General features: G+C 45.8%; 1 protein-coding gene across 1 annotated transcript; it reads right to left on the reverse strand.

Annotated features, from left to right (window-relative positions):
* Positions 1-16,254: 16,254 nt before the first annotated feature.
* On the reverse strand, positions 16,255-40,279 carry ndufs8a (NADH:ubiquinone oxidoreductase core subunit S8a). Its single transcript, XM_078559181.1, has 6 exons — positions 40,138-40,279; positions 31,817-31,879; positions 24,072-24,161; positions 23,728-23,900; positions 18,104-18,232; positions 16,255-16,428 (listed from the first exon to the last, which is right to left on the reverse strand). The coding sequence occupies exons 1-6, from the start codon at positions 40,199-40,201 to the stop codon at positions 16,297-16,299; spliced, it is 651 nt and encodes a 216-aa protein (XP_078415307.1). The 5' UTR covers positions 40,202-40,279; the 3' UTR covers positions 16,255-16,296.
* Positions 40,280-72,089: the final 31,810 nt, after the last annotated feature.

The raw sequence follows: 72,089 nt of genomic DNA on the forward strand, positions 1-72,089 counted from the left end.
TACCACTAACCTTTGCCACATTTTATGTTTTTTCTTTCACTTTGATACTATCCTTAACTTCCTTGGTTAACCATAGTTGGTTTATCACCTTCCTAACATTCTTATTCATCAATGGGATAATATCTTTGTTGTGAGTCAAGACGTGTATTTTCTTACACGTCTGCCATTGTTCATCAGCCGTCTTTTCTGCTAAACTCCTTTCCCAGTCCACGCCAGCCAACTCTGCTCTCATTCATTTGTAATTACCCTTATTTATGTTTAGCACAGTTGTTTCCGAACTAAGTTTCTCACTCTCAAGTGGAATACTAAATTCCACTATGTTATGGTCACTGTTTCCAAGGGGATCTTTTACTCTGAGATCATATATTAAACCTGCCTCATTACACATTATCAGATCCAAAATAGCCTGATCCCTGGTTGGATCCACAATATATTGTTCTAGAAAACTCCTAAATACACTCTATGAATACTTGCTTGTGGCTATCTCTGCCAATTTGATTTTCCCAATCTACATGAAGATTCAAGTCACCCATGATTAATGTGCTGCCTTTTTTACATGCCCTCATTATCTCCTGATTTATTCTCTGTCCTACAGCATAGCTACTGTTAGGGGGCCTATAGACTACTCCCACCAGTGTCTTCTTCCCCTTGTTATTTCTTACTTCCACCCACCACAATAACCTCCCTGACCTCCTCCTCCTGTGAGAATGCATGTTACTTTTTAAAAAAACTACTTTTGGGGCATATCGTGTTATTCTGTGAAGAAGGTTGTGTGTCTGTTTGTGTAAATGATTTAATTAAACTAAGGAAAGATTACTAGATGGCAGGTTGCCTGGGAGGTTTAAGACATAAAGGAGAGAGGCGTTAGGTTTGTACATTTGTAATGAGATAGGTTGGGTCTAACATTTACATTTTTAAGTAAATTCAGAGTTTGTTTGAATATCAAAGGGATGTCAGAGGTAAAAAGAAACATGTTTGCATCTTGTAGGAGTTCCATAGGTAAATAGAAGAGAGTAAATTACTTCTACTTTTTTAAAACGTTTACTTTTAGTTTTTAGAATCCCAAAAGTGTTACTGGACTTCTTGCTGCTGGGATCAGTACATATTCTTCTCATTTTAAGAATTAAAAGAAAAGGGTATGGCCTGTAAAGCAAGTTTCCCTCTGGGATTTGGTTTGCGCAGCAATTAACATCTGCTGTGGCCATAACACTTCCAACCCCCAGGGTCCATTTCTACCTCTGAGTCCCCACCAACCACCCTCCCTGTCCCTGTCCCTTCTACCGATACTGTTGCACCCACACCCTCCCACCCTACCGGCTCACTCTGCCCTCTCTCATTCTCACCATTCCCTCCTACCGTGCCCACCCTCATTTTGCTCCCCCGGGAGGCAGCCATCGACTACACATACCCCTCCCTTGCACGTTTACCTGGATGTCAGCCCTACACCTTGTCCCTCATAACTCCTTCCCCCTCAGACTCCTTGCTTTCCCTTTCTCCTTCCTGACTCCTTCGTCCACCCTTACTTATTCCTCCACCCCTTACTCCTTCCCCCACTGGACTTCTCCCCATCCCACTGGACTCCTTCCTCCCCCCAGACTTCTTCCACCCACTGGGCTCCTTTCTCCGCTCCCCCCCAACCCCCCCACCCCCAGATTCCTTCCCCGCTCTGGCCTCCACCCCACTTCTGGACTCCTTCCCTTATGACTTCCTCCTCCTTTACACCTACCTCCCCAGTTGCCATATTCTCCCCAAGACCCCTCATCCCCATACTTTCTCCTTCCTTCCCAACCTCACCCCCCGACGCCTTTGTTCCACCCCTCTCAACCTCAACAGCTCACAGTTTTGTCCCCCCTCCCAATCTCATCCCCTTGACAGACCTTCCTCTCCCACTCACAGCTGGATTTTCCTCTCCTCTCCCTCGACGTACATCCATAGCCGACCATGGCCAAGACACTGAAGTCCTGAAGCAGTGATTTTCCACCTTCTGTGAGCTGCCTCACGTTGGAGTCATGTTCATGAGAATCCACCCAGCATGTGATGCATGACCCTCCAAGGCTTGGCTGCTGTCGGACTCCAGCATCTTCTGCTCTTTGTACGTCTGCGATGTGAGCAAGGCTTTGATGGTGAATGCTGAGTTCTGCACGTCACACTTGTCAAGAGGTGTTCTGCACCAGCATGTTTTCCTGCCAACATGGGCAGTAAATTTGACGCAGAGGGATGATTCCGGCGAACTCGGCTTATAATAATATGCAGATGTACTACAATGAAGTTCCCGATGTCCGGCAGCGGGAAACACAGCCCACCATTGATGCGCAGAGTGGACGATTGCAAACGTGTTTCAAGATGGCGTGAAACTAATTTTTGGCCTTCCTGCCATATTGCCCTCTCACACCTGCCATCACGCCCGCTGCCAGAGGGCACAGATGATTCTGTCCTCAATCTCTCTTCTCTCAGAAAACGTGCTCTTCTGGTGGGCTCTCTTGTTCCTAAGACAATCTGATCAGGTCATCCTTCAGTTGCCCAAACTCACAAGATTCAGTTTGGCATCTCAATGCAGTCATATACGGATTAATATTCTCCCCATCCCCCACCCCCCCCCCCAACCTCCTGAGCTCTGGTGTTGAGTCCGTAGCATTCATAAGTAACATTAGTTGAGGGTTCAAAGTGGGTCCTTAAGGTCTCCAAATTTTCACAAGCCTGGCTTTTCTGCTCCTCAGTGAGGTCTAGGCTGCAATAAAGCTTGGAGCGTGCTTTTCCCAGCACTGATAATAGAGTTGCTACTCTTATTTGTCCAAGTTTCTTATTTAACTCTATGGCAATTTCATAGTTTTGCCATTGAGACTGGAAGAATTTCTAATTTACTTTCAAATCTGCCTTCATCTCCTAGGAGCCAGTGCTGGGATATTCAAAGCCATACTGACTTACCCAGTGACCAATATCCTGTACAAAGTTGCAAACTGAAGTTTTAACTATTCACTGCTGCTTTTTACAGCTGCTGGCTCACTTACAACTATCAAAATCCACTCAATTTCAGCTGCATTCTCCTAACACCATGTTCCAAGCAATGCATGAAATGGCTTCTGCTCTGAAGCTGTTATACACCATGGGTGACATCAGAGGTCACATGACTGTGGAAAGCCTTCAGCAAGCCACATTGCACAAAGATGTGTCTCCATACACCTACGTCTCACTTAGACACACATTCAGACACAAACCAGTAGACACATGCGATCTTGCGCTTTTCAGCTTATTATATATGCATGAGGGGCACAGGGAATGTTGTGGTGGGGGTGGGCTGGAACTCACCGTCACCCTTACCTCATGGGATTGAAGGTCCTGACACCACATTTAAAGGACTCCCGGACAGCCAGGGGTTCCAGATTCTGAATCCATCAGAGTGTCATGGAGAAGACGTGTAGTCCCACAGTTGCCTCACTGCAGGTTCTCCTCCAGGCTGTCCAGGAAAGGCGGGAGGTCCCATTTCCCAGAGGTGGCAGCATGGTGCCCTCCCAACTGACCAAGTCAGTCTGGACGGAAGTCACAGTGGAGGGTAGTGCCCGTGGGGCCCACAAAAGAACCACCCAGGAGTGCAGAAAAAGAATGAACAATCTGATGCACTCCGCCAGGGTAAGTGGCAGTATTTATTCACTCAAAGTGATATTTATAAGGGAGTGTAAGTGTGTGAGTGCACAAAGATGTTAGACAGGCGTTTAGGTTGCAGGTCTCAGCAGCAAATGGGACATACCAGAAATGTTGGGGCACACAGGGTTTAGTAAGAGGGAGGAACTGAAAGAAATCAGTGTTAGTAGGGAAATGGTGCTGGGGAAATTGATGGGATTGAAGGCCAATAAATCCCCAGGGACTGATAATCTACATCCCAGAGTACTTAAGGAAGTGGCTTAGAAATAGTGGATGCATTGGTGGTCATCTTCCGAGATTCTATAGACTCTGGAACAGTTCCTACAGATTGAGGGGTAGCTAATGTAACCCCACTATTTAAAAAGGGAGGCAGAGAGAAAACAGGGAATTATAGACCAGTCAGCCTGACGTCGGTAGTGGGGAAAACTCTAGAGTCCATTATAAAAGATTTAATAGCTGAGCACTTGGAAACAGTGTCAGAATCGGACAGAGTCAGCATGGATTTACAAAAGGGAAATCATGTTTGACAAATATTCTGGAATTTTTCGAGGATGTAACTAGTAGAGTTGATGAGGGGGAGCCAATGGATGTGGTTTATTTGGACTTTAAGAAGGCTTTCGACAAAGTCCCACATAAGAGATTAGCGTGTAAAATTAAAGCGCATGGGATTGGGGGTAGAGTATTGAGATGGATAGAAAACTGGTTGGCAGACAGGAAACAAAGAGTAGGAATAAACGGGTCTTTTTCCGAATGGCAGGCAGTGACTGGTGGGGTACCGCAGGGATCGGTGCTGGGACCTTAGCTATTCACAGTGTATATTAATGATTTAGATGAGGGAATTAAATGCAATATCTCCAAATTTGCAGATGACACAAAGCTGGGTAGGAGGATGAGCTGTGAGGAGGATGCAGAGATGCTTCAGTGTGATTTGGACAAGCTGAGCGAGTGGGCAAATGCATGGCAGATGCAGTATAATGTAGACAAATGTGAGGTTATCCATTTTAGTAGCAAAAACAGGAAGGCAGATGATTATCTGAATGGCTATAAATTGAGAGAGGGGAATGTGCAATGAGACCTGGGTGTCCTCGTACACCAGTCGCTGAAGGTAAGCATGCAGGTGCAGCAGGCAGTAAAGAAGGCAAATGGTATGTTGGCCTTCATAGCCAGAGTATTCGAGTACAGGAGCAGGGATATCTTGCTGCAATTATACAGGGCCTTGGTGAGACCACACCTGGAATATTGTGTGCAGTTTTGGTATCCTTATCTGAGGAAGGATGTACTTGCTTTGGAGGGAGTGCAGCGAATGTTTACCAGACTGATTCCTGGGATGGCGGGACTGACATATGAGGAGAGATTGAGTCGGTTAGGATTATATTCGCTGGAGTTCAGAAGAATGAGGGGGATCTCATAGAAACCTATAAAATTCTAACAGGACCACACAGGGTAGATGCAGGAAGTGTGTTCCTGATGATGGGGGAGTCCAGAACCAGGGGTCACAGTCTGAGGGTACAGGGTAGACCATTTAGGGCTGAGATGAGGAGAAATTTCTTCACCCAGAGAGTGGTGAGCCTGTGGAATTCGTTACCACAGGAAGTAGTTGAGGCCAAAACATTGTATGTTTTCAAGAAGGAGTTGGATATAGCTCTTGGGATGAAAGGGATCAAAGGATATGGGGAGAAAGCAGGAGCAGGCTATTGAGTTGGATGATCAGCCATGATCATAATGAATGGCGGAGCAGGCTCGAAGAGCTGAATGGCCTACTCCTGCTCCTAGTTTCTATGTGTGTTTCTCTGTGCAATGAATGTGTGGCAACCACTTCATACTGTTAGTGTTCTACCAGTTGCAGGACATCATGCTTGTTAAGCACTTATTGGAGAGGCCTTTGAGCTAGCATAAGCATGCATGCTCCTAAACTGATCATGGACCCACTGGGATGACACTCAATCCTATTATCTGTTGTTATGATCCCAGCAATGTGAATACTGGCTAAACCGGGTTAGGATCTGGTTTGATAGGCCACAATGATTTAAAGATTGTAATTCATGGAAGAGCAAAGACTAAGGAAATAAGCGGCAGGAGTTCAAGATTAAATTTGAACACCACAAGAATCTTTACTGTCCAATTAGGGATGGACAGTAAATTTTGGCCTAGCCAGCGATGCCCCATCCTGTAAATGAATTTTAAAAAAGCAATAATGACTAAATAGTCATTAGATAAGATATTGATTCTAAACAATATGAGCTTCTGCCTTATATTCATTCCAACAGACTTAGCCCAGTTTAACCTTTTCACTGTGGCTTTCATTTTGATATGCTTTTAAACATACTCATAAACTTGGAGGCAGTTTCTTTTTCGCTGGGTCTGGCTGCGCAGTCACAGCTCAGGTCTGTGGTATATACTGACCGATATGACCTCCTAGTCCATGTATTCACGTCATTGACAGTGACACAGCATAACCCACCAGACACATGTAGAAACTCACTTGGCATCTATTCCATAGCTAGACTTCTCTTTTTACAGAGCTATTTGGTGCTACCCAATTCTCTAGAACTCTCATTTTCCTCTCTAAATATACAGAAATGAGTTCTCTGGTTAAACACAACAGACTAGATGTCTGCAGCCTCTAGGTCAGCTTCTACAGTACACCTGTAAAATAAGCACACCTACTTATTTTCTAAAAAAAAACAAAACCCACCAGTTTTCCTTTTAGAGTATGGCTCCACCCTCAGCAATTTTCTCCATTGCAACCTCAAGGCTTTCTAGCTTCTAAAAGCCTCTCAGCTGGGTCATAAGTTCAAGTATTTATTGTAAACACACACAGATATACTAAACCAAATCGAAAGTAAACAACTCACCAGTTCACCTTAAACTGAAACCAAAACTCTTCATTCTTAACCCTCAATATAACCCACACTAGAGACAGTTATAATAATGTCTGCAGGACAAGAATACACATAACAAGACAGAACAGGCCCACCCCGATGGCTGCATGCCAAATATCAGAGTGCCCACCACCTTTGAGGAGGTGGGCGTCAAACCAGCCAGCATGGACCAGGGCCATGCATGCACTGAAGGCAAGACAGGATTACTTCAGCAAGCCAGCAACGCTGCCTCCAGTCTGCTATTGTTAGATGTGCCAACAAAGTGAGGCATTTTTTTAATAAGGAAGCCTGCTTAGGCACCCACTAAATCTTTCTTTTCTCCACTCCAAGTATCAACAAGAAAAAGGGAAGGGAAAGAACCTGGGCGGTTCACGTCTCTAGATCCAACCTCACCTCTGAGGATGATGACTCAGAATCCTCAGAGGATGTACCGTCACAGCATTCTCTTGCACCCTCAGCCAGCACAGAGACATTCACCTTGGTGGCTGCAGGTTCTAGAGTAGGCTCAGGGTTACAATCTGATGAGCACCTCACAGATGCAGGTTTGACATTCAGATGACTGCTGGAGACCAGTCCCCTACTAAGCCCCATGCAAACGACGAGTCTCTGGATTCAGCTATCAGAGACCTGATGGAGATGCAGAGACAGGCAGGGGAACATCAGGAAGAGATGCCACAGGGCATGCATATGCTGGACAAAGGTTTGAAGGAGTCCGTCTGAGTGGGCAAAAATGTGGCAGGTGGAGTATTATGTGGGAAAACGTGAACTTGTCCAATTTGTCAGGAAGAACAGAAAAGCAGCAAATTATTTAAATGGAGAGAGATCGCAGGGCTCTGCAGTACAGAAGGATCTGGAAATCCTTGTACATGAATCAGGAAAAGTTAGCAAGTAGGGACAGCAAGTGATTAGGAAGGCTAATGGAATGTTGGCCTTTATCACAAGAGGAATAGAATATAAAAGTAGGAAAGTTTTGCTACAGTTGTACAGGGTGTTGCTGAAACCACATCTGGAGTACTGTGTACAGTTTTGGTCTCCTTATTTAAGAAATGATATAATTGGATTAGAAGCAGTGCAAAGAAGGTTCACTTGACTGATTCCTGGGGTGAAGGAGTTGTTTTATGAGGAAAGATTGGGCCTAAATTCATTGGAGTTTAGAAGAATGAGAGGTGATCTTATTAAAATATTTAAGATCCTGAGGGGACTTGACAGGGTGAATGCTGAAAGGATGTTTCCCCTTGTGGGAAAGACTAGGACTAGAGGACGCAGTTTAAAAATAAGAGGTCTTCCATTTAGGATGGAGATGAGGAGAAATGTTTTCTCTCAGAGGGTCATTAGTCTTTGGAATTCTCTTCCCCAGAGAGCAGTGGAAGCTGAGGCACTGAATACTTTTAAGACTGAGTTAGACAGGTTCTTGACTGACAAGGGAGTCAAAGGTTACAGAGGGTAAACTGGAAAGTGGAGGCCACATCAGATCAGCCATGATCTTATCAAGTGGCAGAGTAGGCTCGAGGGGCGGAGTGGGCTACTCCTCCTCCTAATTGGTATGTTTGTATGGAATACCTTATATCAATTCAAGGCCTAGCCTTCATAACTAAAACGCTAGTGTCTCTGGCTGGCATGTTGTTGTTTTCCTTGATGATATTTGTTTTTATCTGTCGGCTTGGTAAGGTTTATTTTTGGAAAAACTGCACAAGCATTGCTTTCTCAGTCCAGATTATTTTATTGCAAAGTTGATGGGCAGTCATGGCAATCATTGCCCTGAATTTGTTAAAAAGTTGTTTTTTTTGCCTACACACCTCCCTAAGTGTCTTAGTGTGGCGTAACATACTATAACACTTTCATTAGTTGTTTCTTCTTGACTTTTTCATCACTTCTTAAATATATTTTTATATCTTGGCCGTAGCAGTGTTTGTTTCAAGGTGTTAAATGTGATGTGATGACCAAATTGAATTGCACATTTAAGCAAGTTGGATCTAAGCACATTATTCACAAGCACTATGGTAGCAATATGCTTTAACAATATTCTGAAATATTTTAACAAGGGAAATACATCCTTTCTCTAGCTGGTCAGGTTTGCGGAAAAATAAAATTTGTGATGACATCTGACAAGTGTCTACTTGAGGAATTGTCCCTGCTCAGATCTCTGCTTACAAATTTAAGAGTTGTTTTTCTTTTCTTTTCTGATTAATGCTTGACAGGAATACTACAATAATCAACTGGACAATTACCAGGATAATTCTTATCCACGGGTGGATTTCAATAGTCACACCAATATCCAACTAGGAAATTGTTGTCCAATATCTATGTTATTCCCCTCACCATGCACATAATGATCCCAGTCCTTCTAGGCTTCTCCACCTTTGCTTCTGTAGGTCTAAGCTCATTTGGTTAATATGGAACTATTTGACTTTTTTAAGGCAGTTGAACTGCATACACCATAGGACCTGCCCCATCCATTATACTGTACAGTCCCTTATACAAGGATTCATAAACACCTACTCTTGCAGGTAAGTTTCTTACCATCACTTGGTCTCTGATGTTCCACTCCTGTGGTTTGGATGAGGCTAATAGGAGCCTGTTACTGTGATGCATCTGGCCAATTTTGGTGGCAGCATCCAAGTGAAGCTTTGTCAGGGTTTCCCATAAATCTTTCAGGCACTTGTTCCTGGTTACTTCTCCACTTTGAATTTCAGTAAAGGTGGTAACAAGCAAATGTGTGGGAAGCTGCATGGGTGGCCCTGTTATCAAATCATGAAAGGAATTCCTCAGCCCTTTTGATTCTTCACTCCTGATACTCATAAGAACCTGGGGAAGTACTTTATTATCCCATTTACTGCACTCTTCATCCAGTTCTTGGCTATGGCCCAGCTTTAAGGTTTGGTTCATTCTTTCTCCAATTCCCGATGATTGCGGGTTGTGGGCTACATGCTATCTCCTTCAGTCAAAACATTTTCAGTGTGGCTTGTATTACCTGCCCTGGAAAGTGACTTCCCTGATCTGATTTTGATACTTTTGGTAATACCCACCTCGAGAATACTTTCCTTTCTTAGTGCTGGGTAGAGGTCCGATAAAGCTTATTTGGATACACTGCCTTGGTCCTTCAGTATGCCATAGCCCAGCGGAGCCTTCTTCCTGCTTGGGTCAGGGTTAGTGACAGTGCATGTTAGACATCTCTTACAAAAGTCTTCTACCTCGCCTCTTAACTTCAGCCACCTTCCCGCTTCCTCTATTCTCTTCCGAGTATTCTCAGGTCCTGGATGTTCTGCCTCTGGACTTCCATGTGCCAACTGAATAAAATACTCCTGGTATCCTTCAGGAACTATCCACTTCTCCCCTTTGAATAACATCCCTTCTTTAATTCTTACATCTCTCGCTCCATATGGTCCCTCCATTTCTGACCCTTCCAATTTTGCCTTCATGATTGCTTTTTGCACTAAGTCATTCAATTGCGTGTCCTTAAGGTCTGGTGAGAGGGGCACTTCTTTTTGGGTAGGGGGGTCACTGCCCCAAATTGATAAGAGTCCTAGAAATTCCCTTTCTCTGCTCTATTCTTAGCCAATTCATCTGCCTTATGATTACCCTCCCATCTAGTTTGTTTCTGAATGGGTCTTTGCTATGTAGATGTAATACATATGGTCCGTATATTTAATGGACTGTAAAATGGATGCTAACATAGGAGCTGTGATCAGGGGTTTTCCATCTGTGGGCGTAAAACCTCTTCTAGCCCCCAGAGCCAGATACTCTACAGCAATTACAGGTGAACACAGAACTGGCAAAGATGGTATATAGAGGGGTAACTCAGCAGGGTGAACAACCACATGAGTTATTGCAGCTAGCTTCACCTGCTGGGCACTGATAGTGGAAGGGAGAGGTACTGTTCAATCTCTTTATGTCGATCATAAATCCCACAGCCTGTTTCCACTTGGCAAAGGAGCAGGCAGTTCAATGAATTAACACCTGGCTGAAGGTGTGGGCAAGAAGGGTTCCTTTTCATGGGACATTAGCACCTGTTCTGGGACAGGAAGGAACTGTATTGATGGGATGGGCTCCAGTGAACTGGGTTGGGACCTGTTTTGTAGCAGAAATGGTAAATAGGGAGGTGTCAAAGGCTGTGGGGGTTGCAGAGGAAGGATCTAAAGAAACATCCAACATCTTAAATGTAAACAAAACAGGCAGGAGAACATAGAAAAGAATAAAGTAAGGGAAGACATTGAAGGCAAGAAAATAAGTAGAATTATAGAATGGAGGTCAAAAAAGATGGTAAACATTAAGTGAGAAGTAATCATATTAAAAATGAGTCTTCTTTTCTTTGTATGGCTGAGGAAACAGTTCTGGTTTGGTGTCGAGGTTAATGACTCATTCAGCGGCTTCAGCTGATGCAGTGAGTGGTTGTGATGGCACCAGACCAGGACGTCAAGATCTCTCAGGGCAGGAGTTCAGTACATGGGTGATGGTCTGACATGGATGGCCCCAGGCACAAATTTGAGTTGTTCCTCATGTTCCACTTGTGAGCATGTGGCCTCATCTTACCTGGCCCGTCCTCAAGCAGTTGATGGTTATCCAAATTTTCCATGGAAGGTTGAAACCTGGGGCTTCACCAGTCTGGTCAGTTACCAGGTTAAAGTCGATGTTGTTTGCTGTCAACCAGGTGGTACACAATTGAGAGTTGGGGCTGTCGTCAGTTTGTAGGGTATGGAGTGCGTTCCAGTATGGGCTCCAGGATTTCAGATGGGTGTGTGTTTTTTTTTATATCCTGTTGTCAGGGAGAATGCTTTGTTAGCTGTGAGCCAATGGTGTTCTCTGAGGGGGATGTTTTCCCTGCAGACATCAGGTTTAATGTGCGCTAGCACAGGAAGCCACTCAAGCTGTATTGGTCTCAACATCCCCTAAATCATTCCCACCAGTACCCACTAGTTTCTATTAGAGATTCACTCTCATCTTAACCTTGGCTCTACTGTTTTGGAGTTGTTACTTGTAGGTCAACATACGGTTAAGAGTGATGTAAAAGTATTTTGGTATTGGGTGGTGGGTGAAAGAACTGGACATGAAGTACTTCCCTGGCCTTGAGTTGTTTAGGTGGAAGGCTGAAACAACAGCCTTGGCAGCATTTGATCAAAGTCTCCATTTTCTGAAATAAAAACAAAGTGCTGGAAACACTCAGGTCTGGCAGCATCTGAGGAGAGACAGAGTTAACATTCGAGTTCAATATGACTTCTTCAGAATTCTCCATTTTATGAAGTAGGTTTCCAGAGAACATGGGTCTTCAGTGTGTTTTCTCAATGTCCTGGAGTTCTTTAGCCTGGAAAGGGAGGGCCAAGTTGTCAGCATATGTGAAGTGCTGTGGCCTGGTGGGAGGGAAGTTGAACAGAAGCACTATGAAGACTGAACCCTGTGGGAGCTCACTGTTGGTTTTGCGTAGGTAGATGATTTGATCTCCAAGGTGCACACAGAACTGTCAGTTGCTGATCTTGGAGTTGATTAATTGTAGGGTATTCAAACAGCAGGTGATTTTGGAGAGTTTCAGCGGCACACCTGTGTGCCAAACTGTGTCATAGGCACAAGATAAGCCAATAAAAGCAGTTCCTGTCTTCATCCCTTCCTGAAAACTGACACAAACTCAGTATCAGGACATGGTCAGAGTGGTTGCAGCCTGTGCAAAATCTGCCTATAAGGAGGGGGGCATCACTGCTTTCAGGGTGGGACTCAGCCTGTTTAGCAGGAGCCGTTCCAGGGCATTATGTCTTTTGAGAGCAAGGCAATGGAGCAGTAGCTATGTGGGTTGTCAAGTGGCTTCCCTAGCTTGGCAATGGCCACGAATTTGGATTAATGCCAGATGTTTGGGGTGGTGCCTGTGCTGTGGGTGTTGGCGATTAGCTTTACAGGCCACTTCTCTCCCTGCGATCGATGTTCTTCAGGAATTCTGGTTAAGTCCCATTGACACCTTTTGCTTTACCTGACCAGGTGACCATCAGGACTCTGTCCACTTCCTCTTCTGTGTAAGGCCTTGAGAAGTCTGTCAGCTCTGGGACAGTTTTGAGAAGCCTGCATCAAGGCTGTTTCTACGTTTCACTTATTTTCCCTGTTGGCCAGTATCTTGAGTTTATTGGGAGCTGTGAAGCAACAGCATCAGCGTTGATTCTGGGTCACTGGTTTGGTTGCTACTCCCTGTTCCTAGACAGCTAGGAAGTTCCATGCCTTTCAGCTTGAGTGTGCCATATCTTCCAGATTCAATGCAGCATGGCCCATGCTGGCTGGATGATTACACACTCAACAGGAGCACAAACAACATGTGAGGTAGTCATGTGTTCCAGTTAACCTAGAGCTCTTAATGGCAGCCTGTCCCTCTTAAAGGGAAGCTGAGCTGAGTGAAAAGATACTGCTGCTATCGGTGCTGCAATCGGGGAGAAGGGAAATGGAGCATAGTAGCAGAGAGAGGGCTCCAAGGTTCTTGTTTATGACTTTGGAAGCCTTAATCATGGAGATCAAGAGGAAGAGAGATGCCATGCTTCAGTGGGGTCCCAGGAGGTCCTCATGGATCATCCACTGAAGGGAATGGGAGCAGGTGGCCGGGGAGATGAACTCCAGGGGTGTGACCTACAGAACCAGGCAGTAGTCCAAGAAGTTCAATGACCTCACATGGGAACTCAAGGTCAGTGAATACATGTTCACAGGACATCTCCTACCCATTGCTCCACCAACTTCTCGCTGCTCAATGCGCCGCTGCCCCCACCACCCTCCCCATCACACTCCCTGGCACTCAAGACTCCTGGCAAACATTCAGATATTCCACCTCACCCTCACACACCTGCCAATGATGCCAGCCTCACACCAACCTCTTGGTGCCTCCACATCCCTCCAGTTATTCAGCTATGACAGGCACATCATCCAAACACAGGATAACACAATCACTGACATTCTGTCCTCTCTGGCAACTCAAAGTTATCCACAACAGGAGGAGTCAAAGCTGAATGGGGAAGCCAGGCACACCTTCCTTCCCCAAATCGGGCGGAGAAAATGGTGCCACACATCATGGTGTCGACTGTGATAGAGCCCGTACAATCTGCTGTCACCAAGAACATTCAGGGTGAAGGTATGTTACTGCCTTATGCCTCTCTCAACTCCCAGCTCACCCTCACCCTGCTCTCTGGCATGATTTGCAAGCTCCCAATAGTGTGACCATGGGCCTCTTGTTTGCACTCAAGCCCCATATCCTTCATCCCTTCAGGTTTTATACTTTCAGATACCCAAGAATTGCAACCTGCCCAGTCCCTTCAGCCCCAGGAGGATGGCGAGAGCAACACTCCACCATTGAACAAGAAACATTGTCACTTGATCTGACACTCGCAGCCATGAGCTTTTCCTTCCACTGCACCATCCAAACCTGCGACCTCTACCACCTAGAAGGACAAGGGCAGAAGATGCAGGGGAACACAATCAGCTGCAAATTCCACTCAAAGCCACACACCATCCTGACTTGTAACTATATCACCGTTCCTTCACTGTCACTGGGTCAAAATCCTGGAACTCCCTCCCTAACAGCACTGTGGGTGTACCTACACCACATGGACTGCAGCGGTTCAAGAAGACAGCTCACCACCACCTTCTCAAGGGCAACTAGGAATGAGCAATAAATGCTGGCCCAGCCAGCAACGCCCACGTCCTGTGAAAGAATAAAAGAATAGATACTGGTGCTGTGTGAACTTGAGACTAGTCAGAGTTGGGATCAGCATGTGGTGAGTCACCAGGCATGAGTGGGCTGCAGCCAGGCCAGAGGGAAAGGATAGCTTGTGTCCTTCATCAGAAGGCGAGGCAGCAGATGAGTTTTGCTACAGGGAACTCAGATGAGGGCCTAGATGGGGCGGCCTACAGGAGAACTCTGATGAACATGCACACTGAGATGCAGGCCTGCCAGACAGTCTTATGTCATTTTCAAAGAGCATGGAAAAGTCTAGCAGCAATATGACACAGAGCTTGGAGCCCATCCTTTCCAGTGTGGAGGAGATAGACAACCCCATGACTGCACTTGGCTTATCAACACATCCCGGGTTTGTGAATAATCCATTATAGTAAGCAGGTGTTTCGATGGGAAAGATTCGGGGAAGGTCCTATTAGGTTGGAAATAGCAAATGTAACTCCATTATTCAAAAAGGGAAGGAGACAGAAAGCGGGAAGCTGCAGGCCAGTTAGCTCAACATCTGTTATAGGGAAAACGTTAGAAACTATTACTAAAGAAGTTAGAGCAGGACACTTGGATAAGCTCAAGGTGATCAGGCAGAGTCAACATGGTTTTGTGAAAGGGAAATCGTGTTTAACCAACTTATTGGAGTTCTTTGAGGAAGTAACATGTGCTATGGATAAAGGAGAATCGGTGGATGTGCTGTACTTAGATTTCCAGAAGGTATTTGATAAAGTGCCACGTCAAAGATTATTGCAGAAAATAAAAGCTCATGGTGTCAGGGGTAACATATTGGCATGGATAGAAGATTGGCTGGCTAACAGGAAGCACTTAGTAGGCTTAAATGGGTCTTTTTCAGGTTGGTAAGATGTAATGAGTGGTGTGCCACAGGGATCAGTGCTGGGACATCAACTGTTTACAATTTATATAAATGACTTGGATGATAGGATTGAAGGGATGGTTGCCAAATTTGCTGATGACACAAAGGTGGGTGGGAAAGTAATTTGTGAAGAGGACACAAGAGGGCTAAAACAGATATAGATAGGTTAAGTGAGTGGGCAAAGATCTGGCAGATGGAGTATAATGTGTGAAAATGTGAACTTGTCCACTTTGGCAGGAATAGAAAAGCAGAAGATTATTTAAATGGAGAGAGATTGCAGAACTCTGAACAGTACAGAGAGATCTGGGTGTCCTGGTCCATGAACCACAAAAGTTAGTATCAAGGTGCAGCAAGTGATTCGGAAGGCAAATGGAATGTTGGTGTTTATTGCAAGGGGAATAGAAGCTAAGAGTATGAATATTTTGATACAGCTGTGAAAATGGCATTGAGGTAGAAGGGTAGCCATGATCTAACTGAATGGCAGGGCAGGCTCTAGGGCCCGATTGCTGTTTGCCTGGTCCTATTTCCCATGTTCCTAAATTGTACAGGGTGTTGGTGGGACCACCTCTGGAGTGCTCTATACAGTTTTGGAAAATAGATAATTGCATTAGAAGCAGTTCAGAGAAGATGCACTCAACTGATTCCTGGGGTAAAGGGGTTATCTTATGAGTAAAGGTTGGACAGGTTGGGCCTGTCTCCAATGGAGTTCAGAATAAGAGATCATCTTATTGAAATGTATAAGATCCTAAGGGCACTTGGCAGGGTGCATGCTGAAAGGATGTTTCCCCGTGTGGGACAGACTAGAACAATTCAGACACAGTTCAAAGTAAGCGGTCACCCATTTAAGATGAGGAGATTTTTTTTCTCTCAAAGAGTCATTAGTCTGTGGAACTCTCTCCTCCAGAGAGCAGTGGAGTTTGGGTCATTGAATATTTTTAAGGCTAAGTTAGATAGGTTCTTGATTGACAAGTGAGTCAAAGGGTACAGGTATAACCCCACCTCAGCAACCTAAGCCAGCAGCTGAAGTGGGAGTAGAATGCAGAGGAAAGGAATATGAGGCAGTAGTGGCCCAGAAAAGAGCAGCTGATTTTTCTCTGCTGCTCACTTCCAAACCTCACGGAGGAATCCCCAGCATAGGTCAGGATACCTGAGGAATATCTAAAGAAAATCATCATTGGTTAGTCTGAAAAGTTATATTTATTCCAATGAGTCAGCATGCTTCAGCGGTACAGGTAGTCAGCCTGGATATTGGCTCCAATCTCGGCTTCCCACTTGTCCCCATTGTTCAGAAGTTTTTCCTTGTTGTACAGCAATTCCTCGTGTGTTTCAGTGGAGAACTCAAAGTTAGGACCCTGTCAAAACAGAACATGTGACAGTAAGAGGAGGCAAAATTAACATCACTTGGACAAATGTGGATTAATTAAGGTAGGCCAGTATGGATCTTCGAGGACAAAACCAACAAGTTAGCTTATTGATGAGGTATCAGAGAAGTTAGATGATGTCTCCAATTGTTGCAATGCTGCTGATTGTGCAGCATGACCAACACATACAGGGGAGGCTGCAGAGAGGGCAAACACCACAAAGATGGAGGACGGGGGTGGGGAGGGGCTCTTCACAGCAACACTACCAACCACGGGTTTCCCAAAAGCTCTTCTCATATCTCCATAAGGGCAGGAACAATGTCTGAGGTGGTTTGTTCATTGAGGTGTTTACAGAACTTTGCCACCTCTTTCAATGCAACCTGGAGCCCCACACCAGGGACAGGATGGCACTGCCAGTGGCTGTAAAGTCACAGTGGCATTAAACATTAATGTTCTTTGGAACCCTCTTCCTGAAAAGGCAGTGGAAGCAGAATCTTTGAATATTTTTAAGGCAGAGATGGATAGATTCTTGGTAAGTAAGGGGTGATCGGTTATCAGGGTTAGGTGAGATGCAGATTTGAGGTTACTATCAGGTCAGCCATGATCATTAAATGGCAGAACAAGCTCGAGGGGCCAAATGGCTTACTCCTGCTCCTTGTTTGTTGTTCGTATATCCAAAATTTTCTGGGGATGGGGAGCGAGTGATGTGTCTAACATCTCCCAGTACACCATCCATCAATGAGGTGACTGAGGTCATCTATGTTAGGAAAGACAATGACATTGTGCTCTCTCTAAGGTGGAGCAGTAGGATAAAAGGGCTCATGACATTGTCAGGGTACCAGGGTTCCCAATGGCGTAAGGAGCCAGATATTTGGTGTCTCAAGTAATCAAGGGATAAGGGGAGTTGGTAGAAAAGTGGAATTGAGGACAAGGATCAGCCATAATCGCACTGAATGGTGGAACAGGCTCGAGGAGCCAAGTTATCTACTGCTGCTCGGACTTCTTATGCCCTTATGTTTAAAAAGGCTTATGGAATCCTGAGCTTTACATATACTGCAGGGGCATAAAATACAAAAGAAATGAGGTTATGATGAACCTTCATAGAACACTGATTTGGTCTCAACTGGAGTACTGTGTCTAATTTTGGGCATCATACTTTAGGGAGGATGTGAATGGCTTAAAAAAGTGATTCTGGGGATGGCAATCTTCCGTATGAGGGCTGATTGGAGAGGCTGGGGCTGTTCTCTTTAGAGTAGAGAAGGTAGAAAGGAGATTTGAGATGTATTCAAAATCATAAAGGGTCTGGACAGGGTAGATAGGGAGAAACTGTTCCCGTTGGCAGAAGGATGAGAACCAGAGGACACCGATTTAAGGTGATTTATAAAAGATGCATTAGCAACATGAAGAAAATCTTCTGTATACAGGAAGTGTTTAGGATCTGTAGTGCCCTGCCTGAGAGTGTGTGGGATGCAGATTTCAAAAGAGAATTGGATCATTATCTGGGGAAACAAAACTGCGCGGCAACGGAGTAGCAGGTTAGCCAAGTAAGTCTTACTGAGAACTGGCACAGATTCAATGGGCCGAATGGCCTCCTACTGTGTCATAACAACTCTATGATGCAATGAAAGACTCCGAGAAAGACCCCAAATTGTGTCCTTGGACGTACCTCTACAATGGCATCAACTGGGCAAGCTTCCTGACAGAAACCACAGTAAATGCACTTTGTCATATCAATGTCATATCTGGTTGTTCTCCGACTCCCATCAGCCCTCGGCTCAGCCTCAATTGTGATTGCCTGAGGAGAAGAGAGAGAGTGTGAGAGGGGAGAGTGCACAAAGGAGAGGAGAAAGAGCAAAGCGTGACATGAGAAAAGGCAAGCACCTGCCACAGGGAACAAACACTCTGGTCTGGCCTACACAAACACACAGCAATGTGGTTGACTCTTAAATGCCCTCTGAAATGGCCTAGCAAGCCACTCAAGGTATAACAAACCGCTACAAAGTCACAAAAAAGGAATGAAACCGGCATTGATCTAGCACCGGAAACAACAGCAGCAATCTCAGCCCTGTCGACCCTGCAAAGTCCTCCTTACTAACATCTGGGGGCTAGTGCCAAAATTGGGAGAGCAGCCTCACAGACTAGTCAAGCAACAGCCTGACATAGTCATCCTCACGGAATCATACCTTACAGATAATGTCCCGGACACCACCATCACCATCCCTGGGTATGTCCTGTCCCACCGGCAGGACAGGCCCAGCAGAGGTGGTGGCACAGTGGTATAACATTGACTCCGGATCCCATGAAGTCTCATGGCATCAGGTCAAACCTGGGCAAGGAAACCTCCTGCTGATTACCACGTACCGCCCTCCCTCAGCTGGTGAATCAGTGCTCCTCCATGTTGAACACCACTTGGAGGAAGCACTGAGGGTGGCAAAGGCGCAGAATGTACTCTGGGTGGGGGACTTCAATGTCCATCACCCAGAGCGGCTCAGTAGCACCACTACTGACCGAGCTGGCCACGTCCCAAATGACATAGCTGCTAGACTGGGTCTGCGGCAGGTGGTGAGGGAAAAACATACTTGACCTCATCCTCATCAACCTGCCTGCCACAGATGCATGATGTCCATGACAATATCGGTAGGATAGACCACTGCACAGTCCTTGTGGAGACGAAATCCCACCTTAACATTGAGGATACCAGCCATCGTGTTGTGTGGTGCTACTACCGTGCTAAATGGGATAGGTTTCGAACAGATCTAGCAACTCAAGACTGGGCATCTATGAGGTGCTGTGGGCCATCAGCAGCAACAGAATTGTACTCGAACACAATCTGTAAACTCATGTCCCGGCATATCCCCCACTCTACCATTACCATCAAGCCAGGGGATCAACCCTGGTTCAATGAAGAATGCAGGAGGGTATGCCAGGAGCAGCACCAGGCAAACCTAAAAATGAGGTGTCAACCTGGTGAAGCTATAACACAGGACTACTTGCGAGTCAAACAGCATAAACAGAAAGTGATAGACAGAGCTAAGCGACCCCACAACCAACAGATCAGAGCTAAGCTCTGCAGTCCTGCCACATCCAGTCATGAATGGTGGTGGACAATTAAATAATTCACTGGAAGAGGAGGCTCCACAACTATCCCCATCCTCAATGATGGAGGAGCCCAGCACATCAGTGCAAAAGATAAGGCTGAAGCATTTACTACAATCTTTAGCCAGAAGTGCCGAATGGATGATCCATCTCGGCCTCCTCTGGAGGTCCCCAGCATCACAGATACCAGTCTCCAACCAATTCGATTCACTCTACGTGATATCAAGAAACAGCTGAAGGCGCTGGACACTGTAAAGGCTATGGGCCCTGACAATATTCCGGCAATAGTACTGAAGACTTGTGCTCCAGAACTTGCCGCGTACTCCATCGTGAGAGAATCCAACCATCTCCCCTTGATGTTCAATGGCATTACCATCACTGAATCCCCCACTATCAACATCCTGGGGGTTACCATTGACCAGAAACTGAACTGGGCTAGTCATATAAATACTGTTGCTACAAGAGCAGGTCAGAAGCTAGGAATTGCGTGGCGTGTAACTCACCTTCTGACTCCCCAAACCTGTCCACCATCTACAAGGCAAAAGGCAGGAGTGTGATAGAATATTCCCCACTTGCCTGGATGAGCACAGCTCCCACAACAGTCAAGAAGCTTGACACCATCCAGGACAAATCAGCCCGCTTTATTGGCACCACATCCACAAATGTTCACTCCCTCCACCACTGACGTACAGTAGCAGCAGCAGTGTGTACCATCTACAAGATGCACTGCAGGAACTTACCAAGGCTCCTTAGACAGCACCTTCCAAACCCATGAACACTATCATCTAGAAGAACAAGATCAGCAGATACATAGGAACATCACCACCTGGAAGTTCCCCTCCAAGTCACTCACCACCCTGACATGGAAATATATCACCGTTCCTTCACTGCTGCTGGGTCAAAATCCTGGAACTCCCTTCCTAACAGCACTGTGGGTGTACCTACACCACATAGACTGCAGCGGTTCAAGAAGGCAGCTCACCACTGCCTTCTCAAGGGCAATTAGGGGTGGGCAATAAATGCTGGCCCAGCCAGTGAAGCCCACATCCCATGAATGAATTTTTGAAAAATGCATAATTGGGTCTTTTTTGGATTGGCAGGATGTGACAAGTGGTGTCTCACAGGGGCTTGTGCTGGGGCCTCAACTTTTTACAATTTACATCAATGTCTTAGATGGGGAGCGATGGCATGGTAGCTAAATTTGCAGACAACTCAAAGATAGGTGTGACAATATGTGTGAAGAGGTCATGAGCAGGTTGCAGACAGATATAGATTGATTCAGCGAATGGCAAAGATCTAGCAAAAGGAGTTTAAGGTGGGAAAATGTGAAGTTGATCACTTTGCCAGAAGAATATAAAAGCAGAGTATTACTTAAATAGAGAACAGCTGCAGAATTCTGAGCTGTGGGGTTACATAGGTGTTCTAGTGCATTAGTCACAAAACGTTAGTATGCAGGTACAGTGCGCGAAGTGGGAGGAGTGTGAGTGTGCGCATGAGGGGGAAAGTGAACACGCGTGCGAGAGGGGAGGAGAGGGAGTGAACGCACGAGGGGGAGGAGAGCGTGTGCACGCACGAGGGGGAGGAGAGCGAAAACGCACACGCAAGGGGGAAGAGAGTGAGTGCACGCGTGAGGGGGAGGAGAGTGAAAATGCGTGCGAGAGGGGAGCAAGACCACATGTGCGTGCAGGCAAAGTGGGAGGAGAACGAGGGCACGCGTGAGAGTCAGCTTGCCAGAGAAAGACAGCACAAGAGAAAGGGAGTGAAACTGAAGGGGAGCAAGGGAATCAAAATGGAGCAAGGCAGTCAAGGTCGAGGGTAGATGGGAACAGTGTCAATGAGGGAATAATTTAACGTTAACAAGCAGACAAACTGGCCCAAGGAGAACAGACCGTTTGACAAAGGTCATGGAATCACCTGAGCAGGACAGACATCCTCACGTGGTACACAGCCTCACCTGAGCAGGACAGACATCCTCATGTGGTACACAGCCTCACCTGAGCAGGACACACATCCTCACGTGGTACACAGCCTCACCTGAGCAGGACAGACATCCTCATGTGGTACAGAGCCTCACCTGAGCAGGACAGACATCCTCATGTGGTACACAGCCTCACCTGAGCAGGACAGACATCCTCACACGGTACACAGCCTCACCTGAGCAGGACAGACATCCTCATGTGGTACACAGCCTCACCTGAGCAGGACAGACATCCTCATGTGGTACACAGCCTCACCTGAGCAGGACAGACACCCTCACACGGTACACAGCCTCACCTGAGCAGGACAGACATCCTCACGCGGTACACAGCCTCACCTGAGCAGGACAGACATCCTCATGTGGTACACAGCCTCACCTGAGCAGGACAGACATCCTCACGCGGTACACAGCCTCACCTGAGCAGGACAGACATCCTCATGTGGTACACAGCCTCACCTGAGCAGGACACACATCCTCACACGGTACACAGCCTCACCTGAGCAGGACAGACATCCTCACGCGGTACACAGCCTCACCTGAGCAGGACAGACATCCTCATGTGGTACACAGCCTCACCTGAGCAGGACAGACATCCTCACACGGTGCAGAGCCTCACCTGAGCAGGACAGACATCCTCATGTGGTACACAGCCTCACCTGAGCAGGACAGACATCCTCATGTGGTACACAGCCTCACCTGAGCAGGACAGACATCCTCACACTGTACACAGCCTCACCTGAGCAGGACACACATCCTCACACGGTACACAGCCTCACCTGAGCAGGACACACATCCTCACACGGTACACAGCCTCACCTGAGCAGGACACACATCCTCATGTGGTACACAGCCTCACCTGAGCAGGACAGACATCCTCACACTGTACACAGCCTCACCTGAGCAGGACACACATCCTCACACGGTACACAGCCTCACCTGAGCAGGACACACATCCTCACACGGCACACAGCCTCACCTGAGCAGGACAGACATCCTCATGTGGTAAACAGCCTCACCTCAGCAGGACAGACAGCCTCACACGGTAAACAGCCTCACCTCAGCAGGACAGACATCCTCATGTGGTACACAGCCTCACCTGAGCAGGACACACATCCACATGTGGTACACAGCCTCACCTGAGCAGGACAGACATCCACATGTGGTACACAGCCTCACCTGAGCAGGACAGATAGCCTCATGTGGTACACAGCCTCACCTGAGCAGGACAGACATCCTCATGTGGTACACAGCCTCACCTGAGCAGGACACACATCCACATGTGGTACACAGCCTCACCTGAGCAGGACGGACATCCACATGTGGTACACAGCCTCACCTGAGCAGGACAGATAGCCTCACGTGGTACACAGCCTCACCTGAGCAGGACAGACATCCTCATGTGGTACACAGCCTCACCTGAGCAGGACACACATCCACATGTGGTACACAGCCTCACCTGAGCAGGACAGACATCCACATGTGGTACACAGCCTCACCTGAGCAGGACAGACATCCACATGTGGTACACAGCCTCACCTGAGCAGGACACACATCCACATGTGGTACACAGCCTCACCTGAGCAGGACAGACATCCACATGTGGTACACAGCCTCACCTGAGCAGGACAGATAGCCTCATGTGGTACACAGCCTCACCTGAGCAGGACAGACATCCTCACGCGGTACACAGCCTCACCTGAGCAGGACAGACAGCCTCATGTGGTACACAGCCTCACCTGAGCAGGACAGACAGCCTCACACTGTACACAGCCTCACCTGAGCAGGACACACATCCTCATGTGGTACACAGCCTCACCTGAGCAGGACAGACATCCTCACACGGTACACAGCCTCACCTGAGCAGGACAGACATCCTCATGTGGTACACAGCCTCACCTGAGCAGGACAGACATCCTCATGTGGTACACAGCCTCACCTGAGCAGGACAGACATCCTCACATGGTACACAGCCTCACCTGAGCAGGACAGACATTCTCACATGGTACACAGCCTCACCTGAGCAGGACAGACATCCTCATGTGGTACACAGCCTCACCTGAGCAGGACAGACATCCTCACGCGGTACACAGCATCACCTGAGCAGGACAGACATCCTCACATGGTACACAGCATCACCTGAGCAGGACAGACATTCTCACATGGTACACAGCCTCACCTGAGCAGGACAGACATCCTCATGTGGTACACAGCCTCACCTGAGCAGGACAGACAGCTTCACAGAGTTTACAAGCGATGCAGCGTTCCTCGCCTGAAGGATACCTTCGCAGTGCGTGTTCGCCTCGGAACCGAGGGCTCAGGGGCCCCTTCTCAAACGGGTAGTTAATGGTGGCTGGCTCCCGAAACAAGTAGCTCAAGGTCATTGCAAGGCCTGTACAGAATAGTCACCAGAATTCAGCAGTAATTGGGGTTAAACATACACTAACAGTTCAGCAGTGACTGACATTACCCAGGTAGTATCAGATACTGACAGTCTTCACAATACACTCCAGAAGCTTTGACCTGAACAAAGGGTCATGAATTGATGAAAATGTCCACTCACCTCGAAATAACTCTGTCCAGAACAGGGTCTGAGCTGCATTGTCGGTGATAGTTCGCATATCAGTGGGTTCCTCCTTCATATTGACATACTCTGCTTGGAGGAAAACAGTTCCAGTAAACTGTGTAATGGAGGATAACAGACAAACACTTCCCAATCCACAACAATTACAAAGACCCACTGCCCCAAACAACACCAACACACACACTCTCTCCCTGACCGACACATGCGTAGAACCAACCCCTCCACCTCCCCAGGGTACAGAATACCAAAGATTTACGACCCTCTGAGTGAAGACATTTCTCATCTCAGTCCAGAATGATCGGCCCCAAATTCCTCTGAATGACAACCTTCCCCAGTCTCTCGCTTTTAAAAACTATTCTGTTTTTCTATTCTATTGGAGTGAAAGTGGCAGAAGACAAAAAGGTCTGAAATTTTTTGGTGACCAAGAATCATGCAATTACAGCACTTTTATGATCCAGAGTGAATACAAATGCTTTGAGGCCACATCAAATCGGTGGAATTATTAGATTGCAAGTGGGTAGAAACAATAGTTTTCCCTTTACCTTCTATTATTATCAAGGCTGTGGACCAAAGCATTTGTATCAAATCACCAAAGTGACCTCAGCATTTTTTTTGTTCTTTCACGGGATGTGGGTGTCGCTGGCGAGTCCAGCATTTATTGCCCATCCCTAGTTGCCCTTGAGGTGGTGGTGAGCTGTCTTCTTGAACCGCTGCAGTCCATGTGGTGTAGGTACACCCACAGCGCTGTTAGGGAGGGAGCTCCAGGATTTTGACCCAGTGACAGTGAAGGAACGGCGATATATTTCCAAGTCAGGATGGTGAGTGACTTGGAGGGGAACTTCCAGGTGGTGGTGTTCCCTGTGTCTGCTGCTCTTGTCTTTCTAGGTGGTAGAGGTCGCAAGTTTGGAAGGTGCTGTTGAAGGAGCTTTGATGAGTTGTATTCAATTAGTTTGTGCACGTTATATAGGATGAAGTCCATAATAACAGAACATGACAATGCTGGATTATGTACGTGAGAAGTAAAGGACCATGGCAGTGCTTCACAAACTTTTTTCAAATGTGTCTCAATTATATAAGATCCTGACTGGTCTTGACAAAGTGGACGTGGAAAGGATGTTTCCTCTTTTAAAAGTACATTAAAGCACATCCTTTAAAAAGTACCTGGATGAGCACTTGGCACATCATAACATTCAAGGCTATGGGCCAAGTGCTGGTAAATGGGGTTAGGTAGGTAGGTCAGGTGTTTCTCACGTGTCGGTGCAGACTCGATGGACCGAAGGGCCTCTTCTGTACTGTGATTCTGTGATTGTGGGTGAGTCCAAAACTCGGAGGCACTGTTTTCAAATTAGGGGTCGCCCTTTTAGGACAGAGATGAAAAGAATTTTTTTCTCTCAGAGGGTTGTGCGACTTTGGAACTCTCTGCCTCAGAAGGTGGTGGGGGTGGGGTCATTGAATATTTTTAAGGCAGAGGTAGATAGATTCTTGTTAGGCAAGGGAATCCAAGGTTATCGGGGGTAGATGGGAATGTGGAATTTGAAACAAACCGATCAGCCATGATCTTATTGAATGGCAGAGCAGGCTTGAGGGGCCGAATGGCCTGCTTCTGCTCCTATTTTGTGTGTTTGTATTTTAACTCATCAGCACTTTCTCAAGGGCAATTAGGGATGGGTAATAAATGTTAACCTTGCCAGTGAGGCTTACATCTCATGAAGGAATATATTATAAAAACTTGAAAATTAACATGAGCCCAGATGCCAGCAAAAACAGAACAGCAATAAAACAGCATAAATATTCAGTATATAACTTTTAAAATTCAAGCATTATAGATCAACATGTAATGCATCATATAAATATGAAACCTGTGTTTTAATGTACTTTGTAAAAGTTTTATTATTTTATATACTCAGGTAAGTTTCAGACAAGCTCTATATTCCCTGGTGATATAAGAGTGTGAAGCCCTTCTCCCCCACCCAGCCCCCACATGGTAATGACCCCCTCTCCCCATCCAATGAACATATTGTAACACCCCCTCTCATCCTCCACACAAACACATTGCAATCAGCCCCTCTCCCTTTCTCAATCACATTGTAATCAGCCCCTCTCTTCCCACCCAACCCTCACGCCCCTCTTCCCAAATATTCAAGAAGTTGTTTAAAAGCAGACATCATTTTAACTGTTCAGAGAAAGCAACATCAAACCTACTGATTCCCAGAATATGTTTGAGATAATTAAACTTGACACAATTTGTGCTTATCAATGTAGCCTACATAATTTTATCATTTACATTTTATGTAACATAGATACTGTTGAGATGTTTAAACAAGAGGTAAAGTTTAAAATCAAAAACTTATTGGAAAACATTGCTTGAAATTATATTCACAGAATCACACAGTGCAGAAGAGGCGATTTGAGTCTGCACTGGCATGTGAGAAACATGTGTTTCATGTTTTGAAAAACTGTATTGTGCAGAGTGTTTCTCCTATTATGAAACCACCTCCTTTAATCCTCTTCTAAAGGCACTAGTTCATCCACAGCATTGTTCCGTGCCACCAGCAACACCCCCCACCCCACCCCCACCACCCCCCACCCCCCCTCCCCCCCAACCCCCCACCCCAGTCTTTGGTTCAAATCATCCTCCATTACATGTAGGCTTAGGCAACGAGGCTCAGTCGGTTACTTAGTCACAGCGACCATCACAGCCAAGCCTATGCTATCTTCAACCTAATTTCACACTAATTAGCCGTGCAACACCTCCACCCATGTCTAATGTTCATCTCACCTGTCCCCGACGCCGGATGTCCAACTCCTGAGGAGACAATATCTTTTGTCCAATTTTCCTACCTCTCAATGTCTTGTGTTCCCTGGTCTCTAGTGTCTGATATCCAACTCACTTCCACTTTGTTCCCTAACTACCTACTTGCCCAATAGACAGATAGCCACTCAATGTAACCGGCTGTGGCTGGGAAACCAAGAATAAGAAATTAAAGCAGATGCTGCCGTTAAACTCTGCAGGGTTCCCAAGAAAATCATACTTTCTAGACACTAAATCTTGCACTCGCTTCACAGATTGTATCGTGGCCATTGTCTATTCTGCACCTGCTACCAATCCATTCCATGGTACAATTAAAGTAGAGTGTGCTTCAGGAAGGCAGTCAGGCTGACCTTGTCTTAATTGGGAGAAGCACTAAGATTAGTTGCTCCTCACTTTCATCAAAGACAGAGTAGTTCATGGAGCAGAATTGGGAACAAACACTCCCTTCTCCCTCCTCACAACTGACATCCAATCCCTCTACACCTCCATCCCCACCAGGTTGGTCGGAGGGCTCTCTGCTTCTTCCTCGAACGGAGGCCCGAACAGTCCCCATCCACCACCACCTTCCTCTGCCTGGATGAACTTGTTCTCCACTGAATAATTTCTCCTTTAACTTGTCTCAATTCCTCTACATAAATGGTGTGGCTGTGGGTACCCACATGAGCCCTAGTTCTGCCTGTCTTTTTGAGGATATGTGAAACATTTGTGAGGGACCCATTTTTGGAAAATGTGAGATTGAATTTTGGACATTCTTCCTCCAGAGTTAATTTTAAAAGTTTGCAATATTAATTCAAGGCTGTGAATATGCCATTCATCAAGAAACCATGGGTCAAGATAGATGTCCAGTGGTGAACACCTACTGAGGGAAGAGATACTTTGCATATCTAAGTTAACAAAGAACTGCTGTTGCCAGGCTAAAGACGCTTGCTGATTAGTTAAAAACACCTGGCCCAAGAGAAGTATTCTTTGAACATCTTAGTCTTTAAAACTCAGTCAGAGTATAGGTGGGTGCCTTAGAAGCAGGTTGCAAGGAAAAGACTCTCTCTTTCCCTCTCTCGGTCCCATATTTGTGCTCTACACGGGCTAGAGCGAGTCAAACTTTCCTTAGAAATGTCACATCGGAATAAATCATCTGCCAATTTTGAAAGTCTGCAAAGTTGTTATAAATAAAAGTCATCAAGGAGAGTTTCACCAAAAAAAAATCTGAACGAACTTCCAGATCTGTTGTGACCAGAATTCTGTTAGATCAATAGCATTGAGATCTCTTTGAATTTTATCCTTTTAAAAGCAACGTTCCCATCCTCCAGCCTCTGCAGGGGACTGTGTTTGTTTCGTTCCTGTTTTGTGTTTGTGTGAATGTATAGGGGTTCGAATATCTGTTTTTTTTTTAAAAGGAAAAACATCATAAGACCATAAGACATAGGAGCAGAAATTAGGCCATTCAGCTCATCGAGTCTGCTCCGCCATTCAATCATGGCTGATAAGTTTCTCAACCCCATTCTCCCCGTAACCTTTGATCCCCTTACCAATCAAGAACCTATCTATCTCGGTCTTAAATACACTCAATGACCTGGCCTCCACAGCCTTCTGTGGCAATGAATTCCATAGATTCACCACTCTCTGGCTAAAGAAGTTTCTCCTCATCTCTGTTCTAAAAGGTCTTCCCTTTACTCTGAGGCTGTGCCTTCGGGTCCTAGTCTCTCCTACTAATGGAAACATCTTCCCCACATCCACTCTATCCAGGCCTTTCAGTATTCTGTAAGTTTCAATCAGATCCCCCCTCATCCTACTAAACTCAATCGAGTATAGACCCAGAGTCCTCAAACGTTCCTCATATGTTAAGCCTTTCATTCCTGGGATCATTCTCGTGAACCTCCTCTGGACCCTCTCCAGGGCCAGAACATTCTTCCTGAGATCGTTACACTTCTAACCTACAACTTGTATGTTAACCAGTTTTTTAACTTTTTAAAAAAGTAGTTTGCTTTATAATAAATCAATGTTTTTTGTGCTTACTGAAAGAAGGCTGGTTAGTGTCTTTCTATGGTGGGAATAACAGAATCAAAGGGTCACAACTGGCCGGTTTTGTAGATGAATTAAACATTTAAACTATTGTCACGACCAGTAGAGAAGTGGGGCTAGAATTAACTGTGCATTCCTCCCATCTCGGTCAATAACAAATTCCTTGCTCCAGTCCTACTCAGGGGCCCTGCCACAACTCTTTTCCCAGTATATCAATGACTGTATCAGTGCCGCTTTCTGCTCTAGTCTGGAACTGGAAAAATTAATCAATTTTGCTTCTAATCTCCACCCCTCTCTCACCTTCACATGGTCCAACTCTGACACTTCCCTTCCTTGAATTCTCTGTCTTCATTTCTGGTGACAGATTATCTAGGAATATTCATTACAAGCCCACTGACTACCACAGCTACCTCAACTACACTTCCTCACACCATGTAAGGACTCCATCCCATTCTCCCAGTTTCCCCATCTCTGTCGCATTTGTTCTGATGATGCTATCTTTCACAACAGCACTTCTGACACGTCTTTTTCCTCAGCCGAGGATCCCTCCCACTGTAATTGACAGGACCCTCGACCATGTCCGACCCATTTCCTGCACTTTTGCCCTGACCTCTTCCCTCCCTCCCAGAGACACAATAGGGTTTCCCTTATCCTCACTTTCCACCCCACCAACCTCTGTATTCAAAGGATCATCCTCCGCTATTTCTGCCAACTCCAGCATGAGGCCACCACAAGACACATTTCCCCATCCCTCCCCTGTTAGCATTCTTATGGGACTGCTCCCTCCCCGACACCCTGGTCCACTCCTCTATCATCCCCCACACCTCACCCACTTCTTATGGCACCTTCCCATGCAATTGCAGGTTTAACACCTCCTATTTACCTCCTCCCTCCTAATTGTCCAGGGCCTCAAACACTCCTTCCAGGTGAAACAACAATTTACTTGTACTTCCTTTAATTTAGTCTACTGCATTCGCTACTCACAATGCAGTGTCCTCTGCATCAGGGAGACCAAACAGACTGGGTGACCGCTTTGCAGAACACCTTCACTCAGTTCGCAAGTATGACCCCGACTTTCCTGTCGCTTGCCATTTCAATTCACCATCTTGCTTTCATGCCCACACGTCCGTCCTTGGCCTGCTGCAATGTTCCAGTGAAGCCCAACGCAAACTGGAGGAACAGCACCTCAGGTTCCAATTAGGCACTTTACAGCCTTCTGGACTCAAATTGAGTTCAGCAACTTCAGACCATGAACTGTGTCCTCTATTTCAATTTTCTTTCACCCCAAGTATCAGTCTGTATCTTGTTCTCATGTTTTTGCTTTCAGTGTTGACCTTCATTCTGCTATTAACACCTATCTGGACCAATGCTTTGTGTCTTTAATACTACCATAAACACTCCCTTTGCCTTATGTTCCATGACATCTTCATTACTTCATTTCCCCTGCACCCTAATCCATCCCTGACCTTCTCTTTTGCTCCACCTGCCCCTCTCTCCTTTGTCAACAGCATAAATTCCACCAAATTCCTACCTCTCTTCAGTTTGAAAGATGTCATATTAGGGTCTAAATGTTCACACTGTTTCTCTCTCCATTGTTGCTGCCAAACCTGCAGCATTTTTCCAGCGCATACCAATTTTATTACCCAGCCCTCCCCTCCACCCTCCCATCACTAATCATGCCCCCTTGATCTTCCCCATCCCTGGGATCTGTATGGCCAACCTTATAATGAGCTGTGATTGCCCCACACAATGACACAGCACTTACCTCACTCCGGATTTGTGGTTTAACACATCAGTAGAAGCCAAGGCAACCAAATGAGTGCTCTCTAGTTCCCTGGCAGTGGCTCGAGCTGCCGATTCGGACGGCAACCAGGTCCAACCTGGAACGAGGCTGAATGACGGCTTCCTCGGGCCTGCTCTGGCCTCATAACTGGTGAAGACTCTCTCCTCTTCTTCCATTTTCTGATTCTTTTCTTTAGCCTCCTTGTCTTTGGTGTTGGGACAGCTGAAAGTTTCCTGCATGGCAGCTGTGGGACCAGCCAGAATATCTGCTCCAACACCTCCAATCACAGGCTCCCTCCCTCTTGCCGCTCCTTCAATCATAGAGACCTACTCTGGAGGAGCTGCAACAGCAAGAGAGAGGGAGCCTGGGATTGGAGAAGCTGGAGAAGTGAGCATGGGAGAGACAGAATCAGTGATTGGAGGAGCAGCTCCTCACATAATCTGTCTTTCCCACACTTGCTGCCCCTCCAATCACAGCTCTGCAGTCAGTTCCCACTCTCACTGACTGCAGAGTTACAATACTTTTTAAACCACCTGCCAGCCCAGAAGGTCAGAGCATATACTTAAAATATCGGAAATCCACCAAAAGGCGGACATTTCTCATCTCTGATTCGAGATTCTACCAAAATGAATAACCTTACTTTTCCCCACATTATACTGTGCCTGCCGTCTAATTGCCTGCTAACTTAGCCTGTCTATATCTCTTTACAGCCTCTTTGTGTTCTCCTCACAGCTTAAAATTCCATCCGTCTAGTTTTGTATCATCAGCGAATTTAGGTAAATTACTCTTGGTATGTTCATTAATATAGTTTGTAAATAGTTGAGACTCCAGTACTGACCCTTGTGGCACTCCAACAGTCTCAGCTTGTCATTCCAAAAATTACCTATTTATTCCTACTCTACATTTTTTGTCCACTAACAAATTTTCAACCCATGCTAGTATGGTACCCTCAACTCCATGAACCCTTATCTTGTGGAACAACCTTTTACATGCACTTCATTGAATACTTTTTGACAATTCAAATATAACAGAATCACTGCTTCCTCTTTATCTGCCTTGCTTGTAGACATACACTTCAGGCACTGTTAGAAAATTGTAGGAACCACTCACTGAAACTTCTCAAAGGGGCAGCAGTGCTGATCTGGCAGAAAGATCCTGGGAATAGCATCCTTCCTGTGATCAGAAGAAACATGTTAGAAATGGACCAATAATAGTGTCATCACAGATGACAGGCAAAGCAACATGCAACCTTCCTCCCAAACAGCCTCCTCCTCCTCACCGTCACACCTCCCAGCTCCCTGAGCAGAGGCTATGAATGAAATAAAGGGCAGACTGAGAGCTGCCAACCAACAGTCTTGAAAGTTGCTTGGATCTGAAACCATGCTAAACTAATGGATTTTGATGCTGTCATTCCAACTGAAATGAATCTACTATATTTAATAATTGCACCTTAACAGGATAAAACTTGACCCCGAGCCACATGAGACAAAGTTAGGATAAGTGACAAGCTTAATCAAAGAGATTGGTTCTAAGAAGAGTCTTAAGGAGGAGTGATATAGGTGGAGAGCTTTAGAGGTTAGGGCCAAAGCAGCTGAAGGCACAACTATCAATGGTGAAGTGATGAAAATCAGGGCATGCTCAAGAGGCCAGAATTGCAGGAATGCAGAGATTTCAGAGGGTTGTAGGAGGTTACAGAGATGGGTGGTTTGGGGGGCTGGGGGGCATTGTAGGGGCTAGAGGAAGTTACAGAGATAGGGACGGTTTTAGGGGCTTCAGGAGGTTACAGAGATAGAGATGGTTGTAGAGGCTGGAGAGATAAGGAGCATTGTCATGGCTGGAGATAGTGATGGACCTGAAGCTATGCAGAGATTTGAAAACAAGGAAGAGACACATAGAATTAAGTTGCTACTGGAAAGGGAACCCATGTTGGTCATCGAGACTGAAATGTTGGACGTTAGGAATTTGATGTGAGTTAGGATATGTGCAGCAAGGTTTTGGATCAGCTAAAGTTTATGAAGGGTAGAAGGTATTGATAGCAGCCAGGCAAGCATTTTTTTCTAATTTGTTGTACGTGATATAGGTGCCATTGGAAAGGCCAGCATTTGTTGCCCATCCCTAGTTGCCCTTGAGAAGGTGGTAGTGAGCTGCCTTCTTGAACCGCTGCAGTCCATGTGGTATAGGTACACCCACAGTGCTGTTAGGGAGGGAGTTCCAGGACTTTGACCCAGCAACAGTGAAGGAACGGCGATATAGTGGCAAGTCAGGATGGTGAGTGACTTGGAGGACAGAAAGCAGTGAGTCGTGGTAAATGGTTGTTTATCGCAGGATGTGGTGATGTTGCCCAAGGGTCAGTGATAGGACCACTGCTTTTTTGATCAATATAGAATCATAGAAAGTTTATGGCACAGAAAGAGGCTACTTGGCCCATTGTGTCCTCACCGGCCGTAAAATGAGCTACCCAGCCTAATCCCACTTTCCAGCATTTGGCCCGTAGCCCTGCAGGTTACAGTACGTGATATCAGTGCATATCTAGACATCTTTTAAATGAGCTGAGGGTTTCTGCCTCTACTATCCTTTCAGGCAGTGAGTTCCAGACCCCCATAGCCCTCTAGGTGAAAAGGTATTTCCTCATCTCCCCTCTGATCTTTCTACCAATCACTTGAAATCTCTGCCCCCTAATAACTGACCTCTCAGCTAAATAAGCCCTTCCCACCCACTCTATCCAGGCCCCTCACAATTTTGTACACCTCAATCAAATCTCCCCTCAGCCTCCCCTGTTCCAAGGAGAACAACTCCAGCCTCTCCAATCTTTCCTCATAGCTGCAATTTTCCAGTCCTGACAACATCCTGGTAAATCTCCCCTGTACCCTCTCTAGTGCATTTACATCCTTTCTGTAATGAGGGGACCAGAACTGCACACAGTACTCAAGTTGTGGCCTATACAATTCCAGCATAACCTCCCTACTTTTACATTCTATGCCCCAACGAATAAAGGAAAGGAGTCCATGTGCCTTTGTAACCACCTTATCAACCTGTTCTACTACCTTCAGAGATCTGTGAACATTCACTCCAAGGTCCCTCATTGCTGCTACACCGCTCAGTATTCTCCCATTTATTGTGTGATCCCTTGACTTGTCTGACTTCCCCAAATGCATCACCTCACACTTCTCCGGGTTGAATTCCATTTACTACTTTTCTGCCCACCTGACCAGTCCATGGATATTTTCCTGCAGTCCACAGCTATCCTCCCCGCTATCAACCACACGGACAATTTTTGTGCCACCAAAAGCAGGGGGTCTAGTACTGAGCGCTGCGGAATCCCACAGGAAACAGCCTCCCAGTCACAAAACACCCATCAACAATTCCCCTTTGTTTCCTGCCACTGAGCCAATTTTGTATCCAGCTTGCTACATGCCCCTGGATCTCATGGACTTATTTTATTTTACCCACTCTGCCATGTGGGATCTTATCAAAAGCCTTGCTAAAATCCACATAGACCACGTCAACTGCATTATCTTCATCCATTCTCCTTTTTATTTCCTCAAGAAATTCAATCAAGTTAGTCAGACACGAATTTCACTTAACAAATCCATGTTGACTATTCAAAACAAAAACAGAATTACCTGGAAAAACTCAGCAGGTCTGGCAGCATCGGCGGAGAAGAGTTGACGTTTCGAGTCCTCATGACCCTTCAACAGAACTGAGTAATATTAGGAGAGGGGTGAAATATAAGCTGGTTTAAGGTGGGGGGGTGGGGGAGAGAAGTTGGGGGGTGGGGGTGGTTGTAGGGACAAGCAAGCAGTGATAGGAGCAGATAATCAAAAGATGTCACAGATAAAGGAACAAAGAGGTGTTGAAGGTGGTGATATTATCTAAACGAATGTGCTAATTAAGAATGGATGGCAGGACACTCAAGGTACAGCTCTAGTGGGGGTGGGGTGGAAAGACTGACAGGGCATTAAAGGTATAGATTGAAAAACAATAGAAATAGGTGGGAAAAGAAAAATCTATATAAATTATTGGAAAAAACAAAAAGGAGGGGGAAGAAACGGAAAGGGGGTGGGGATGGAGGAGGGAGTTCAAGATTTAAAGTTGTTGAATTCAATATTCAGCCCGGAAGGCTGTAAAGTGCCTAGTCGGAAGATGAGGTGCTGTTCCTCCAGTTTGCGTTTCTTCAAGAAACGCCATGTTGACTATTGTTGATTAATCTGTGAATTTCTAAGAGGCAGTTTATCCTGTTTCTCAGAATTGATTCCAATAATTTGCCTACTACGAGGCTAGACTGACTGGCCTGTAATTATTCGGTCTATCCCTCGTTCTCTTTTTAAACATAGGTTCAACATTAGCAATCGTCCAGTGCCACACCGGGGTGGCAATGGCGTAGTGGTATTGTTGCTGGACTAATGATCCAGAGACCCAGGGTAATGCTCTGGGGACCTGGGTTCGAATCCCACCACGGCTGATGGTGGAATTTGAATTCAATAAAAATCTGGAGTTAAAAGTCTAATGATGACCATGAAACCACTGTCGATTTGTAAAAACCCACCTGGTCCACTAACGCCCCTTTAGGGAAGAAAATGTACTGGCCTACAATGTGGTTGACCCTGAAATGCCCTCTGAAATGGCCTAGCAAGCAACTCAGTTGTATCAAACGGCTACGAAGTCTCAAAAAAGGAATGAAACCAGACAGACCATCGACCTAGGCACCGGAAACGCCAACGGCAAACTCAACCATGTCGACCCTGCAAAGCCCTCCTTCCTAATATCTGGAGGCTAGTGCCAAAATTGGGAGAGCTGTCTCACAGACTAGTCAAGCAACAGCCTGACATAGTCATCCTCACGGAATCATACCTTACAGATAATGTCCCAGACACCACCATCACCATCCCTGGGTATGTCCTGTCCCACCGGCAGGACAGACCCAGCAGAGGTGGCAGCACAGTGGTATACAGTCAGGAGGGAGTTGCCCTGGGAGCCCTCAACATCGACTCTGGACCCCATGAAGTCTCATAGCATCAGGTCAAACATGGGCAAGGAAACCTCCTGCTGATTACCACGTACCGCCCTCCCTCAGCTGATGAATCAGTCTCCTCCATGTTGAACACCACTTGGAGGAAGAACTGAGAGTGTTAGGGGCGCAGAACGTATTCTAGGTGGGGGACTTCAATGTCCATCAACAAGAGTGGCTCGGTAGCACCACTACTGACCGAGCTGGCCGAGTCCTAAAGGACATAGCTGCTAGACTGGGTCTGTGGCAGGTGGTGAGGGAACCAACTAGAGGAAAAACATACTTGACCTCATCCTCACCAACCTGCCTGCCGCAGTTGCAGCTGTCCATGACAGTATTGGTAGGAGTGACCACCGCACAGTCATTGTGGAAACGAAGTCCTGCCTTCATATTGAGGATACCCTCCATCATGTTGTGTGGCACTACCACCGTGCTAAATGGGATAGATTTCCAACAGATCTAGCAATTCAAGACTGGGCATCCATGAGGCACTGTGGGCCATCAGCAGCAGCAGAATTGTACCCAACCACAATCTATTACCCCATGGCCCGGCATATTCCCCCACTCTACCATTACCATCAAGCCAGGGGATCAACCATGGTTTAATGAAGAGTTTTTTAATTCATTCACGGGATGTGGGCTTCGCTGGCTGGGCCAGCATTTATTGCCCATCCCTAATTGCCCTTGAGAAGGTGGTGGTGAGCTGCCTTCTTAAACCACTGCAGTCCACGTGGTGCAAGTACACCCACAGTGCTGTTAGGGAGTTCCAGGTTTCTGACCCAGCGACAGTGAAGGAACGGTGATATATTTCCAAGTCAGGATGGTGAATGAGATGGAGGGGATCTTCCAGGTGGTGGTGTTCCCATCTATCTGCTGCCCTTGTCTTTCTAGGTGGTAGTGGGTTTGGAAGGTGCTGCTAAAAGAGCAGCAGGGTATGCCAGGAGCAGCACCAGGCATACCTAAAATTGAGGCATCAACCTGGTGAAGCTATACCCAGGACTACTTGCGTGCCAAACAGCATAAGCAGCAAGTGATAGACAGAGCGAAGCGATCCCACAACCAACAGATCAGATCTAAGCTCTGACATATCCAGTCGTGAATGGTGGTGGAAAATTAAATAATTCACTGGAGGAGGAGGCTCCACAAATATCCCCATCCTCAATGATGGAGGAGCCCAGCACATCAGTGCAAAATATAAGGCTGAAGCATTTGCTACAACTTTCAGCCAGAAGTGCCGAGTGGATGATCAATCTCGGCCTCCTCCGGAGGTCCCCAGCATCACAGATGCCAGTCTTCAGCCAATTCAATTCACTCCACATAATATCAAGAAACGGCTGAAGGCACTGTATACTGCAAAGGCTATGGGCCCTGAAGATATTCCGGCAATAGTACTGAAGACTTGTGCTCCAGAATTTGCCGCGCCCCTAGCCAAGCTGTTCCAGTACAGCTACAACACTGGCATCTACCCAGCTATGTGGAAAATTACCCAGGTATGTCCTGTACACAAAAAGCAGGACAAATCCAACTCGGCCAATTACTGCCTCATCAGTCTACTCTCCATCATCAGTAAAGTAATGGAAGGGTTCATCAACAGGGCTATCAAGTGGCACTTGCTTAGCAACAACCTGCTCACTGAAGCCCAGTTTGGGCTCCGCCAGAGCCACTTAGCTCCTGACCTCATTACAGCCTTGGTTCAAACATGGACAAAAGATTCGAACTCCTGAGGTGAGGTGAGAGTGACTGCCCTTGACATCAAGGCCGCATTTGACCGAGTGTGGTATCAAGGAGCCCTAGCAAAACTGGAGTCAATGGGAATCAGGGGGAAAACTTTCCACTGGTTGGAGTCATACCTAGCACAAAGGAAGATGTTGCTGGAGGTCAGTCATCTCAGCTCCAGGACATCACCCCAGGAGTGCCTCATCAATGACCTTCCCTCCATCATAAGGTCAGAAGTGGGGATGTTCACAGAATCTCACAGTGTAGAAGAGGCCCTTCGGCCCATCGAGTCTGCACCGACACGTGAGAAACACCTGACCTACCTACCTAATCCCAGTTTGCTGATGATTGCACAATGTTCAGCACCATTCGCGACTCCTCAGATACTGGAGCAGTCCATGTCCAAATGCAGCAAGACCTGGACAATATCCAGGCTTGGGCTGACAAGTAGCAAGTAACATTCGTGCCACACAAGTACCAGGCAATGACCATCTCCAACAAGAGAGAATCTAACCATTATCCCTTGACTTTCAATGGCATTACCATCACTGAATTCCCCACTATCAAGATCCTGGGTGTTACCATTGACCAGAAACTGAACTGGACTAGCCATATAAATACTGTGGCTACAAGAGCAGGTCAGAGGCTAGGAATCCTGCGATGAGTAATTCACCTCATGATTTCCCAAAGTCTGTCCATCATCTACAAGGCACAAGTCAGGAATGTGATGGAATACTCCCCACTTGCCTGGATGAGTGCAGCTCCCACAACACTCAAGAAGCTTGACACCATCCAGGACAAAGCAGCCCAACTTAATGGCACCACATCCACAAACATTCACTCCCTCCACCACTGACGCACAGTATCAGCAGTGTGTACCATCTACAAGATGCACTGCAGCAACTCACCAAGGCTCCTTAGACAGCACCTTCCAAACCCACAGCCACTACCATCTAGAAGGACAAGGGCAGCAGATAGATGGGAACACCACCACCTGGGATTTCCTCTCCAAATCACTCACCATCCTGACTTCTAAATATATCGCCATTCCTTAATTGTCATTGGGTCAAAATCCTGGAACATCCTTCCTAACAGCACTGTGGGTGTACCTACACCACATGGGCTGCAGCGGTTCGAGAAGACAGCTCACCACCACCTCCTCAAGGACAACTAGGGATGGGCAATAAATGCTGGCCCAGCCAGCAAAGCCCACATCGCCCAAACGAATGAAAAAAATTGACCTGTATTGAGTGAGGATTGGAAAATGATGGTGAGACCTTCCACTATATCCTCCTGGCTTCTTTTCATATCTTTCAATATCTTGGATATTGACTTGGATATTGGAATACAGAGCAAAATTGCAAAATTTGCCGATGATACCAAATTTGGAGATGTGGCAGAAAATGAGAATGATACAAATTAACTATAACAGGACACAGATAAGCTAGCCGATTGGGCAAATGGCAAATAATGCAGAGAAGTCTGAGTGACACATTTTGGACAGAAGGGATGGGGAGGGGCAATACAGATTTAATGACACATTTCTAAAGAGTGTACAGGGAACGAGGGACCTGGGGGTACATGCACATCAATCTTTGAAGATGGGAGGTCAGATTGAGAATTTAGTTAAAGCATCCAAAGTCCAGGACTACGTGCTGAGGGACGCACTAAAGCTTGGGGCAGCTGCCGCAAAGGCGCAATGGGGAAGGGTCGCTGTCTAAGACCTTTCTACCACAGCGCACCGAGAGACTGGGAACTGTTTAGAGCCCCTCGGGCTGTACAGATCAAAATGAAAGGCTGTAAATGATTGTAATATTGTTTGTACTGATGCACCTGGTGATACATTTTGTAAAAGTTTAACCTGGATTGTACCCTTGTAATGTTGTTTTTGAAATGGTTTTGAATGTGATTGAAGATTTTTTATGAATAAAGTATATTTTTACAAAAAAAAAATATGGGACTTTTGGCTTCATAAATTGAAGTATTAAGTGCAGAAGCAGGGAGTTGTGCTGAACTTTTATAAAGCTCTGGAAGGTCACAACTAGAATGCTGTGTCAAAACCTGGTCACTACACTTTAAGAAGGATGTAGGGGTCCTTGGGAGTGTGAGGAGGAGATTTACCAAAATGGATCCAAGGATGAAAAAATTCAGCTGCAAGGCTCAGCTGGAGAATCTGGGCTTGATCTCCTTGGAGCAAAGGAGATGGAGGGGAGATTTGATAGAGGTGTAGAAGATTATGACAGGTTCAGATGAGGTAGATGATGAAAAGCTGTTCTCATTAGCTGACAGTACAAAGACTAGGGGACAGATTTTGGGTCAAGAGATGCAGGTTTCCCCGAGGAAGAACTTTTTACACACAGTGTGATAACGGCCTGGAACTTATTGCCCACAAGGGTGGTGGAAGCAAGAGATGATGAATGATTTACAAAAAGAAATTGAGTAGGAAAAAAAGGGCTAAGGGATAGAGCAGGGGAATGGAATTGACTGGGTTGCTGTCCAGAGAGCAAACATGGAGCCGATGGGCTGAATGGCCTCCTTCTGTGGTGTAATGACTGTGTGATTCCGAGTTGGATAAGGTACCTGAGGATGAGGATCACACTGACAAGTAGGATGAAGGATAAAGTAGGAAATCTCTCTCTAACAGGCAGATTAACCTCGTGTAAGTTTCTGTTTCTATGGAGATTTGGACATTGACTGTGGTGCTCACCATTAGCTGCAGATTTCTGGATCACTCGGACAGCCAACATGTTCACCCTGTGAATTAAAAACATAGGAGAATTAACAATCCAACACTGTCCATGTCTGACTCCGGCTTTCTCTCTCTCTCTATTTCTCTCTCACCTTCAGCCGCCACAATAAGGACGTCAAATCACCTAATCCTCCCAGTGAATCCTCCCAGAGCCCGGACTATCCCGGCATGCCGTCTGGTCCTCCCAGTGAATCCTCCCAGTTTCTGCGCTATCCCGGCATGCCGTGCGGTGCCCGCGTGAAAAAGAAAGGGAAGTCTTTTTCCATTTGATTGGTTCGCCTTTCAGTGCCGCGATTGGCCAGACTGTCGGAACGCTCCGATTGGCCAATCCGGGTTTAATGGCGGTTACTGTCTGGAAGGAGCCGCTAAAATGAAAATAAATCACCTGAAGCTGGAAATCCTCAAGGAGAAGGGGAAATGGGGGTGAAGGAGGGAAATGGGGGTGAAGGAGGGAAATGGGGTGAAGGAGGGAAATGGGGGTGAAGGAGGGAAATGGGGGTGAAGGAGGGAAATGGGGATGAAGGAGGGAAATGGGGTGAAGGAGGGAAATGGGGGTGAAGGAGGGAAATGGGGTGAAGGAGGGAAATGGGGTGAAGGAGGGAAATGGGGTGAAGGAGGGAAATGGGGTGAAGGAGGGAAATGGGGATGAAGGAGGGAAATGGGGTGAAGGAGGGAAATGGGGGTGAAGGAGGGAAATGGGGTGAAGGAGGGAAATGGGGGTGAAGGAGGGAAATGGGGGTGAAGGAGGGAAATGGGGGTGAAGGAGGGAAATGGGGATGAAGGAGGGAAATGGGGTGAAGGAGGGAAATGGGGGTGAAGGAGGGAAATGGGGTGAAGGAGGGAAATGGGGGTGAAGGAGGGAAATGGGGATGAAGGAGGGAAATGGGGGTGAAGGAGGGAAATGGGGTGAAGGAGGGAAATGGGGGTGAAGGAGGGAAATGGGGATGAAGGAGGGAAATGGGGGTGAAGGAGGGAAATGGGGTGAAGGAGGGAAATGGGGGTGAAGGAGGGAAATGGGGTGAAGGAGGGAAATGGGGGTTAAGGAGGGAAATGGGGTGAAGGAGGGAAATGGGGGTGAAGGAGGGAAATGGGGTGAAGGAGGGAAATGGGGTGAAGGAGGGAAATGGGGATGAAGGAGGGAAATGGGGGTGAAGGAGGGAAATGGGGTGAAGGGGGAAATGGGGTGAAGGAGGGAAATGGGGTGAAGGAGGGAAATGGGGTGAAGGAGAGGGAAATGGGGGTGAAGGAGGGAAATGGGGATGAAGGAGGGAAATGGGGATGAAGGAGGGAAATGGGGGTGAAGGAGGGAAATGGGGTGAAGGAGGGAAATGGGGTGAAGGAGGGAAATGGGGATGAAGGAGGGAAATGGGGTGAAGGGGGAAATGGGGTGAAGGAGGGAAATGGGGTGAAGGAGGGAAATGGGGTGAAGGAGAGGGAAATGGGGGTGAAGGAGGGAAATGGGGATGAAGGAGGGAAATGGGGATGAAGGAGGGAAATGGGGGTGAAGGAGGGAAATGGGGTGAAGGAGGGAAATGGGGTGAAGGAGGGAAATGGGGATGAAGGAGAGGGAAATGGGGGTGGTGGAGAATGAAAAGCGAGAGGTGAATTTGAGCAAGCAGGGTGAGTTGAGCTGAAATGAGTCCCTGTGACATTTGTAATCGACCCCAGTGAAGGATTTTAGGGTTGAGCTTGGCATTTAGTCGAGTTCGAGGAGATGGGTAAGAGTATGACTAAGAGTATGACTCTTCTTCAGAGTTGTATGGGCTTGGAACATTAACTCTGTTACTCCATAGATGCTGCCAAACCTGCTCAGCTTTCTCCAGAAATTTCTATTTCCGATTTCCAGCATCTGCAGTTTTTTGCTTTTATATTATTGAGGAGATGGGGTTTAAATTCCTCAAAGAGAGTGAGAAACTTGAATAGAAAATGCTGGAGATAAACCTGGGTCATTAACTAGATTCAAACCCATCAAAGACGCAAGTTTGTGCATTCCACCTCATGAACTGTGAAGCCAAACGCCAGCTTAAAGTAACCTGGTGTGGAGCAACACTGACACAGTGCGAGCACCCTATCTACTTAGGAGTCACCCTTGACAGATGCCTCACCTTCAAGAACCACATCGAAAAGACAAAGGCAAAAGTGAGCGCACGAAACAACATCCTGAATAAGCTCACTAACACAAAATGGGGAGCAAGCTGGAGAACATTATGAACCAGTGCACTTGCTCTTTGCTATTCCACTGCTGAATACGCCTGCCCTGGATGGGAAAGATCTACTCAAGCTAAGAAGATGGATGCCGTTCTGAATGCAAGCTGCCGACTTATCACAGGTTGTTTAAAACCAACAAACACCAACAGCCTATATATCCTGGCAGGTGTCGCTCCCCCTGATATAAGAAGAACGGTAGCCAGCAAGAAAGAGCAACTCCGTCAAACATCAGATGAGAGGCACCCTCTACATGGTCATACACCTGCACCCAGCCGCCTAAAGTCAAGGAAGAGCTTCATGAACAGTGTTTTTCCATTACAATCAACCCCATCTGAAGCCCACATCGCCTTGTGGAAAGACCGGCTCACCAGTCTCGAACAACCCCCAGCGATGGAAATTCTACCGGATGAAAGCCTTCCCCCAGGAGCTAATTGCAACTGGGCAACCTGGAAGTGCCATAACAGACTTAGGACTGGTGTAGATCGTTCAAAGGTGTCACTAAGCAAATGGGGATATACAACCAGCCTGACAACTTGTGAATGTGGAACTGAGCCACAGGCTATGCAACATCTCCTGTAATGTCTATCGCTAGAGGAACCCTGCACTGTTGCAGATCTTGCCAAATTCAACAACAAGGCACAAAAATGTGTCCAGTTCTGGCTGGGCCATGTATAGACTGTCCGTGGACACGATAAGAAGAAGAACTAGATTCAAGTTTTTGTTGTAATTCACGTTCAGGGCTGTATTAAAGAAAGATAAAGGAGAGATGTCAGTCTGAGTGGTTAGAGATAGCGGGACTACAAAGAGTGCAGAGAGGGAAGGCGAGAGCTCAGTCCGGGAGTTCAATCTGACAACAGTGAGCTGGGCAGCTTCCAGTCAAAATCCACACTCAGAAAGAAAAATCGTGGTGTGACATCACAGGGATGTGCATAAGTGATTAACTGGTGAGTATTTCTGATCTAAACTAGGGAATAAAGTGGTGATGCTTAACCATTTATTAAAGTAGGGCTTTTACTACTAGTAAGGTGTATCAAGTATCAGCAACATTTATTAGTATTAGTAAGGTAAATTAATAGTAAGGTTTGTTGGTATTGATAAAGGTTTATCCGCAATAGTACAATTTATTGGTAGTAGCAAGTTTATTAACTAACATAAAAATGGCAGGGTTGCTCCAACCTCAAGAGTGCACATCCTTTGCTATGTGAGAACTTCAGGACACTCCCCATGTCCTGGGTAACCATTTATGCAGGAATTGTCATCAGTTGCAGCAGCTTGAGCTCCAGGTTTCGGAACTTGAGCAACAGTTGATGTGTCGCATCCACGAGGTTTGTGGATAGCACGTCTAGAGATGTGGTCACCCCCCGACTTAAGAGTATATATACATACGAACTAGGAGCAGGAGTAGGCCACTCAACCCCTCGAGCCTGCTCTGCCATTCAATAAGATCATGGCTGATCTGACTGTAACCTCAACGCCACATTCATGCCCACCCCTTTGTCGATCAAGAATCTATCCAGCTCTGTCTTAAAAATATTCAAAGACTCTGCTTCCGCTGCCTTTTGAGGAAGAGAGTTCCAAAGACTCACTACCCTCTGAGAGAAAAAATTTCTCCTCATCTCTGTCTTAAATGAGCGACCCCTTATTTTTAAACAGTGACTCCTAGTTCTAGATTCTCCCACAAGAGGAAACACCCTATCCACATCCATCCTGTCAATACCCCTCAGGATCTTAAAGGTTTCAATCAAGTCGCCTCTTACTCTTCTAAACTCCAGTGGATACAAGCCTAACCTGCCCAACCTTTCCTCATAAGATAACCTGCCCATTCTTGGTATTAGTCTGGTAAACCTTCCCTGAACCATCGCTGCACTAGTAATCCAGAGACCCAGGGTAATGCTCTGGGGACCCGGGTTCGAATCCCACCACAACAGATGGTGGAATTTAAATTCAATAAAAATCTGGAATTAAAAGTCTAATGATGACCATGAAGCCATTGTCGATTGTTGTAAAAACCCACCTGATTTACTAATGTCCTTTAGGGAAGGAAATCTGCTGTCCTTACCTGGTCTGGCCTACATGTGACTCCAGACCCCCAGCAATGTGGTTGACTCTGAAATGGCCGAGGAAGCCACTCAGTTGTATCAAACCGCTACAAAGTCACAAAAAAAGAATGAAACCGGACGGACCACCCGGCATCGACCTAGGCACTGGAAACAACAACGGCAATCTCATCCCTGTCAACCCTGCAAAGTCCTCCTTACTAACATCTGGGGGCTTGTGCCAAAATTGGGAGAGCTGTCTCTCAGGCTAGTCAAGCAACAGCCTGACATAGTCATCCTCACGGAATCATACCTTACAAATAATGTCCCAGACTCCACCATCACCGTCCCTGGGTATGTCCTGTCCCACCGGCAGGACAGACCCAGCAGAGGTGGCAGCACAGTGGTATACAGTCAGGAGGGAGTTGCCCTGGGAGCCCTCAACATCGACTCCGGACCCCATGAAGTCTCATGGCATCAGGCCAAACATGGTCAAGGAAACCTCCTGCTGATTACCACGTACCGCCCTCCCTCAGCTGATGAATCAGTGCTCCTCCATGTTGAACATCACATGGAGGAAGCACTGAGGGTGGCAAGGGCGCACAATGTACTCTGGGTGGGCGAGTTCAATGTCCATCACCAAGAGTGGCTCGGTAGCACCACTACTGACCGAGCTGGCTGAGTCCTAAATGACATAGCTGGTTGACTGTGTCAGTGGCAGGTGGTGAGGGATCCAACAAGAGGGAAAAACATACTTGACCTCATCCTCACCAACCTGCCTGCCACAGTTGCATCTGTCGTTGACAGTATCGGTAGCAATGACCTCCGCACGGTCCTTGTGGAGACGAAGTTCCATCTTCACATTGAGGATACCCTCCATCGTGTTGTGTGGCACTACCACCGTGCTAAGTGGGATAGATTTTGAACAGATCTAGCAACTAAAGACTGGGCATCCATGAGGCACTGTGGGCCATCAGCAGCAGCAGAATTGTACTCAAACACAATCTGTAACCTCATGGCCTGGCATATCTCCCACTCTATTATTACCATCAAGCCAGGGGATCAACCTTGGTTCAATGAAGAGTGCAGGAGGCATGCCAGGAGCAGCACCATGCATACCTAAAAATGAGGTGTCAACCTGGTGAAGCTATAACACAGGACTACTTGCGTGCCAAACAGCATAAGCAGCAAGTGATAGACAGAGCGAAGCGATCCCACAACCAATGGATCAGATCTAAGCTCTGCAGTCCTGACACATCCAGTCATGAATGGTGGTGGACAGTTAAACAACTCACTGGAGGAGGATGCTCCACAAATGCCCCCATCCTCAATGATGGAGAAGCCCAGCACATCAGTGCAAAAGATAAGGCTGAACCATTCGCAACAATCTTCAGCCAGAAGTGCCGAGTAGATGATCCATCTCAGCCTCCTCCGGAGGTCCCCAGCATCACAGATGCCAGTCTCCAGCCAATTCGATTCACTCCACGTGATTTCAAGAAACAGCTGAAGGCACTGGATACTGTAAAAGCTATGGGGCCCTTTCAATATTCCAGCCATAGTACTGAAGACTTGTGCTCCAGAACTTGCCGCGCCCCTAGCCAAGCTGTTCCAGTACAGCTACAACACTGGCATCTACCCGTCTATGTGGAAAATTGCCCAGGTATGTCCTGTACACAAAAAGCAGGACAAATCCAAACCAGCCAATTACCGCCCCACCAGTCTACTCTGCATCATCAGTAGAGTATTGGGAGGGTTCATCAACAGTGCTATCAAGCGGCACTTGCTTAGCAATAACCTGCTCACTGACGCCCAGTTTGGGTTCCGCCAGGGCCACTCAGCTCCTGACCTCATTACAGCCTTGGTTCAAACATGGACAAAAGAGCTGAACTCCCGAGGTGAGGTGAGAGTGACTGCCCTTGACATCAAGGCAGCATTTGACCGAGTGTGGCATCATGGAATCTGGCAAAACTGGAATCAATGGGAATCAGGTGGAAAGGAATATGGTTGTGGTTGTTGGAGGTCAGTCATCTGAGCTGCAGGACATCACTGGAGCAGTTCCTCAGGGTAGTGTCCTCAGCCTAATCATCTTCAGCTGCTTCATCAATGACCTTCCTTCCATCATAAGGCCAGAAGCGGGGATGTTCACTGATGATTGCACAATGTTCAACACCATTTGGGACTCCTGAGATACTGAAGCAGTCCATATCCAAATGCAGCAAGACCTGGACAATATCCAGGCTTGGGCTGACAAGAGGCAAGCAACAATCACGCCACACAAGTTTCAGGCAATGACCAGTTTCAACAAGAGAGAATCCAGCCATCACCCCTTGATGTTCAATCGCATTATCATCACTGAATTCCCCACAATCAACAACCTGGGGGTTACCATTGACCAAAAACTGAACTGAACTAGCCATATAAATACTGTGGCTACAAGAGCAGGTCAGAGGCTAGGAATCCTGTGATGAGTAACTCACCTCCTGATTCCCCAAAGCCTGTCCACCATCTACAAGGCACAAGTCAGGAGTCTAATGGAATATTCTCCACTTGCCTGGACGAATGCAGCTTTCAACACTCAAGAAGCTTGACACCATCCAGGACAAAGCAGTCTGCTTGATTAGCACCACATCCACAAAGTTCACTCCCTCCACCACCGACGCACAGGAGCAGCAGTGCAAACCATCTACAAGATGCACTGCAGGAAGTCACCAAGGCTCCTTCGACAACACCTTCCAAACCCACAATCACTACCACCTAGAAGGACAAGGGCAGCAGATAGATGGGAACACCACCACCTGGAAGTTCTCCTCCAAGTCACTCATCATCCTGACTTGGAAATATATCACCGTTCCTTCACTGTCGCTGGGGTCAAAACCCTGGAACTCCCTCCCTAACAGCACTGTGTGTGTACCTACACCACATGGACTGCAACTGTTCAAGAAGGCAGCTCACCACCACCTTTTCAAGGGCAACTAGGGATGGGCAATAAATGCTGGCCCAGCCAACGAAGCCCACACCCTGTGAATGAATAAAATAAAACTCCTTCCAACGCATTTACATCTTAAATAAGGAGACCAGTATTGTACACAGTACTCCAGATGTGACCTCACCAGTGCCCTGTATAACTGACGCATAACCTCCCTACTTTTTCTTCAATTCCCCTCACAATAAACAATAACATTCTATTAGCTTGCTTAGTTACTTGCTGTACCTGCATTCCATCCTTTTGTGATTCATGCACTAAGACACCTAGATCCCTCTGAATCTCAGTGTTCTGCAATCTCTCAACATTTTGGATAAGAGGCTTCTTTTTTATTCTTCCTGCCATTGAGGATGGTAGGGCATGTTGAGAGAGCAGTTAATAAAGCATATTGTATCTTAGGTTTTATTAATTGGGGCATTGAGTACAAGAGTAAGGAGGTCACGTTGAACTTGTATAAGACGCTAGTTAGGCCTCATCTGGAGTACTGTGTCCAGGTCTGGGTGCCATACTTGAGGAAGGATGTGAAGGCATTGGAGAGACTACAGAGGAGATTCACAAGAATGATTTCCGGGATGAAGAGCTGTAGCTATGAGGATAGATTGGAGAGGTTGGGACTGTTTTCCTTGGAGAAAAGAAGGCTGAGAGGAGACTTGATAGAGGTATTCAAGATCCTGAGGAGTATGGACACGGTAAATAGTGAGAAACTGTTCCCACTCAAGAGAACATTAAGAATTAGAGGGCACAGATTCAAAATAATTGGAAAAAGGAGTAGAAGTGATGTAGAGGAAAAATTTTTTCATCCGCATTATTTTATTTTCATCCAAGCCCTTACAGTGATTTTTTTGTCCAGAGCTGATCTTTCCCCCACGCTGTTCAAACTGTGAGAGTTATTTTCAAACAGTTTGGTAAAAGATGATTTGTTTTTAGCCAAGCAAATTCTTCCAAACACAAGCACATTCAAACTAAGCACAAACTTGGAATTCCCTGATTAGCCAATCAGAGCATTCTGACAGAATGGCCAACCAGGGGCAGCAAAAAACTGTCCCATTGAGAACCTGTTTAGCAAACAAAATTTGTATCCCAGCATTCCCAGCTTGCACACGAACAGGAGAGAGAGCACATCCTGAGTGGGCACAGCCAGAGTGGGTATTCAGAATTTGGTGCAAAGCGGGAATTCGGTGCATAGGGGACGAGGTGCTCTTTGTATTTTTTCCTTGCTATCCAACTTCTTAAATCTTCAGAGCTTGCTGCAGCAGGAGAGGCTATAGGGGAAAGGAATCACAGGTGAGTAGTGGGTATGGTATTGTCTACTTTAATCACTTATAGTTTAAGGTCTCTTTGTGGTTTACAGTTTGTATACTCTGTAGTAACGAGGATCAGGAAAGAAGGGCCCGAGAGTAATTGACTTAAAAGGTTTAATTTAAAGGGATAAGTCATGGCAGGAGCGCTCAAAGCCGTGGTGTGCTCCATGTGGGAAGCCGGGGACATTTCCAGTGCCCGGGACTAGCATGTGTGCAGGAAGTGTGTCCAGCTGCAGCTCCTGAAAGCTCGGGTTTCAGAGCTGGAACGGCGGCTGGGGAGACTGTGGAACATCCACGAGTCTGAGTGTGTGTATTGTGGATAGCACGTTTAGAGAGGTGGTCACACCGCAGCTGAAGGGACTTGAGGAAGGAAGGGAATGGGTGACCACCAGGAAATCCAAGAGAAACAGGCAGGTAGTTCAGGAGTCCCCTGGGGTCCCGCTCGCAAATCGGTATTCCATTTTGGAGGAAGAGCAATAGTAATAGGGGATTCTATAGTCAGGGGAACAGATAGGTACTACTGTGGCCGTCAGCGTGACTCCAGGATGGTATGTTGCCTGCCTGGTGCCAGGGTCCGGGATGTCACTGAACAGCTGCAGGGCATCCTGAAGGGGGAGGGTGATAAGGCAGAGGTCATGGTACATGCAGGGTCCAATGACATAGGTAGAAAGAGGGATATGGTCTTGCATCAAGAATTCAGGGAGTGAGGCAGTAGACTAAAAAGCAAGACCTCTCCGGTTGTAATCTCTGGATTACTCCCAGTGCCACGTGCTAGCGAGCTCAGAAATAGGGGAATAGCGCAGATGAATATGTGGCTTAAGAGTTGGTGCAAGAGGGAGGGTTTTAGATTCCTGGATCACTGGGACCGTTTCTGGGGAAGGTGGGGCCTGTACAAGCGCGACAGTCTACATCTGAACCAGAGCGGGACTAAAATCCTTGCGGATAGGTTTGCTAGTGCTGTTGGGAGGAGTTTAAACTAATTTGGCAGGTGGAGGGGACACAGAATGTTAGCAGAATAGGGACACATCATAATACAGTAAAACAATCAAGTCAGAGGGAGTACAGCTGCAATAAGTTTCAAGGGGGTAAGGCAAGGCTGGATGGCCTCTACTTTAATGCCAGGAGTGTTACAGGTAAAACGGATGAGTTAAGGGTGAGGATTTACACGTGGAATTGTGATATAGTAGCCATCACTGAGACGTGGTTGAGGGAAGGGCAGGATTGGCAGCTCAACATTCCGGGATATAGAGTCTTCAGGCGAGACAGGGGAGGGGGTAAAAGAGGAGGAGACGTTGCATTATTAGTTAAGGAGTCAGTTACTGCAGTAAGGAGAGATGATATCTTGGGGGGGGCATCGAATGAAGCTTTGTGGGTAGAGCGTAGGAATAAAAAAGGGGAAGCCACATTGTTAGGTGTTTATTATAGATCCCCAGATAGTCAGCGGGAAATTGAGGAGCAAATATGGGCACAATTTGCGGAGGTGTGTAAAAACAATAACAATAGGGTAATTATATTAGGTGATTTCGACTTTCCCAACATTAATTGCGATAGACATAGTGTTAAGGGCTTGGATGGAGTGGATTTATTGAAATGTGTAAGGAGAAATTTTTAAGTCAATATGTAGAGGGTCCAACAAGAGACGGCGCAGTGCTGGACCTAATTCTGGGGAATGAAGCCGGAGAGGTGGCTGAGGTGGTGGTGGGCGAGCATTTTAGTGATAGCGACCACAACATGGTACAGTTTAAGTTTGTTATGGACAAAGAAATCGACAAGTTGCAAAAAAAATGTTTTGGATTGGGGGAGGGTGGATTTTAGTAAAATAAGGCAGGATCTGGCCAAGGTAGACTGGGAACAGTTACTTGTGGGGAAATCTACAGAGGAGCAGTGGGGGATGTTCAAAAAGGAAATGGGGAGGGTATAGGCTCAACATGTTCCCTCTAGGGTGATAGGAAGGAGTAACAAGCCCAGAGAACCATGGATGACCAGAGATATTCAAATTACGATGAGAAGGAAAAGAGAGGCTTTTAGCAGGTACAAGGGAAGCAAATCAGCAGAGGCATTAGTGGATTACAGAAAGTGCAGGGGGGACATTAATAAAGCAATTAGGACAGCAAAGTGGGGATATGAGAAAGCTCTGGCTGGTAAAAGTAGGGAAAATCCCAAGATATTCAATAAGTATATCAATGGGAAGAGGATAACCAGGGAAAGAGTAGAGCCCATTAGGGACCAAGGGGGCAATCTATGGGTGGAGCCAGAGGACATTGCTAGAGTGTTGAATGAATACTTCACGTCCGTCTTCACCCAAGAGAATGAGGATGAAGGTATGGAACTCGGGGAGAGAGACTGCGAGGTTCTTAAGCAAATTGATATAGGGAGTGACAAGGTATTGGGGATGTTGCCAGGCTTAAAAGTGGACAAATCTCCAGGTCCAGATGATTTGTTTCCCAGACTGCTGAGGGAGGCAAGGGAGGAGATCGCAGGGGCTCTGACCCAAATTTTTAATTCCTTTCTGGCCATGGGGGAGGTGCCAGAGGACAGGAGAACAGCTAATGTGGATCCGCTATTTTTGAAGGGTTGTAGAGATAAGCCAGGGAACCACGGGCCAGTGAGTCTCACGTCAGTGGTAGGGAAACAATTGGAGAAAGTTCTGAAGGAGAGTATCTATCTCCATTTGGTTTGATCAAGGATAGTTAGCATGGCTTTGTCAGAGGGAAGTCATGGCTAACAAATTTGATTGAATTTTTTGAGGAGGTGACCAGGTGTGTAGATGTGGGTAGTGTAGTTGATGTAGTTTATATGGATTTCGCAAAGCCTTTGACAAGGTCCCACATGGGAGACTTATAAAGAAGGCAAATGCACATGGGATACAGGGTAATTTGAAAAAGTTGTAGGAGACAGAGGGTGATGACAAGAGGATGCTTTAGTGACTGGCAGCCAGTGTCCAGTGGCGTACCACAGGGATCTGTGCTGGGTCCCCTATTATTTGTCATTTATATAAACGACATAGATGACTATGTGGGGGCAGGAAAAGTTTGCAGATGACACAAAGATTGGCCAGGTGGTTAACAGTGAAGTTGAGTGTCTTGGGCTACAGGAAGATATAGACAGGATGGTCAAATGGGCAGATAAGTGGCAGATGGAATTTAACCCTGTAAAGTGTGAGGTGATACACTTTGGAAGGAGTAATTTGACAAGGAAGTATTCAATGAATGGCATGACACTAGGAAGTTCTGAGGAACAAAGGGACCTTGGCGTGTGTGTCCATAGATCTCTGAGGGCGGAGGGGCATGTTAGTGGGGTGGTGAAAAAGGCATATGGGACACTTGCCTTTATCAATCAAGGCATAGATTACAGAAGTAGTGAGGTCATGTTGGAGTTGTATAGAACCTTGGTGAGGCCACAGCTGGAGTACTGTGTGCAGTTCTGGTCGCTACATTATAGGAAGGATGTGATTGCACTGGAGGGGGTACAGAGGAGATTCACCAGGATGTTGCCTTGGATGAAACATTTAAGTTATGAAGAGAGGTTGGATAGTTGTTTTCGTTGAAGCAGAGAAGACTAAGGGGCGACCTGATTGAGGTGTACAAGATTATGAGGGGCATGGACAGGGTGGATAGGGAGCAGCTGTTCCCCCTAGTTGAAGGGTCAGTCACAAGGGGGCATAAGTTCAAGGTGAGGGGCAGGAGGTTTATGGGGGGATGTGAGGAAAAACTTTTTTACCCAGAGGGTGGTGACAGTCTGGAATGTGCTGCCTGGGAGGGTGGTGGAGGCGGGTTGCCTCACATCCTTTAAAAAGTACCTGGATGAGCACTTGGCACATCATAACATTCAAGGCTATGGGCCAAGTGCTGGTAAGTGGGATTAGGTAGGTAGGTCAGGTGTTTCTCACGTGTCGGTGCAGACTCGATGGGCCGAAGGGCCTCTTCTGCACTGTGATTCTGTGATTTGGGCGAAGCCTCCACATGGGTCAAGGCTTGGGGGTTATGGGTGTGGTTTGGGAGTGTTAGCGAGGTTTGGTGATTGTAGCTGGTGTTTGTGGGCAGGAAAAGGGGATGGGGGTGGAGACTGTGTGCAGGATTTAGGTATTTCAAGCAGGAATTTGGGATTGTGGGTCTGATTTTGGAAAGTGGGTGGTGTGTGCATCGTGGAAGGGGTTTGGGCAGAGATGAGATCTGCCAGTCAACAGTCTTGAAAGTTGTTTGCATCAGAAATCAGTAAATGGCTAAATTGATGGATTTTGATGTTGTTTTGTTCCAATTGAAATGAATCTACTGAACCTAATATGGATATTTTATTGCACCTTTGGTGTAGGAAAACGTAACAGGATAAAACTTGGCCCCAAGACCTATGAAGCAATATTAGGTCAGGTGACCAAAAGTTCAGTCAGAGGTCAGTTTTTAGCACAGACAGGTTTCACACACCATCCTCACTTGGACTATACCGTCGTTCCTTCACTGTGACTGGGTCAAAATCTTGGAAATCCCTCCCTAACAGCACTGTGGGTGTACCTACACCACATGGACTGCAGCGGTTCAAGAAGGCAGCTCACCACCACCTTCTCAAGGGCAATTAGGGATGGGCAATAAATGCTGGCCCAGCCAGTGAAGCCCACATCCCATGAATGAATTTGAAAAAACAGCATCTTAAAGGAGGAGAGAGGGGCGGAGAGGTTTAGGGAGGGAATTCCAGAGCTTAGGGCTCAGGCAGCTGAAGGTTTGGCCACCAATGGTGGAGCGATAGAAATTGGGAGATGCTCAAGAAACCAGAATTGGAGGAGTGAAGAGACTCTGGAAGGTTTATGGCCTTTTTCTCTCTTTTTAAACTCTTCCATTTTTTTCTTTTTTCTCTCTCTTGCTCTTTTCCCCCTTTCTTTTCTATCGTTTTCGCATCTTTTTCCCTCTTTTAATATATTTTCTCTACTTTTTTCTCTTCCTTTCTCTTTATCTCTAGTTTATAACTCATTTCTCTGTCTGGTTTTTCTTCAGTTTTTTTCTCACTTTTCTCTTTGTCTCCTTTTGAACGTTTCTCTTTCCCTCTTTTCCCCCTCTTCATCTCTTTTTCTCCTTTAATTCTTTAATTTTTTATTTTTCTCTTTTCAAAACTATTTTACTTCTCTTTTCTCTTTGGGTTTTCTGTTATTTTCTCTTTCTCTATTTTACTTTCTTTTCCCCTCTTTTCTCTCTCTTTTTCTTTTTTCTCTTTCAAATTTTTCCTATCTTCTATCACATTTTAAAATGTCCTTTCCTCTCTGTCCTCCCCTCGTCGTTTTGTCTCTTTTTCCTCTTATTACTCTCTTTTCAATATTTTCCTCTCTAATCTCTCCCTTTTATCACTTGTTTCTATCTTTCTCTCTTTTACTTTTAGTGCTCTTCTTTCTCTCTTTTTACTTTGCTTTCTCTTTTTCTCCTTTTTTCTCTTCATTCCATCTTTCTTTCTTCACTTTTTCTTTCTGTTTGCTCTTTCTCTTTTTTTCTCCTATTTTCTCTTTTTTAACTCTTTTCACTCACTTTCTCTCCTTTATCTCAATCTCTATTTTCAATTTCCTTTCCCTTTTTCAACTTTTCTCTTTTTACTCTCATGCCCCTTTTTTGTCTCTTCCTCTTTTTCTCTCTTTTTAACTCTTTCCCCCCTTCTCTCTTTTTATCTTTTTTCTCTCATCACTTCTCTTTCACTTTTGTTAACATTTTTATATATATTTTTCTCCTCCCTCTTTTTTCTCTTCATCCTTTATCTCTTTTTGCTCCTTTTTCTCTTTGTTTTCTCCATTTTTCTTCTTTTTCTCTTTCCTCAATCTCTTTTTAACTTTTTTTCTCATCCCTCTTTTCTCATTTTTTCCTCTCCTTTCCTTTCTCTCTTATCTCTCCTTTATTACTCTTTTCCCCCCCCTTTTCTGTTCTTTTCACTCTGGCATAGAAGTCACTTTCCCGCCTTTTTTACTCTCTTCTTTTTTCTCTTGCTATTCTTTCTTTTCTCTTTTCTTTGTTCTTTTTTTTACTCTTCTAAAAATTTTTCTAAAATAAAACTTTTTTCTATAAATTTCTTGACACCATGTAAACCCACGAGATGGCAGTGTTCAATTACCCAAAAAGCAGGCTACTAACTGAATGCTGCTCAGAGAAATCTGGCTCAGAAGGCAGCACCCATCATCCCTAACTCAGAAGCTCTGGGTTCCAATCCTATTGCAGGACTTGTTGGCCATGGGAGGGGCATTCATGATCAAGTTCAAAAAAGTTGACGGTCAGCCTCCTAATCTTTCCAGCAATCTGCCTCTATTCCTCAAAGGGGAAAAATTATGTGTGACGAAACAACAGAATGCATGAACAATTCCTTCAAATGGACCAGAACTCTTTTAAAACTTAACTGAATGTGAGATAAGAATTCTCCACTAATCACATCCTAATGGGAGGTGCCAGCCTTTCTTTTGAGCATCTTGCATGAGTGTCATGAACCATTCTCTCTGAAGAAGCTGTCGGTAACAGCAATGTTGGAGATTTGATTATGAACTGAATTATTGGTTGAATTAAGGAGTATTTTTTGGTGGATTGAAGAGAACAGGAGATTGACCAGAGCCATTTCGAACCCACCCTGATAAGATTAGGGTTGCTAGTGAATATGTCACAGTGACATCCTTTCAACTTCTTTTTATAATACAAAAGAATTCTCATCCAGACTCAAAAACCCACAAAATACCAACAAAATACCAACAAAATTCATCTACCTGATGGTGACAGATGATGTGTGCCAGATGGACCAAATCCACAAGGGAAACTTGGTCGCGCTATCACAACAGTTTTGCAATTTGTATTTATTACCAGATGTGTGCATTGAATTCAGAAATAATAAGTCCACCAAGACCTTTAGAGATTTTACAAATTAAATTAAAATACTTATTAACAAAATATAAATTATTTCAAGCACATACATAAGACTACAAATTACTACTATAATAACTCCTAAAATTTTGAATTAACCTGACCCACCCCCCCCCCCCCCCCCAAATTACACCCCTTTAAGGCAACAGTGCAAAATAGATTTTAGGTTTAAAACAGAACCAGCATGTTAACACAATACTCTGGGCAGTGGAATTCCAAATGGCTTTCCACAACTTCAGTTTTATTAGATAGCAGAATTATGCACAAATGCTGGATGCTTCGTTAAGGCTATTTCACACACTCCTGTTAGATCTTACATGGCCTTCTGACACATAACCTTTCATTCTCCTTTAAATAGTGTTTCTCTCTTTTTAATATGTAAATTCTATTGTTCCATATGTCTTTGAAACTGTGTCTTCCAAATAATATAAAAACTTTCATGTTGCTACTATATATTGTCAGTAACCTTTGGGAAAAATAAACACGTTCCTTAGCCTTGCTTATCTGGCTAGTTGTAAACAGACTAAGATCCTTTTGAAATCCAAATATTTATCTAAAAATGCAAATTCCCTTCCCACCTTACATGCTGATTTAAACTTGCAGCCTACTTAACTCCAAATGTAATTACATCTCACACACACCCAATATCCTTACCCCCATAAACCTACTTCACAATAAACCAGAAAAATATTATGAAAATTATTACACTTTTGTCACACCCGAGGTGATCCTTAATCCCTATAATCTAATTAAACTCAATGCAACTATGAAAGTAAACACAGGTCCTATAGCAAGCTCATCTACCCAAAACTTACATCTAACTCATATCCAAATATTAATCAAATATTGGACTCTAACCCTGTACCCTAAGTAACCTTAACCCTTACCCTAATAACCCCTAACGATCCTTAACAGCCTAAGTCTAGTAGTCCCTAATAAACTCTCATTGATTAAACCTAATAGCTCCTAACAAACCCTTAATAGTCTCAACCTAAGAGTCACTGGCAAACCTTAAAGCCTAAATTGAATAGTTCCTAACAAACCCTAATAGCTGAAAACTCTAACCCTGATGCTATCCCTGGTCCTAATCCTAATTGTAATGTAGCTTTAGCCACTCAACCACCACAGCCCAAAGAGCCCTAATATAGCCCTGTACAGCCCCACAACAATCTAATTCCCTAACCCTTTACCCAACTCACCAACTATTAACACTATGCTCTCAACCTTCTCTAAAACACTCACCCTAAAATCTATGCTCCTTTTTTGCTCTTAGGTATGACTGATCTTTCAATTAGATACATTATTCTGAAAGTAAATAACATATTCCTTGAATTTCAATGATAACGTAAGGTGATAAGGATAATAACAAGAAAAACGGGGCAGACATCAACGCAAAGCGTGAGCCAAATAAAAGTGGCAGGTATTAGTGCAATAAAGCTCAAGAAATCAGCAAATAAATACAAGAGGGGTAGATCTCCCCTGCTGGCTTATACCCTTTCGGAACCTCAAGCATGACTGCCATTTATTGTGATTGTCCAAGTCGTGTCAAAAAAATTAAAAGCTACCAGGCAATAGAGTCCAGGTCGAAACCCTGGTCTTAAACTAGAGTAAGACGTCAAAGAATTAATTGATTGAGAAATGAAACCTATTTTGGTTTATGTACAGGGGTGATTAGTACCATCAAACAGAAAATATTATTATAAAATTTCCTTAATAAAAAGAGGCCATTTGACACAAGCTACCTGTACTAGCTCTTTAGGGGAGTCATTATGCTTGGGTTCACATTGTTGTTTAAACTCTGTAAGATCTTCCCTGTTAGGCACTTTTTCAAATCCCACAAAACAGTACAAAAATGCCGTAAATATAATGAAAATTTTAACTTTAACATATTAGCATAACAGGCGCATTGTTACACAGCTCTGAGATAGACAGCTTTCATTTATTCAAACCTCCTTTGGTTTGTGGAATCCATAGTAATTAAGGAAAAAGGCTTTTAAATAAAGGCCTTACCCTTATAACAAAATAGCGTAAAGAGCAACTTCAGACAGATCTAGATAGCCTTTAGAGATTTATCAATTAACTAAATGCTGTCAACCCTAACCCTAAATAACCTTCAACATTCACCTAAACTCAAAGTCTAAACCTAAGTATAAGCCGAAATCTAAATACTTAAACTTAAGCCTAAATCTAGGCCTGGTCCAAGCTAACTCTAAGCTTAAATTCTATGCTCCTCATCTTGCATGTTGGCAACATCAACTGACATGGATATGGTCTGTTGAAAGTAACAATTATATGCCTTGACCTCCAATTGTAACCCAGGGTGGGGATGGATAATGGCAAGAAAGACTGCACAGACACCAATGCAAAGCGTGAGCTGATTAAAAGTGGCAGATACCAGTGAAATAAAACTCAAGAAATGAGTAAATGAAGAGGAGAAGATTCCCCTGCTGCATGAGTACTCTTTAACCTCAAGAGTGACACGCTTTTTACTGTGGTAGTCTAGTATCAAAAAAATCAAGCCTACATGGCAATACAGTTCAGTTCTAAACCTTGGCTTATACCATAATACGACTTCAAAAAATGAATTAATTGAAAAATAAAACCTGACTTGGTTGATATACAGAGATAATGATAATAGTTAATACCATCAAACAAAATATAAAATTTAAAAAAACTTCCTGCACAAGAAACCATTTTCCTCATCCTAGAGTAGACAGGGACGGGGTGGTGGGGCAGCGTTTGGGTGCTGTGATATTTAGGCTCGCATCTATCTTTCATCCCTGTAAGATCTTCACCATTAGGCACATATTCAATTCTTACAAAATCCATAAGATAATGATGCAGTAAATATATTGAAAATTTTAAACTTAACATATTAGCATACCTTTGCACTGCTATTTTAGCAGAGGTGTCAACTGCAATCAGAAGTTGATTAGCATTTCTGGTAAGTTTTAATTTTGTGTAGTATTGCACATAAAAAGATAAGAATTAAGAGTAGGCCAGTTGGTCCTTCGAGTCTGCTGCACCATTCAATATGATTATGGCTGATCTGATTGTGGCCTTAATTCCACTTTCCTGCCTGTTCCCCATAACCCTCAACTCTCTTGTAGATCAAAAAATTGTCCTAACTCAACCTTGAATATATTAATTGACCCGGCGTCCACTACTCTCTGGGGTAGAGAATTCAAAAGATTAATGACCCCCTGAGAGAAGAAATCCCTTCTCATCGCCATCTTAAATGGGAGACCCCTTATTTTGAAACTGTGCCCCTTGGTTCTAGATTCCCCCACACGGGGAAATATCCTTTCAGTATCTACCCTGTCAAGCCCCCTCAGAATCTTATATGTTTCAATAAGGCCACCTCTCAGTCTTAACTCCAATGGATACAGCTACAAGCGGTCCTAAGACAATCCCTTCATCCCAGGAATCAGCCCAGTGAACATTCTCTGAACTGCCTCCAATGCAAGTATATCCCTTCATAAATAAAGAGACCAAAACTGTACACAGTACTCCAGGGTCGGCAGGATGTCAATTAATCTCATTAATTCACCAATTGACACCCATTATCCCTGAGCCCATCATAGCTGTGGCTCAGTTCATAGCACCCTCGCCTTTGAATCAGAGGGTTGTGGGTTCATGTCCCACTCCCGGAAAACCAAGAACTGTGATTGTACTCAAAGAGTTGCAATCTGTGACTGTTGATAACTCGAAAGAGTATAATTTAATAGTGGTTCAGGGATTAAATGGGGCCCACACGACATTCCCCTGCCTTCGGAAGGCCACCCAGTGAAGTCTGTCAGGTTGCCAGCAGCCTCCCAATGGCGGGGTTGGCAGGAGTGGGGTTGTGGTGGTTCCTCATAGTCAGGCACACTGCGTGCTAACTTTTCATGATTCATGTACAAGGACACCCAAATCCCTCCCTACTGCACAATTTTCTCATGTAATTTGAATTCTTGCTCCCTTTGAAACTTGGCATTCTTGTGTGTGTTCTGGTGAGTACAAGATGGAAAGCTTCAGCAGTCCCTTTTTTCAGCAATATTTACTATCTATATCAATGACTTGGATGAAAGGACTGAGTATATTGTAACCAAATTTGTTGATGGTACAAAGATAGTTAGGAAAGCAAGTTGTGGGGAGGATACAAACAGTCTACAAAGGGATATGGATAGGTTAACTGAGTGGGCAAAAATTTGACAAATGGAGTATAATTTGGGAATATATGAAGTTGTCCACTTTGGTAGAAAGAATAGAAAAGCAAAATATTAATTAAATAGAGACTACAATGCTGCGGTACAGAGGGATCTGGGTGTCCTTGCACATGGATCACAAAAAGTTAGCATCCAGGTACAGCGAGTAATTAGGAAAGCAAATGGGATATTGGCCTTTATTGCAAGGGGAATGGAGTATAAAAGTAGAGAGGTCTTGCTACAACAATTTTGGGTATTGGTGAGGCCTGGTACATTCTCCATGGCAACACCTTAATCAATCAGGAACAACTTGTCAACCAATCAGCATCCTTTTCCCATGCAGTATAAATTGTTGCTCCCTGTGAAATTTGGCATTTTTCCTTCTGTCCTGAGGAGTGCGAGATGAAAAGCTTTGACAGTATGTCTCTTTTCTCAGCAATACTCGAACTCTGTACTACCAAACAACTAGATTGTAAATAGTTGAGGCCCCAGTACTGATCCCTGTGCACCCCACTAGTTAGAGTTTGCCAGTCTGAAAATGACCCATTTATCTCCTCTTGCCACTGCCCCATTAAGCGGATGGACCAGGCAATGGCATGCAGATCTGCACCCACCTCTGGCATCCAGTGACTGCTCTGCTGGATCCAGTTCTCCATGAGAGTCATCAATCTCTTGAAAGAGGATGCCAAGTTTGCAGACATGAGGGAGTTCACATCACTCATGGCCTGGACGGACTCTCCCACTGACCATGCTAGGTCATGGATACCACCTGGAAGCTCTGCCAGACCTTCATCCACCTCACACTGAACTTCCTGCATTGGCTGCCTCACAGACAACTCCATAGGCACATCATCAGTCTGGGGTTCAGCATGGGCATGGCCTCCCACACTACCCTGAGCGTCAGTGGCCTCGGCTGTTACAGCTTCTGACAGCTGGTCAGGCGTGTATATGGTGCTTCACCCAGGTTGTGATCCTGAATATACTTCTGAGCCCATGTATACTGAGGTGACAGAACCTGAGCTGATGGAGGGTGTGGGGAATGCTATGACACTGCACAGTCTGATATCCCCTCTTTCTCCTCAGCGGTTGGCGAGTGTCCCCCGGTGATGGCAGTTCTTTGTTCTTGTGGTTGACCTGCCAGAGAGAACAGAACGATCAAGGTTTCTTGCCCCTTCAGACAGTAGCTGTTAGAGTCAGCCACATCTCACATTGGTGTCAGTACATTGGAACAAAGGAACACCAGCTCTCATGCTCGCCTAAGGCTTCCTTGTGCCTGCTCATGAGGCTACTCATCCTCTTGCAACTGAACTCCAGCCTCATCATCAATGATGGAGTGAGCACCATGATTCCCTTTCAGTCCCAGAGCTTCTTTCCGTATGAGTGCCAGGATGCTAACAATCCATCACCAGTCTGGGCCTCCTTCTCCTGTGAGAATATGGAAAAGGAATATTAATGACCAAACTAGAACAGACATAATGCATATTCAGCTTGTGTGCTAGCTGCTGCCTCTGTTGCCATTGGCATGCATGTAGTATTGGGCTAATCTGGAACCACCTTACCAGGGTTGACAGTGCTACACTTGCATCCCTTGACAGAGCTGCAGCCATTCCTTTCCAAGGTGATGCTGTGCCTGATCCCATATGGTGGGCTCTCCCTCCCCAGCAGCTGCACCCTCACACATCTATTTTCTGGCCTCCTAGCAACCTGAGATTTGTCACTTACCCATGCAGAGCGGAGAAGATCGTTGATGCACTTGCAGCACTGCAGCCTTTTCACTGGACAACCCTATGGCTGCTGATCTCTCTGTGCCCTGTGTCAAGGTTTGCTGGGTTAGATGGGGAGGCCTCTGTGGGAAAGTGGACCTCCCACTTTACTGGAGTAGCCTGGAAAACACACATGGAGTCATCACTAAACCGTGGAGCCACCTGGGACTTTCATATTATTGTGCCAACGAGCACATCTCTCCTCGGGATTTCTTCCAAGGTTGATGGAAAGATGACTGCTCACAGGCTTCTTACAGGCATGAGGTGGTGCAGGAAGGAAATCCCAATCAGGGCTTGGGTTTTTGCAGCTCTTTAAACATGACGCCACTACTTCCTTTCTTGGCAGCTGATGACACAGCCGCTTGCCTCAATCCCCGCCTCTGGTCACTGAGTGTGGGGCACCCTGGCTGCCAGTTGTTAATTGGCTGATTCGTGCAAGGTCACTCCGGAAACAGGAATCAGAGCAAGAAAGCCTCACCAGCCACTCCTGGTTCCACTTTCCCCTTCCTGCCCAGCCCTGATACGTCATTAATTATATTCCACTGGTGGAAGGTAGAGAGGCCATTTTATCCTTAAAATGATGAGAGGTATGGGTATTGTAGATGTAAACAGGTTATTTATTTATGTTGAAAAACTGCTTCATGAAACAGATCTTCAATACTAACTGTTGAAGAAACTACTTTTTATTTTATGGGACTGTTTCTAAACAGCTTGTTTAAAAAAAACCCACGCTTGCAGCATATGTATGTACTGTTGTTCTAAGTCACAAATAGTGGGTTTTTATCAGTGATCCATACAGGGCCAGTAACAACAAGGGGAGCTGTTAAATCCTTTGGCTACATCTTGGTTTGGACTGTCAGACGTGCTTTGCTGTTAGCGGCTTGGAGCGACATTATCTGCTTTAGTTTTGTGCACTGCTTCACTTACAATGATGGTTTGTCAAACCTTTGGAGTTATCTTTGGTAATAAACTGTGATTGCATAACTAGAGGACACAGTACACAGCTAACAAGATTAAAGTTTAGCTAGAGATTATCCAATTGGAGCAGATATGTGCAAGCAGCGTCCAGCAATAACAGTCAACATTGTCCAGATTAACTAACTAAAGAAATGAATTGGATAGGAATTGAGTTGGATAAATATCTGTATCATAGTAGGACTAAAATATATAATGACAAGAATAGATGTGGATGACCAAGTCCTCTAGGGCAGCTGAATACCATATCTTCATAATTTCCAAGTCGATATAATAGCCTTTCCTACCCAACATTAACCATTTACCTAACACCATCAACACAAAAGGCTAAAAATTTCTTTGCACCTATTTTTGGGCATAAAAGTCACAATTCATGATCTGCCGCATCCATTCCTGTGAAACAGCAGTAAATTTCATGTTGCCTCCTGATTTCTGATTTCTGTGTGCAGCCCAGCATGGCCCATGCCTGCTGGCTGATTACACACTCAACAGGAGCACAAACAGCATGTGAGGCAGTCATGTGTTCCAGCTAACCTACAGCTCTTAATGGCAGCCTGTCCCTCTTAAAGGGAAGCTAAGCTGAGTAAAAATATACTGCTGCTGACTGCCAGTGCTGTGATTGGAGAGAAAGGAAATGGAGCACTGGGGCAGAGAGAGGGCTCCGAGGTTTTCTTTTACGACTTTGGAAGCCTTAATCTTGCAGATTAAGAGGAAGAAAGATGCCATATTTCTGTGGGGTCCCAGGAGGTCCTCATGGATCATCCACTGAAGGGAATGGGAGCAGGTGGCCGGGGAGATGAACCTGGGGAGTGTGACCCACAAAGCCTGGCAGTAGTCCAGGAAGAAATTCAATGACCTCTCATGGGAGCTCAAGGTCAGCGAATACACGTTCATGTGACATCTCCTATTCACTGCTCCTAGTCAATGTACCATTGTCTCTCCTCCTCCCCCATCACTCACCTATCAGCACTCCTTGGCAATCAAGACTCCTGGCTAACATCCAGATATTCCACCTCACCCTCACACACTTGCCAATGATGCCATCTCAGACCAACTTCTTGGTGCCTCTACATATCTCCAGTTATTCAGCTGTGAGAGGCATAACAGTTTGGGTAGAAATAAGGAATAGCAAGGGGAAGAAGTCACGGGTGAGAGTCGTCTATAGGCCCCCGAAGAGTTGCCTCACTGTAGGACGAAATATAAATTGGGAAATAATGGAGGTGTGTCAGAAGGGTGCTACAACTGTCATGGGTGATTTTAATCTGCATATTGACTGGACAAATCAGATTGGCAGGGGAAACATGGAAGACGAATTTGTAGAGTGCATCAGGGATTGTTTCTTAGAGCAATACATTGCAGAACCTTCCTGGGAACAGGCTATTTTAGATCTAACAATGTTTAATAAGGTGGATTAATAAGAGATCTCATAGTTAAGGATCCTCTAGGGGGTAGCGATCACAACATGGTAGAATTTTAAATTCAGTTTGAGGGCTAGCAACTCGGATCTCAAACCAGTGTCCTCAACTTAAATAAAAGGTAATTATAGAGGTATGAGGAAAGAGTTGTCTGAAGCGGGATGGTAAAATAGACTAAGGGGAAGGTCAGTGGATGAGCAGTGGCAGACATTTAAGCAGATATTTCATAACGCTCAGCAAAAATTTATCCCGGTCAAAAAGAAGGACTTGATGAGAAGGATGAACCACCCGTGGTTAACAAAGGTGGTCAAGGAGAGCATCCAATCAAAAACTAAGGCCTACAAAGCAGCAACACCTAGCGGTAGGCCAGAGGATTGGGAATTTTTTAGGAACCAGCAGCGGATGACTAAAAAGCTATAATAAAGAGGGGGAAATTGATTATTGAAAGTAACGTGGGAAGGAATATAAAAACAAACAGCAAGAGCTGCTACTGGAATATAAAAAGAAAGACAGTAACTAAAGTGAGTGTGGGACCCTTGGAGGATGCGACTGGAGAATTGATAACAAGGAAATGGCAGATAATTTAAACTAATATTTTGCATCGGTCTTCACGGTAGAGGATACTATAAACATTCCAAAGATATTAGATAAGCAAGGAGCTAATGGGAGGAAAGATCTTGTAACAGTCTCTATCATGAGGGACAAAGTATTTGAGAAATTAATGGGGCTAAAGACAGACAAGTTGCCAGGACCTGATGGCCTGCATCCAAGGGATTTTTAAAGGAAGTGGCTGCAGATATAGTGGAGACATTGGTCGAAATATTCCAGAACTCACTGGATCCCAGGATTGGAAAACTGCTAGTGTGACGCTTCTGTTCAAGGAGGGAGGGAGACAAAAAGCAGGAAACTATAGGCCAGTCAGCCTAACATCTGTCATAGGGAAAACGCTAGAGTCCATTATTAAGGAAGAAATAGCAGGACATTTAGAAAACGCAATCAAACAGGTTCAACATGGTTTTGTGAAAGGGAAATCATGTTTGACAAATTTGCTAGAGTTTTTTGAGGATGTAACAAGCAGAGTTGATAAAGGGGAACCGTTAGATGTAGTGTATTTGGATTTCCAGACGGCATTCGATAAGGTGCCACATAAAAGTTTAATGCACAAGATAACAGCTCACAGTATTGGGGGTAATGTATTAGCATGGATTGAGGATTGATTAACACACAGAAGACAGAGAGTCAGGATTGATGGGTTTTTTTCAGGTTGGAAAGACGTAACTAGTGGAGTGCCCCAAGGATCAGTCCTAGGGCCTCAATTATTTACTATCTATATTAATGACTTGGAGGAGGGGGCAGAGTGTAATGTATCCAAATTTGCTGATGATGCAAAAAATAGGTGGGAGGTTATGTTGTGATGGGGACATAAGGAATCTGTAAGGGGATATAGACAGGTTGAGTGGGCAAAAACTTGGCAGATGGAGTTTAATGTAGGAAAGTGTGAGGTTATGCACTTTGGTAGGAAGATTCAAAAGGCAAACTATTATTTAAATGGAGAGAGATTCCAAAAAAAGTGCAGCACAGAGGGATCTGGGTGTTCTTGTGCATGAAACACAACAAGTTAGCATGCAGGTACAGCAAGTAATTAAGAAGGTAAATGGAATAGGGGATTGGAGTTTAAAAGTAGGGAAGTCTTGTTACAACTGTACAGGGTGTTGGTGAGGCTGCACCTGGAGTACTGTGTACAGTTTTTAAGAAAGGATATACTGACATTGGAGGCAGTTCAAAAGAGATTCACTAGGCTGATTCCTGAGATGAACGGGTTGACTTATCAAGAACGACTAAACAGGGTAGGCCTTTATTCATTAGAGTTTAGAAGAATGAGGGGTGATCTTATTGAAACATATAAGGTTCTGAGGGGGCTTGACAGGGTAGACGTTGAGAAGATGTTTCCACTAGTGGGGGAATCTCAAACCAAGGGACATAGTTACAGAATAAGGGGACACTCATTTAAAACTGGATGCGAAGGAATTTCTTCTCTCAGAGGGTAGTGAATGTCTGGAATTCTCTACCCCAGAGAGTTGTGGAGGCTAGATCACTGAAAGTATTTAAAGAGGCGGTAGATAGATTTTTGAAATATTGGGGAGTTGAGGGCTATGAGGAGCTGGCACGAAAGAGGAGTTGAGGCCTGGGGCAGATCAGCCATGATCTTATTGAATGGTGGGGCAGGCTTGAGGGGCCGAATGGCCTACTCCTGCTCCTATTTCTTATGTTCTTATATCATCCAAACACAGGATAACACAATCACTGACATTCTGTCCTCTCTGGCAACTCAAAGTTATCCACAGCAGGAGGAATCAAAGCTGAATGGGGGAAGCTATGCACACCTTCCTTCCCCAAATCGGGCGGAGAAAATGGTGCCACACATCATGGTGTCGACTGTGATAGAGCCCGTACAATCTGCTGTCACCAAGAACATTCAGGGTGAAGGTATGTTACTGCCTTATGCCTCTCTCAACTCCCAGCTCACCCTCACCCTGCTCTCTGGCATGATTTGCAAGCTCCCAATAGTGTGACCATGGGCCTCTTGTTTGCACTCAAGCCCCATATCCTTCATCCCTTCAGGTTTTATACTTTCAGATACCCAAGAATTGCAACCTGCCCAGTCCCTTCAGCCCCAGGAGGATGGCGAGAGCAACACTCCACCATTGAACAAGAAACATTGTCACTTGATCTGACACTCGCAGCCATGAGCTTTTCCTTCCACTGCACCATCCAAACCTGCGACCTCTACCACCTAGAAGGACAAGGGCAGAAGATGCAGGGGAACACAATCAGCTGCAAATTCCACTCAAAGCCACACACCATCCTGACTTGTAACTATATCACCGTTCCTTCACTGTCACTGGGTCAAAATCCTGGAACTCCCTCCCTAACAGCACTGTGGGTGTACCTACACCACATGGACTGCAGCGGTTCAAGAAGACAGCTCACCACCACCTTCTCAAGGGCAACTAGGAATGAGCAATAAATGCTGGTCTAGCCAGCAACGCCCACGTCCTGTGAAAGAATAAAAGAATAGATACTGGTGCTGTGTGAACTTGAGACTAGTCAGAGTTGGGATCAGCATGTGGTGAGTCACCAGGCATGAGTGGGCTGCAGCCAGGCCAGAGGGAAAGGATAGCTTGTGTCCTTCATCAGAAGGCGAGGCAGCAGATGAGTTTTGCTACAGGGAACTCAGATGAGGGCCTAGATGGGGCGGCCTACAGGAGAACTCTGATGAACATGCACACTGAGATGCAGGCCTGCCAGACAGTCTTATGTCATTTTCAAAGAGCATGGAAAAGTCTAGCAGCAATATGACACAGAGCTTGGAGCCCATCCTTTCCAGTGTGGAGGAGATAGACAACCCCATGACTGCACTTACAGACCAGCTGAATAAGGTTCTCTCTCAGCTTTCACGGCTGCACATGCAGAAGCCAATATCCAGAGCTGCAGTGGAAGTTCAGTTGGAAGTATTGAGATCCAGTTTTTTTGCCATGCTGGCGCTGACTGCTGCCATCATGGCTGTGGATCTCAGTGTGCAGCAAACTGTCCTCCAACAGATTAATAGGATTGCTGAGATGCCACTCTGTGGGGCTACCATTGGAACCTATTGCCCTCTCTCAGGGTGAAAGCATTTGAGCTCCCACCACTGCCAGACTACCAGTGCCCTTGTGTTACCTGTCAGCCAGGCAGCCTAAGCATCTGTTGCCCATCCTGAGGTGATGCAGCCGAAAGATGGATCTTTTAGACCTCGTACTACTCAAGGGCATCCTGCAAGATATTCTGCGGTTTCCCTCGGAAAGCCAGTTGCCTTCCGTCAGCTGTGCTTCTGCCACTGGAGTAGAACTGCGTAGGAGCACTGGGCCAAGAAAAGCCACCTGAAAGGAATTGCACAAGGGTGAATGTTGCATTTCTGTTTGGATAAGTGGATGTGTTTTTGGATAAAGATGCTGTTGAACATGGTGGTTTTTATCATAGGATCTTAATCAAAGGGTTGCTGCAATGGGGTTTCCCATATGGATTGTGAGGTGGGAAACAGTGGAGCTATGTTGCTAAAGGGATATTGTTCCATGGGAGGCAGAATCTAAGCAAATGCTCTCGAAAGGCCTGTCCGGAGTGAAGGAGTCTCTGACTCCTTCTTCTTTCTTCTTCTTCCTCCTCCTCTCAAGGTAGCCTCTGGATTCATTGTGGCAATAGCTGTGCCCTTATAATGTTGATGTTGTGGAGGATGCAGCAGACCACATTTAAACTGGACACGTGCCTTAGTGTGTATGGTAGGACTCCCCGCAAGAGTTCAGGAATTGGAAGTGTTGCTTCAGCAATTTTTTTTTAATTCATTCACGGGATGTGGGTTTCGCTGGCTGGGCCAGCATTTATTGCCCATCCCTAGTTGCCCTTGAGAAGGTGGTGGTGAGCTGCTTTCTTGAGCCGCTGCAGTCCATGTGGTGTAGGTACAGCCACAGTGCTGTTAGGGAGGGAGTTCCAGGATTTTGACCCAGCGACAGTGAAGGAACGGCGATATATTTCCAAGTCAGGATGGTGAGTGACTTGGAGGGGAACTTCCAGGTGGTGGTGTTCCCATCTATCTGCTGCCCTTGTCCTTCTAGATGATAGTGTTCATGGGTTTGAAAGGTGCTGTCTAAGGAGCCTTAGTAAGTTCCTGCAGTGCATCTTGTAGATGGTACACACCGCTGCTCCTGTACGTCAGTGGTGGAGGGAGTGAACGTTTGTGGATGTGGTGCCAATAAAGTGGGCTGCTTTGTCCTGGATGGTGTCAAGCTTCTTGAGTGTTGTGAGAGTTGCACTCATCCAGGCAAGTGGGGAGTATTCCATCACACTCCTGACTTGTGTCTTGTAGATGGTGGACAGGTTTGTGGAGTCAGGAGCTGAGTTACTCGCCGCACGATTCCTAGCCTCTGACCTGCTCTTGTAGCAACACCGCAGGATTCCTGGGGCAAAATTGCCTGGTCCTGTTGGCAGTGGGCGTCATGGCGGGTGTGAGCGGACAATATGGCGAGAAAGCCAAAAATCAGTTACACGCTGTTGTGAATCCAGTTTGTGATTGTCCACTCTGCCCATCAGTGACCGGCCATGTTTTCCACCATCCATCAGGGAGTTAATTTTAATGCATTTGCATCTCATCATTATGCCCTCACGCCGGAATCATCCCCCCACATCAAATTTACCACCCACATCGGCGTGACATCAGAACGATGTGTTTGCACCAGGCGAGCTGAACTTTGAGGGGAACTCGGAGGTGAGTGCACACGACCTCGCACAGCGCTCGCAGGAATCGCCTGTAAGACATCGGCAGGGGCACAGGCAAGTTGTTTATTCCCGGCTGGCGTCAGTGTGGTCCCGGGACAAGGGCTCCAGTGTGGGTCAGGCCTGGGGTGGGGGGCAAGGCAGCACAGACTGAAGGAAGTACGCGAACATATGCCGGGGGGTGGGTGGGGGGGAGGTGAGGATCAGGGAAGTGGCCGCGTGCTTGGAAAAGTTTGTCAGAAGTGAGCATCCTTCCAGCGCTGAGACCGTTCAGCTGCAGCTCCATTGACCGGCTGGGATTCGGGCCTCTGAAGCTTTTCTGCCCATTCAAGCAACGCAAAAGCATGAAAGTGCCACCAAATGCTCCAGAACTTTTCACCCCCTCGGGCACAGACTGCAAATTAATGTGAGTTTTAGGGGGCAGCAGAACAATTGGCCAACTGGGCAAGTTGTACAATCCCCTTGTGAAAGGTGGCGATGGCGCAGTCACTGGTGGAGACGCTCACAGCTCCTTGTAATGTCTTTAATCAGGTTTGGACCAGTTTCCATCATGGTTCAAGCTAACAGTGCAGCCTTGCAGTGTGGGTTAGGAGAATGCCTGTACCTGAGCTGAGAGCACAACCTGCAGTCCAGTGGGCAAAGCTGCTGCCAATCGGTCAAGTGGAGTGGGGCGGAGGTGGGTGGGGTTTCGGGCAGCCAATCAGTGCACCACACACTGGCCATCCAAGTGGTGGCCAGCATTCTCCTGCATCCATAAAGCGGCCTTCAGACTTAACCAAGAGAGCGTCTTAGTACACCCATGCTAACCCACATGTCTCCTTGATCCTGCAGGAGGAGAAAATCAGGATCATGGAGCCTGGTGATTTAGCGGAATGCCTCTTGGCTGACAGGGAGCAGAGAAGAAGAAGGAGAGAGCGGTGGAAGTGCCTGGCTCAGCAAAGGGAGGAGTATCTCCCTCAAGATGAAGGGGAGGCCAGGCCTGCTGTGTACACAGCTGAAGATCCACAGTGAGCCGTCGCTCATCGGTACATCGCTAGACCCAGGGTCTATAGACGCCGCCTGTCATTCCTGCAGGTGACTGAGAACCAGTGTCGCCAAAGATTGCGCATGTCCAGGGAACTGGGTCAGTCACATTGCCACCTGCTGCAGGATTTGGCACCACAGGGACATGGAGGGCATCCACTGCCAGTGGCCTTAAAAGTGACCACGGCGGTCAATTTTCATGCCAGTGGCTCCTTCCAGGGCTCCACAGGTGACCTGTACAGATCTCGCAAGCCTCCACGCAGAAGTGGATCCAGAAGGTCACGGGCGCCATCTTCACAAAGGCACAGAATTTTGTGTGTGTTATGACTGATGCAGTTGGTAAAGTGAACTTATTTAAAATTCCAGAGGGAAACTTTAAACAACTGTCATAACCTATAATTCTAAGTGTTGTGTTTGAGATGTGACTCTAAATTCAGGAATCAGACCACCAGTTCTCGAGGTTTTACATTAAACTAAATGAAATGTTTTATTAATTTACACAGTTTAAAATATATATACACATGGCTACAAATTACTACTATCATAACTTTTAACAAATTCCCAAATTAATCTCCTTTAAGGCAACAACAACCCATAGACTTAACCAAACACCAGGCAAAGCATTTTCACCTTAGGAATTCAAAATGAGGTTTGTTTCATTGTGGAGCCAGTTGGAGGTTTACAGCTGCCTTTTGACCTCACATTGCCTCTGCTCTGCACACCCGAAAACTACTGAAGTTATACCTACCAGTCCCATTGAATGTTAATTCTCATTGTATCAACAATCTCTTTGAACTTCACCCTTTAACAATGAAACCCCATTCATTGTACCAATTTTATTAGTGATATAAACATATTGCTTGGTAGCTGCTAGAAAGGCGTCAGTTTTCACCCCACTTCTTGAATGCTCTATTCAAAAAATGCAAATACACGCTATAATAATAATAATAATAATAATAAAAAAACAGAAACAGAATTACCTGGAAAAACTCAGGTCTGGCAGCATCGGCGGAGAAGAGCACAGTTGACGTTTCGAGTCTTCATGACCCTTCAACAGAACTAAGTAAAAACAGGAAAGGGGTGAAATATAAGCTGGTTTAAGGGGGGGCGGGGGGGTGGGGGAGAAGGGGGGGTGGCTGTGACAAGCAGCCAGTGAACAAGGCAAAAGAAAAATTCGAAAATCCTGACGGAGAGTAGAACAAAACTTCTTCAAGGTAGGCACGCTATCTCTCTGTTTACATCTCAAACTAGTACATCAAAGCACCCAGACTAGCTGGCTTTAATCCAATTAAGACGCACCTGCCGACCAAACCCCTGTTTTTTAAAAAAAATTCAAAAATATTATATATATTAATAGCTTCATGATAGTGCATTTCGCCCAGGATCAGGAAAGCCAGGAAGCAAGAGCGCTGGGATTTGCGCAGATCTCAGGTTTTCCACAGGTGCAGGGTGCCATTGACTGCACTTGTGTGCTTAGATCTCCATGGCAACAAGCAGTCAACTACATTAACCGCAAGGGCTTCCACTCGCTGAATGTTCAGCTGGTGTGCGACCACCATAAACACATGCTTCAGGTCTGCGCACAATTCCCAGGGAGCATCCACGACTCCTACATCCTTAGCAGATCCCTGACATCTTCCAGGGTCCACAGAGGTTGCAGGGTTGGCTCCTTGGGGACAAGGGCTACCGACAAAGGATGCGGCTGATGATGCCTGTGCAGTGACCTCAGACTGCAGCAGAGCAATGGTAGTAGGCTAATGCTGTGACCCAGACTTTGGTGGAGAAAACGATAGTCATTTTGAAAATACAGTTCCGGTGCCTGCACAGGTCCAGTGGAGAA

The sequence above is a fragment of the Cetorhinus maximus genome, chromosome 15, assembly GCF_964194155.1.
Source record: "Cetorhinus maximus chromosome 15, sCetMax3.hap1.1, whole genome shotgun sequence".
Lineage (NCBI taxonomy): Eukaryota > Metazoa > Chordata > Chondrichthyes > Lamniformes > Cetorhinidae > Cetorhinus > Cetorhinus maximus.

What these genes read in the sequence shown, in the direction of transcription:
- ndufs8a (XM_078559181.1), bottom strand. Translation starts at nt 40,201, where the DNA reads ATGTTTTTAATTCACAGGGTGAACATGTTGGCTGTCCGAGTGATCCAG. An exon ending in TGCCCCTTTGAGAAGTTTCA is followed by an intron (nt 24,162 to 31,816) that starts GTGAGTGGTTCC and finishes TCCTCCAAGCAG; the next exon opens with AGTATGTCAATATGAAGGAG. An exon ending in CAGTTGATGCCATTGTAGAG is followed by an intron (nt 16,429 to 18,103) that starts GTACGTCCAAGG and finishes CTGTTTTGACAG; the next exon opens with GGTCCTAACTTTGAGTTCTC.